Source organism: Lytechinus pictus, chromosome 18, assembly GCF_037042905.1.
Source record: "Lytechinus pictus isolate F3 Inbred chromosome 18, Lp3.0, whole genome shotgun sequence".
Taxonomy (NCBI): domain Eukaryota; kingdom Metazoa; phylum Echinodermata; class Echinoidea; order Temnopleuroida; family Toxopneustidae; genus Lytechinus; species Lytechinus pictus.
Window position 1 is genome coordinate 25,718,627 of NC_087262.1, and position 72,089 is coordinate 25,790,715.

The 72,089-nt window shown below is 36.9% G+C and overlaps 1 protein-coding gene across 2 annotated transcripts; it reads right to left on the reverse strand.

The window, feature by feature from the left end:
* Positions 1 to 9,110: 9,110 nt before the first annotated feature.
* On the reverse strand, positions 9,111 to 41,967 carry LOC129281973 (heparan-alpha-glucosaminide N-acetyltransferase-like). 2 transcript variants are annotated; one of them, XM_054917903.2, is made up of 17 exons: positions 41,687 to 41,967; positions 34,094 to 34,305; positions 33,505 to 33,647; positions 28,723 to 28,847; positions 27,793 to 27,850; positions 27,296 to 27,359; positions 26,263 to 26,360; positions 25,032 to 25,108; positions 23,434 to 23,464; positions 22,987 to 23,123; positions 22,126 to 22,250; positions 21,234 to 21,352; positions 19,706 to 19,925; positions 18,882 to 18,956; positions 17,814 to 17,884; positions 16,597 to 16,709; positions 9,111 to 14,782 (listed from the first exon to the last, which is right to left on the reverse strand). In XM_054917903.2, exons 1-17 carry the CDS (start codon positions 41,760 to 41,762, stop codon positions 14,604 to 14,606), a joined length of 1,923 nt encoding a protein of 640 aa, XP_054773878.2. In that variant the 5' UTR covers positions 41,763 to 41,967; the 3' UTR covers positions 9,111 to 14,603. The 2 variants fall into 2 exon arrangements, with proteins under 2 accessions (XP_054773878.2, XP_063969068.1); XM_064112998.1 differs by having other exon boundaries at positions 34,094 to 34,308; positions 41,687 to 41,896.
* Between the last annotated feature and the right edge of the window lie 30,122 nt (positions 41,968 to 72,089).

Below are 72,089 nucleotides of genomic sequence, written 5' to 3' on the forward strand. Positions count from 1 at the left end.
ATACGCAAGCCGCGCAGCGGCCTTGGTGCGTGCGAAGCACGCACGGGGGGAGGGTCGCGGGAGGGGGGTGTCCCCCCTCCCGCGCGGAGCGCGGTAGCTATCGAAAATATCAATATCGACGAGCTTAGATTGCTGCTAAATGCACCACATTTGATGTCTATTTAATGCTTCTCCGGCCACACAGCCGTAACGGTTGCGCGAATTGCGATCGATTGAAGCAGAAAGGCAAGTACTGATGAAAAAGGTCAAAAGAAAAGATTTAAATTCAATCTCATTTTATACTTACAGTTTATAGATTAATTCACATCAATGACATCGATAATGTACTCCATACTTTCCAATGTCTAGATCGCTACGTCCTTAGAAAGTGCGATTCATTTTGTGAATGCGTGTCAATGACCGACTACATCTACGGACCGCATGCGCGCCGCGCCACGCCCTTACTCAATCCAAAGATTGTTCCGACTTTGTTTGGAAGCCTCGGAAGAAAACTTCCGAGGCTTCCAAATAATGGGCATCGGTATTCATGAGACGATATAATTTGCATGTTTGTTTTGTTTTCAGATACTCACTGAAACTATGACTCTCATAATTAAGACTTCTGCTGATGATGTTTATACTAATAATATCCAATCAAGATTCGTTTATCACTGTCAATTATTGCTATGTTCATTTGTATTGTTCTATACTCGCCTATAAAATAATGAATGTGTCCATCACGAGCGGGAGAAATATTTTTAGTCATTCATCATACTTTAATATTACGATTTTGTTCTTATTATAATTAATTGCGATTTAAAATGTTTTAAAAGTAAAGCTTAATTGACAGGAAAGTAGATTTATACTCACTGTCAATTATTCCTATATGTTCATTTGTATTGTTCTATACTCGCCTATAAAATAATGAATGTGTCCATCACGAGCGGGAGACTAATATTTTTAGTCATTCATCATACTTTAATATTACGATTTTGTTCTTATTATAATTAATTGCGATTTAAAATGTTTTGAAAGTAAAGCTTAATTGACAGGAAAGCAGATTTGTATTTTTAAATAATGCACTATGTAGGCCTACAAATACAGCGTGTGTGAAAGAGAGGAAGAGGGGGGGGGGAGGGTTGTAGCTAGGATGGTCGAAGGGGGAGCGCGAAAGGGGAGGGGTCGTGGCGTGGACAATGACAAGGGGATGTTGAGATCGTACGTGTGTGTGGGATTGGTGAAGAAGTCAATATTCGAAGCGAATGCATATTTATAGACATGTCTATACTACTACTGATGATGACGGCTGAATAATCTTTCTTTACATGTATATTTTGGCGATTTTAAATTTTTTAAATATTTTCTTGCATCATGAGTGGGAAGATCGAGGTACGTGATTCAATAAATTGCATCAGTTTTCAAGTTACAGAAATTCACGAACAGATTATTAAAATTAAAATTGAAAAAAAAAAGAGTCAGAAAGATCTTTTTATAGCCCCCATCCAGCGTAAACAACATGAAGAATATTTGAGGTCACGAAACCAGCTGATTCGCATTCATACAATAGGTTAACAGGTCACGCACATGGTACACAGTCATTCAAAGGGCGGGAATTCGGGGAAACCCGTTTTCAAGCACAATGATTGGCTCAACCCAGAAAGTGAATACTAATTAGATCACGTGCCATCGGCTTTGGGGCGTCTCGTTCACATTCCAACTCATTTCATAAATATAATCCACTCGCAGTAATTAGGCTAACGACGTTGTAAAGATAACTCTATATATAAAACACAATTCCGATATAAAACATATATAACGACATAAGTGAAATTGAAAAATTCATCCAGCGATATTCAAATTATACTAGCGACTCATGTGGGCGTGGGCAAACGAAATACATATCCTCTAAAACGTTCACACATATCAACTTCAATAATTCGTACTTGAAATGCAGGGGCCGCGGAAAGGTCTTGAAAGTGGGGGGGGGGGCTGACCACCATGCAAAAAACGCAATCAGGTGGTCCTGTTTTTTTACATGGTTTTGGAAAAAAAAGTGGGGGAGCTGAAGCCCACCCAGCCCCCCCCCTGTTTCCGCGGCCCTGAAATGAATATCTGTGAATGAATTGTCAATTCCACTTTGTTGAATGTGTACTTTTATTGAAATCTATTGAATCACGTACCCCTCCCGACCAAGTCCAAGGGTTGATTTTCCACTCGCCATAAAGATTATGCAGCCACAATCACAGTAGACACATCCATAAAAGAATATTAATTTAATTCGCTCCGAACATTGACTTCTTTTCGCCAATCCCCTCCCAACAAAGTCACAAACATCCCATCATTTTCATTTACATTGCCCACGACCACCTCCCATTATTCTCTTTCTCCTTTACACAAATTAATTTCAAATAATATTTTATTTTAAATCGTAGTTGTTACCGGGAGTTGTTAAGCAATTGTACAACAAATTCACGAAGCATTCACTGTAATGACTAATTGGCAGGCAAAGAGTAGTAAAGAACAATACAAATGAAAATACACTGTACGTATAACTCACATTAAAAAATGAGTCGTAATATGATAAAAAGCGTGAATAAAATTAATAAAGATTATTCCTTATGAAAATTATAACAGATTCAATGAATATCTGAAGAAAAAAAAAACATTCAAATCGGTTTTGGATCCCATCTAATTTTGGAAGACCCGGATAGATTTTGATGCCATGTGCGATTTGTATTATGTATGTGGCCATGGCGAGCGCTAGTGCAGTGACACAGAACTTGGTAGACACACCGTCGCGAAATTAATCAACACTTTCAAAAGATCGATGTAGAGATCAAGACTTTGGAAATTATGGAGTAAAATTGGAATATAAATGTGAATAATCATTTTGCTGTGAGTAAATGAGTTGGACATTATATCAATCCATTCATGTGGCTGTGGCTTTGTCATTATTAACGTGATCTTTTAATAATTTTCTCAATTCGTTCTACGGCAGTGTCATTAGAAATGCATTCAATGAATTCATGTACCGTAGATGTAGCTATAATAAGGCTGGGGCCTGGGACGAGATGAAACTAAATTTCGATCGAATTTTTATATTATTTTTTGACACACTTTACTTTTGACAAAATAAATGACAATATCAACTGAAATTCGTAACATCTAAATTACATTGCCCAACCCAGTAACCCACGGTACCCCTCTTTTCTCACTTTATTTTTGAGCGTATTTTACTACCATTTTAAAGACGTAAATAATGAGAGCAATGCGATACGCAAATGCGAGGTAAACATCTTCGCACTTCCCACATAAGAGAGAGAGAGTTAAATTGGGCCTCGAGTCGAGGTCGTATCGTATACAGCATAGTAGCGAAGCAAAGAAATCCCGGGAAGAAATCGTGGAAGAAATAATCGACAAGTTTATTTTAGGATCTGAAAAGCAGATTGTTTTTATTTTAAATATATTATTCAGTTTTTTGTGTGGATCTAGGCCTGTTTTACAGTTGTCGGCCACGGTTGTCGGGGAAGTTCACGGTTGGCGGATTTGCCCTGAAAATTTTCAGGGTTGTCGGCGCCCGCCAACCGTGACGCGTGGTAGCGAGAACGTTGAGTCCATATATATTTTATGAACCGAATTAACGCTAGATCTAGATCTTAAACAAGTTTTAGGCCTAAAAGCCCTAAGCCACAGGCTAACATTACATTAGGCCTAACGTTAGGCCCTAACTTAGCCCTGCCCCTGACGTTAGGTCTCGAAGTCGAATACTAAAGCATTCCATACCAATTAGATCTACTGAGTACTGCCACTAGGCCCAGTGGCGTAACTACGGGGGGGCATGGTGGGGCACGTGCCCCCCCAATCGGCTGGCCAAAAAAAAAAAAAAAAAAAAAAAAAAAACGGAGAAAAGGAGGGAGAAAGGGAAAGAAACGTAGTGGGGAAAGAAGAAATTATTGTTAATTATAATGTTATATTATATTATAATTATGTTATGTTATATTACATTAAAAAATCATAACTTTATGAAACATAATTTGCGCAGGGCCTATGTTTTCATTGTTCCTGGTGCTCGCATTGTCTGTTTAACAAGATTATGTAATCCTCTGTACTAAAATCTCCCGTTTTCAAGTCAATATACACCAAATATATTTCCTCGCACTTCGAATAATTATTGTTTAATGTAGTGCAATATGCTTCTTTTTCATGACTACTTAAAGCGATTGCCCCTTTTTAAGGTCTTAATATAAACTATTTCCTGTCCGTACTAACGTTCGCTTTCGTGGATTGGTGAGATATGTCTGTTCTTCATGAATTCCTAAAATCAGTCCTTAAAATGTCCCTTTTTCTGATCTGAATATCAAAAATTTTCAGCTTGCGCTTTGCGCTCGCATCATTTGGTTAGTGAAATACGCATGGTCATCGTGAATTCCTACAAGCAGGCCTTAGAATGCCCCTCTTTAAGTCTGAATTTCCTAAATTTTCAGCTCGCGCTTCGCGCTCGCAATATTTGATTAGTGAGATGCGTATGATAATCATGATTACAATGACTACCAGTGCTTCATGTGTTTAGATTTATATTATTCTTACAAAATCAGCAAGCTCTTGGCACTCGCATTAGATGACTATGGTGAGATATGTATACTGGATTCCTAAAATATAGTCCTTAAGATGTCCCTGTTTGGGGTCAATATATCCAAAAATTTCAGCTCGCGCTTCGCGCTCGCATTGTTTGTTTATCGAGACAGGTATGTATTATGATTGCAAAAATTTGCTTATAATGTCCTTTTTTAGGTCTGAATATCAAAAAAATTTTGCTCGCGCTTCGCGCTCGCATTATGTGATCAGTGAGATACATAACCGTTTAATGGCACTGTCCTTAAAATGTATCTATTATGTCAGTATACCTGGCAACTGAGCGCGCTTCGCACGCTCTCTAAGTGACTCTAAATTTTTGCTGGTGCCCCCCCCCCCCAATGCTGTGACCCACGGTACGCCACTGACTAGGCCTATTTAGGAACCAAATTAGGGTCTGAACTAGGCTACCCCAAGTTAAGTTTACTGACTTAACGTTAAATCTCCATTAACGTTACAGTCTAAGTTAGATCTAACCGACGTCATGAACGTTAGATCTCGGCTACGTCAAATCCAAAGTAAGATTAAACGGAACATTAGGCCTAACGTTAATTAGATCTAACTTAGATCTTGAATCTACTCTTAACTCCTATAAAAGCTAACGGTAGATTTCACGACCTAACGTTGTCGTTTGTCATACCTAACGAGTAGTCTAACGTTAGACTCTAACGTTACTTATAAATCTAACTTTAATTAGAAAGTGCAGTGACCGTACGGTATTATCTTTTCATTCGACTCACCTTTTGCGAGCATGCATTTCAATGAAAAACTGCAACAAGACTTGATGATTGATACATCCGTTATGTCCTTAATAAGTTAGTCTTCTTTTAAATAATGCCATATATTTTAACAGGAATCAACAAGCAAAAGACAAAGATCAGCATCTTTCCATCGATGTGACATATCCGTTGCGCGCACTAGCGCTATAAGCGCGTAAATGCGCGAATTGTCTAAAACTTCCGATCAAATCGCGCGGATATTTATGGTATCCGCAATCACCGCAGAAAGCAACATTTTGCATGCAATCAAATGGGGATCTCGGCCAAATTTTGCCATGCCCGTCGTTAAGGGGTGGGTCAGGGGGCAACGGGCAGAAATCTTGTTAACTATGCCCGCTGCCCTTGGTTACCACCTTAATTTGTTGTTTTGAAGGCATGGTCGTTTACATGACCTCAGTTTTGACCAATCAGAGGAACGGATTATTCGACATTCTTAAAGAGAGGTTTATAAAACAATATACTACCTGGATTATATTTAGATTACTGCCCCAGGGAAATTGGTACTTAGGAGAAAACCACAAATCCCTGATAATAAAGTACATGGCCTATGGAAAAGTTGTCCTTGCCTCTTAATTTACTTACCCAGTTGCCAATTTGAAATCTACATACTATTAGTGATCTCAATTTAAAAGCAGCTATAACTTTCTTATCCCTTGTTCTTTCAAACTTTCGCCATTCTGTTTAATCTATTTTTTTCCTTCCCAACACAACATTTTATGGCAAAGGCTGGATTCCCCTTTAAATGGAATTACAATTGCTATGCTTTTCTGATTTGTGCTCTAATTAGTAAAATTGTTAGAGTTGACTTGGTTTTTGTTTATCCATCACCCATTCTTTTATGTAAAGGTGTATTGATGTATAAGCACATGTCGTGCAACATCCATGCTCTTCCAAATTAAATTTCATAAGAATTCAAATTCTATTGTGCCCATTTTTATATACACTGTAGGCCCCCTACTTAGTAGATATTTCATGGCTGAGCACACGAAGGTCCAACTTTGAAGGCTCATTAAAAGTAACAACCTTCTTGTCCTCAAACTTCTATTCAATTTTTCACCCTGAATGTGTGATTGAACAGTATGAGAGGGAGGGAAGGGAATATTTACTCAAAATTTATATAGAAAAAGGTTGAATGAGAAAGGCAAAATGGTAAAGACGGAGAGAGAAAAAAAGAAACAGACGATCAACGAGAAGAGATGGAAAAATGAAGAGGAAGATCAAAGAGAAAGAGAGAGAAAGGGGGGAAATGACGAGGAATGAGAAAGAGGTGAGGAGAGAAAGGCGAGACGAGAGGGAGATAAAAGAGGGCTCGATATAAGGGAGATGGGGAAATAAAAGAAAGATATAACGGGGATAGGAAGAAAGGGAAGGTAAGAGAGAGAGAGATGAGAAAGAAGAGGAAAATTAGAGAGAAAGAAGCAAAAGAGAAAGGAAAAATAATAAAGAGGGAGATCGAGATGATATAAAGGGGAGAAATAAGAGAGAGAGGGGCATGAAAGTAGAAATGAAATTGTAGGCCTACTCAGAAAGCATTTTGTTGTGGGGCCTTTCTTTGACACAGTGTGCGCGTGAAAAATGTCGAGTTTTGTATGATTTCATGTCTGTATGTTTACTCCCCTTTAATACAAAAATGTGACTAAATCAACATTTTCAGTTATGAAAGTATTTAATAACATATAGTTCATGATGTAACAAAGCAAACTAAAACTTTAAACAGCACAAGGAACACTTTCTTTGCGTTCCTTTCTCCCATATCTGCCTACACGCAGCATTTGTCGACCAGCCAGTATTGACCTAGCAAAATGGCGGCGCGCTCAGTCGAGCGTGAAGCCCGATGCTCTTCGTTGCCGCACGGCTTTGTGTACGTTGGGAATAGGGACACGTATTCCATGTATTTCTAGTTCAGTGGGCAGTACGACCAGACGGTAGCCTGTACTGTTTCTAGAAGAACTTAATTTGTTCAATTATTACATTGGCATACTTTTTTTAATTTTATCATAAATTTGTAAACAAAGTGCGTAGCTTCTGGGCCCCCCATCATACTCATCTAATATAAATATTTATGCTTACCCTCTTCATTTAGTTGACTTGTTTTCTTCGAGTAGATCTACTTGATCAGCTAGAGAAAGTAATTCACAATCACCGGTCACCCATACAATGACGTGACTAACAACAGCACGACTGTAGTGTAATTGTTGCTTGTCGACAGACGACATGCAGGCACTAGGTCTAGGGCCAGCGAGAGCCGAGGGGGCAGGCAGGCACAGCTCAGGCAGCGTACCGCCACTACCGGTATTGCAGTTGAAGAAGTGAAGTCCACCCTCCGTCGCGACGGCGACGGTCCGACCATGGATCACCAAGCAGCAAGAAGGGACAAGTCAAATCTGCAACCACATCCAGATGCCTAAGAATGATTTGTTGAATTTCCAACACCCCGTAGATATAGATGATCTACAGTAAGTAAAGTAATGTTGTTCTAACTAAGCTTACGAACTGTCCCGTTTTCTGTGTCCGTCTTCATTCATATTTACACAATCTACGCATTACAAGTAATAGTCTTTATCAAAGTACCGGTAATAACGATGGCTTTGATTTTATCACTACTGATCATTTACCCTATAGATATCTATTTATTGCTTGATAGTTTCCCCGAAAACAAATTAACACCAAATTATATACATAACAATTTTTAAAAAGATAGGTCCCTTCCCAATAATTGATCAATTTCTTGTGCAACAGGTCTAGTACTACGATAAACAGGACTTGGTATCAAGCCTATCTCAGACAGATCGTCACTCCCCGATTTATACCTGTATACTGGAAGCTTCCAAAAATTGATTGTGAATGACTGCGATTGCCAATGATAACTCACAACTTGGTTCAAATTATGACATTTCACGTAATCTACAGATGGGCTGCTAGGAATGTTACAGATGATTTCATTTTGATAACATCTGCTTTAGAAACAAGCCACACTAGCTTTATGAGTAACCTTCGGATATCGTAACATTTAATTCTGTATGCCTGGTTTATATGGTTCTATAGCTGCAATTTCTTTGTAAACAAAACTGATGCCTTGATGTAAAAAAAAGCTTCAAAATTTTGCAGGCGATATAACATCAGGATTGTTGGGTCGATCCTGTATATAGTACTCCCAAAAAGTCATCAATAATTTCTTCCTTGTAAAAAAAAATCACCACCCCATCATCATCACCACCACCATCATCATCACCATCACAATTATCATCATCTTCTGATCATCATCGTCTTCTGATCATGATCACTATCATCATAGTCATCCTCACTATCATCTTCACCATCATCATCGATCATCATCCTCATCACCACCATCGTCATCATCAACGTCATCATCATCCTCATCTTCATCATCACCATCATTCTCATTATCATCATCGTCACCACCATTATCATCATCATCACAATCATCATCATCATCATCACCATATAGTCATCACCATCTACACCTTCATCCTCGTCACGCAGTACGTCTTATGAGAGCATTGTCTTTTTTTGTTCTCTGTGATTAATTGCAATGAGAAACGGAGCGAAACATTATCGAGCCAAAATATTACATGTTTGGTCAAGATTGATATCTAAATTTGTTCAACAAAATGAAGCAATTATGTTAAATCAATAATTTATTGCAATTATGGGTATAATAATACTGAACAATATTTATACTCAAATAAACATCATGGATTTTGTATTCGCGCTAGTATTTATTTAATAATCCTACATAATAATAAAAAAACAGCAACGATATAAGAATACAAGGGAGATCGTGTACATTTGACACAACATGAGCATAAAAACAGTAGGACAAAAAAAATAAACAACAGTATAAAACATTGTTCCGAGGCCGGAATATAGAATTCGAAACAGTATAAACAGGGACGGATAACGATTTAAGAATTGTCAAAGTACATGCAAAATGAAGGTCATATACAGTGCGTATAAAAAAGTTACTTTGAAAATAATATTCCTATAAATTTGTTATACTGAAGCTTTTTCCACATTTACATATTGGTACAGGTCTCTTTTAAGGTCAAGTCCACCCCAGAAAAATGTTGATTTGAATAGAGAAAAAAAAACTAGCATAACGCTGAAAATTTCATCAAAATCGGATGTAAAATAAGAAAGTTATGGCATTTTAAAGTTTCGCTTATTTTTCACATAACAGTGATATGCACAACTCAGTGACATGCAAATGAGTCGGTTGATGACGTCCATCACTCACTTTTCCTTTTGTTTTTTATTGTTTGAATTATACAATATTTCTTTTAGTACAATGCAGATTTGACAATGAGGACCAACTTGACTGAACCATATAGTATTAAAAAATGCTCATTCCATATGTTCAGGGAGGAATAAATTTTTTTTTCACTTGTCAATGAGGAGAAAATTATAATATTTCATATTTCATACAATAAAATACAAAATAAATACTAGTAGTAAGTGGATAACGTCATCAGTCTCCTCATTTGCATATCGACCAGGATGTGCATATAACTGTTTTGTAAAATTAAGCAAAACTTTAAAATATCATAACTTTCTTATTTTACATCCGATTTTGATGAAATTTTCAGTGTTATGCTTGTTGGATTTTTATCTTTTTATTCAAATCAATTTTTTTGTTAGATGGACTTGTCCTTTAAGCGAATGATGATATGACTATCGACAAATCTTTCCGCTTGAGTGAGCACCACTTACTTTTAACAAGTGGAATGCCTCTGGCCGTCTCACCTGCATCACGCGATTCAATATAGCAGCAGTGCTGATTTTGAAAACTACTATAACTCGCACAAGATGTTTAGTGATACTTGGTTACTCTTATTTCCACGTTTTATGAACTAGACCAATACACTTATAAAGATATGATGGCAATTCAACAAATACCCCCAACGTGGCCAAAGTTCTTTGACCTTACATGACCTTTGACCTTGATCATGTGACCTGAAACTCGCACAGGATGTTCAGTGATACTTGATTACTATTATGTCCAAGTTTTATGAACTAGACCAACACACTTTCAAATTTATGGCTGTAATTCAACAAATACCCCAATTTGGCCAAAGTTCATTGACCCTAAATGACCTTTGACCTTGATAATGTGACCTGAAACTTGCACAGGATGTTCAGTAATACTTGATTACTATTATGTCCAAGTTTCATTAATCAGATCCATCGACTTTCAAAGTTATGATGGTAATTCAACAGATACCTCCAATTCGGCCAAAGTTCATTGACCCTAAATGACCTTTGACCTTGGTCATGTGATGTGAAACTCAAGCAGGATGTTCAGTGATACTTGATTAACCTTATGTATAAGTTTCATGAACTAGGTCCATATATTTTCTAAGTTATGATGACATTTCAAAAACTTAACCTTAGGTTAAGATTTTGATGTTGATTCCCCCAACATGGTCTAAGTTCATTGACCCTAAATGACCTTTGACCTTGGTCATGTGACATGAAACTCAGGCAGGATGTTCAGTAATACTTGATTAACCTTATGGCCAAGTTTCATGAACTAGGTCCATATACTTTCTAAGTTATGCTGTCATTTCAAAAACTTAACCTCAGGTTAAGATTTGGTGTTGACGCCGCCGCCGCCGCCGCCGCCGTCGCCGTCGCCGTCGGAAAAGCGGCGCCTATAGTCTCACTCTGCTATGCAGGTGAGACAAAAATGTTCGTGAAAAAGGATTTGTGCAAAACTTGGAAATAGTTTTATGGAGAAAAGTAGACGTTAATCATGTAGAGCGCATGGACTTTAGCTAAAAGATTGATTTGAAGATATTTTTTCCTTTCTCTTATTTCCTTGGCCAAAACACTCCCTTGAAAGCCACTGCCCCCCCCCCCCCGTGCTCCCCCTCCCCACACACCTAGACCATCGCGATTATAATTTTTATCTGCTTTACATGTAGCAGTGATTCGCATGAAATAACAAGCTTGATTTTTATTGTTATCCGTTGTCATGCCTGGAAAAAGTGTGGAGAAATAAGTATGAAATGAAGTATGAAAATGATGTAAACCCTTTTAAATGAAACAAAAATCATAAGAAATAAGGTTGGAGGTGTCTGAAATGAATTTTTGGTTACAAACATACAAACAATGGTTTGTTTCATTTTATGTCCTCAGATCCAGCTGACACAAACAACTTCAAAGTTATGTTTACCTAGACTTAAAATGTTCATTCAGGGATAGAAATGTTTAAAAGTTAAAATGTATCTGTGTTATTTCCATTAACCAGAAATGTCTCCCAAAAGATAAAAAATGTACAGCGCGGTTAGTTTGTGTTGTTTTCCATCGACACAGCGTGAAAATCATCATTTCTGCGCAAACCAATTTCTGCTAGCTTTACAAAAATGGACAATGCTGACTCAGGCGTATGATTCTATCAAGAATTATACTTTCATCTGATAGATGACACCAAAGCCTAAGAATATATGTGAAAAAATTATCCCCCTGTTATGTGTTTTTCAATGTGGAGGACTTTTTCAAAGTGTAAACTTTTTATTGATACGCACTGTATAACAAAGTAAAGCTAAATATTTTGTTAATTTCTTGGTCTTATTGTTATAAAAAAAAACAGATCTAGGGGCGGTGGCCCAGAGTGAGGGGGGGGGGGGCAAGGGTGGCCATTTCTTTTATCTTTAAAGTATTGAAGAAAATCATAGGATAAATTAAGATAAAGTATAGAAATAAGAGTTAAAATGGTCTTTAGGCCGTTAAACTATTACGAGCAATCAGCAATGCCATTAAATTAATATTTCGATCCGCCGTCTCTATAAGGAGCCTTCCTAATATGCTTTCTCCCTTTTTCATCAGTTCATAATAAACGCTGTATGCTCTTATCATGGCTTGAACAGATCGTAAAATAAAGTAAGAATAGGGAAAATGGGGATCGGAAAAAAATGCGGATCGGACGTTTAAAAATGCTAGGTACTATTGAAATTTCCCCATGAAACGAATCTCATTCGACTTGGCAAAAAGAAAGTATCTCTCCCTCCACAAGGTCACCTTAATCCTCTAGCACTCGATCAAAATACCCTATCGTCGTCCCTATACCGGTGTAGTAATCACAACGCCTGTCATATTACAACCCCCAACGTCACAATACAAAATACTTGTGAAATAATCATTTCAATCTATAATACATTTTGAAAAATTCTTTCAAAACAAAATGGTACATAATCATTCCCCGTTTAGCTAATTTGACGCACTATCAGTCTAATTGAATTAAAATTTCTTTTGATATAGAAAATGCGCATAAGTGGGTTTTTTTAAAGACTGACAACAAATTTAAAGCATGTCCACAAATCATGAAAATAAATGTAAAAAATCGATACTTTAAAGAAAAATTCTTCATTCACTATCATTGAATAAAGACAAACCTAAAATTGAAAAAAAATCACAAATAATACATATCATGGAGGCCATTACTGACAATACACGAGGTACAATTGAAACAGTTTAAACAAGTTCGACCCATTACCAAGTGTGTTTCGACCATATTAGAAGAAACACGTGTGGATAATTATCTAATGGTCTAGCAAGACGATGCGTTTTATTATGTTTGATAGTGATGTGGATTATTATTATTTGATAAGCCATGACCGGTCAATAGAACAAATCACGAGTATACCAGTAATTAGCAAATTAGTATATTAATGTAAATGGCTGCCATGGCTGCATGTGATGATTTTCAACCAGTCGTTTAAATGTCACGTGATCGATTTCAGACGATCATTCGATTGGTATCCCTATAAGGCTCGGTCCCAGTAGCCGATGGACACAAAAGATATCCATAACGGATACAGCCGGCAAGCACAATTTCGGGTTGGCTCCATCGTTTTCATTCGCTCAAGACAATGGACAGAATGGGCGAACAATGAAATCACAGAGGACGGATGCTAGATGGACATAGAGCGTATGAAAAACGTATGCAAATAGTACAAAACGGATACATAACGTTTTCCAACGGATGGCAAGAATTTTTCCGTTTTACTCTCTCTTTGCATCCGTAAGTGCAGTGGGACCAAGCCTAAAGGCTTTAGCATCCGTCAACTGTGAGCTCATTCTTCGCCATTATTACCGATTTTCTGAAGCGGATGAAAACGGATGGAGGCAACCCGAATGTTGCTTGTTCCCCGGGGCTTGTTCGCTGTATCCTTAATGCATACGTTGTGTGTCCTCCAACCAGTGGGACCGCGCCTTTAACTCTCTAGTCCACAAAATATGTTCTATATAAATTACATGGAAGCATTTCGACTTTATAGAAGCGGTATTCTTTTCGGTACATTGTAGAAAGTTTCAAAAGCGCAAATATGGGCTTCTGTTTGGTTGAATGTCAAAATGCAATGAATTTCTTGAATGCCTTTGATTTAGGGGTTACTGCATCCCCTCACCCTTGCCGTAATATACTTCTCTTCGGTATATTACTTCAAAGATGTAATATGCACCTCTTCAGTACGTCCAGTAACTCTGTAAGTAACGGGATTCAGGGAGCGTTTCACCAATATTTGTCATCCGACAGATCTGGCAACTTTCCTTGGTAATGCCTAGTTGAGAGACACAGTTCCCATGGTAAGTGCCGGATTAAACATCCAACAATTCCTTTCATGAAATGCTCTCCTGGTCTGATAAATTACTTTAGTTTGGTTTGATTGACATAATGGATGATTTACATAATTATGCAGAGTCATAACATAACATTTTCTGGAACTGGTAGTATCACCCGCGAAGCTATACCACCCAAAACCCCTACAATGACAAACCTCATACGACAATCTCAACTTTGACATCCCTACACCACTACATTACACCCATCGCCGCTACCTTCCACCAACTGCACCATTTTTAAACTCCTCATTCATCTGCTCAAAGGCATGTTCCTGTATAGCAACACAGATAATACTTCATATTAAAAAGGTGAATATCAATCTGCACTGTCCTGGACCTGGTTATATTAATGATGGCCAAGATTAAATACATTAACTAATATTCGTTATAATACACCGTCTTGTAGCGATCACACTCGCTGTCAATAGCACATTCCTATATTGCCTCTTGTTTCCATAATCACAAGAGTATACTTAAAGTTAATAACGATTACTCCGTAAGCCACAAGGTTCGAATAATGAAGTATAGTAATTTTCAAGGTATCCATTCCTCCGTTCAATTGTGACGTCATCAAAGTTTTAAGAAAATCTTTTTGCGGTAGCAGACGTAAGCGATGGCAAGCCAGAGGAATCCCGACCAGGCAGCAAGGATGATGTACTCGGTATGGTTACCAACAAACGGTACCCATGAGAATGGGAGATAAGGATGCATGATCTCTGATCCTATATAGAGTAGGATTGAATTCATTCCTATATACATAATAAGAGGAAGGGAGAAAGCGAATTTTCAACAGATATTTCAACAAGAGAACCAATTAATCTTGATCATAATGACAATGAATTTCATGATTGAAATGGTGTATTTTACACTGTAAAAACGCTGTTTAAAATTTCAAGCGAGATTGTTAAATTCAGTCACTCTACACTTTTGTTTAAAGTTTTGAACAAAACACAAGTAGTTTAAAAAAGTTTAATCAATTTCCAAAAAATTAAACATTTGTTGTTAGAGTGACTGGCTTAATAAACAACGCGATATTTTTTTTAATACTGTGTACAGCTCATTATTCTGAAGATTAGTTATCATTCCGAAAGATCGAATACTCCAGATTCTCGATATTCCTAAGTAAATTAGTTTGAACTTCCGTTTATCTGAATGCTTGTATTACAAAAATATGACTAAAAGGTTCAATACACTCCAGGTTTGTTAATCCGAGAACGAAATGAGTTTCACTAGTTAAAAGAAAATCGTCAGTAAAAAACAGAACAGTTCATTATTTCAAAGATTCGATATAGTCTGAAAATGACGGTTCGTATACTTCATCAGTTATTAGGTCTTTGCACGCTGAATAATATTGACAATAAATTGTTTCCATGTTATTTCCTTTAATTAAAGATTTCCATATTGCACCATTGATACTTATAATTATTTTATAGATGTTATCCAAGAACTATTGTCTCCAATTAGCTTGTCTAATTTGAAGGTAGGGAAGAAAACTAATTATTATGATTGTAGAATTTAATTGTACGAATGTGCAAAATTGCAACATCAGCGTGCAAAGGGTTAGGGATTTTTCGCATTGCAGCGCAGAACGCTTTTAAGAACATAGAAAATGTATTATGCTCTTCATAACGATGAGCAACCAAGAAGGCCTTGTCGAAAATTTGTGAATCAAAACGGAAGTTTCGGGACAAACAGTCACAAACCTACTTAGGATTTAGGACAAACTGCTGTTCCGTTCACCAATTTTCAACAAAGACCTCCCAGCCGTGCATGTCATTTGACAAGCCTTTTCAATATAATGTACTGTATTGTTGAATTAACTCTGCGTCGCGACATGGAGCGAACGCTTGCGATTTTCGTACAAGCAGCCTTATTTCATTTTCGGACTGACGAACCTGCAGAATAACGAACGTATCACTGTGGATTAAACAACCTTACTTTCTTTCGGATTAACAAACCTTCAGATTAAGAAAACTTCGGAATCATTCCACAAATATATGGATTAATGAACTATTTTTCAGTTTCGTGTTCAGATCATAACGAGCGTATAAAATCGGGATGGAGATGTTAAACAGCAGGATGTTTTAATGTGTTCTCAGTCATTATAATGATTTCTGAAGTATGTTTCATTCTTATCAATTTATATTTTGTCATTCATTTTTTATTCCAAACGCATCTGAAATTGAAATCGAGCTTTAGTAGATTAAAATTCGGTTGACAAGTATCAGAATGGAAAATTGAATGTCAGTCTATCAAATTTTGAATTAGGCTACAGGAAACGTGCCCTATCATGTTAAACTTTGGAAACTAATACAAGAAATGGTCATCAGATAAGCGCAAAGGCTTGCGTAACTCCTGAAAAGTTTTAGATATAAAAGATCCCCTAGTATTGAGATATACCCTAAGATAACCCAATAAAAACTAACTTTTGAACTTTGCTTCTTGAGTGAACTGAAGGGGTTAAATCCATCAAAATATATATTGACGGATGTAGCGCAAGACAAAAAATTCAAATGGCATAATTCAGAAATGGCAAAACTAGATAAGAGGTTAATATATTTACCTGCGTAGAAAAGAGGAGCTCCATCCCAGAAATGCGTGACGTCAATAAGGATATGAAACAATGCCTGAATAATGAACGCTGTTCCACCGGTGAGGGCGATAAACGAAACGGACCTAATAAGAAGAGGTAAAATAAGGGAAAATCATGTAAGGGGCACTTTCATTGACGAGTGGATATCATGCGTGACCAAAAAAATAAAACACGTAAAAAGGATACCTTTTTCAAGAAAGGGCACGTTACGTACGTAACGTAATAAGGGTGTCAAAAACACCAAAATAATGAAAAAAGGGTATATATTTCACTAAAACTATACGGTCCAATTTTGCTAGGGTATAAAAAGACTTAACTATCTTTTTGCCCCAATACTACGTGTTTAGGGTCCGATTTGAGCGAGGTGTGTGGGGCGGTACTAAACCCAATGAAAGTAAAGGCGAAGCCGGCGTCCGTTATCATGTCCGTGACATAACAATTAAGATAGTCTTGTAATTTGTTTAGGGAGTCAATTCAGGGAATACTTGTCAAGGGTAACGTTTTGTTTCCAATACTTGTTAAGGGTAAGGTTTAACATACACGCCAATACTTGTTAAGGGGTGCATTTTCAGAACATGGAAAATACTTTTTTAGGGTGCTTTTCGAAACCCCATGGTCACGCATGGTATCCATAGTCAATAGAAGAGTCCCCCCTCCCCGGGAAGAAAAGTTCATCCTTAATATTACCTCTTCGTTCCTGCTTTCCTATTGGCTCAACCTTATTACTTCTTTATAACCAACCTGGTTATATACCTGAGTTTTCAAGTGGATCATCATTCCTGATGACGACCAGAACACGCTGGTCGAAACGTTGTTAACACTTCTTTTCAGAGCAAACATACAATCAAGAAAGAATAACAAACAGTCCTTTTCAGGACTACATACATGGTGTTTACCGTAAAAACTTCCATAACACAGGCGGTATACGGATATATACTTTGGCTTAAATTATTATGGGGAGTACACTCACAGGCTTTTTTTTTTAAGCCAACAAGTAAGTTGGTTAAGATATCAACCTATCATTTCTTTTTTAACCACAGCTGGGATGTTATTATTTGAATCAACTTTTATGCTGGATAAAAAAAAGACTCGACAGAGGAACAAAAGGTCAATATTCAAGACAAATGGGTACCGGGTATATGGCCGAGTTTGAATAATGATACTGACAATCAATCAATCCATCTTACCAAAGGTTCTTATTAAGAGGTATCCAACCATCAGCCATAGAAACTTTGCAAAGAATTAAACTGCATGATGTCTGAAATATAATCCAAAATTAAAGTTTGTAATTGCAGTTTACTCAATGTTTACACTTTGTTAAAAAAGGGGGGACGGGGGGTCAACATAAAAATCAAGATAAGAATATATAAAATCAAGTTTACATGAATAATTTAATTGTCAATAAAATATACACATTAATCTGTTTTAAAAAAGGAATACATTTATATATTGTTAAACTTTCAATACATAGCCACATCTAGTGAAAAAAGTCACATATAAATTTCAGTCCCTCTTTAACAATAATACACAAATCAGAGAAATTTGAAAAAATTGCTCTAAAGAACATGCAAACTTGTTACTAGGCTCTCATATTTATTTATTTATTTATATATTAATTCATTTATTTATTCATTTAGTCATTCATTTATTTATCTATTTATTTATTTAATTCTCTATTTATCTCTTTTTATTTATTCATTTTATTCCAGTATTGTATTTGAATGGAAGTACATCATAATCGTATAAAATGTGAGAACAAGTAAGAGAAATTAGATTTTTTGAGTATATGAAAAAAATAGAGGAATGGAATTTTAAGATATGTGTGATAATATTGTAAAAGCTCCCACATTCAGCATAACTTTTTCAAGGCAATCATGAGTGTGATGTGCATGTTTGGGAGAGAGAGAGAGGGGGGGGGTGAACAACAGAGGGAGGACTGGAGGAGAGAGGAGGGGAGAAAGTAAAGAGTAATGGGCATGATGGAAGTAGAAAGAGAGAGAAAGGGAGCAGCGAAGTAGAGAAGGGGCAGAGAGAGGGGCGAAGAGAAGCAGTGAACAGAAAGAGGAATGGAGGAGAGAAGAGGGGAGAAAGTAAAGAGTAAGGAGAGTAGAAAAAGGAAAGCGAAAGGAAGAGGAGGGAGATAGAGAATGGGGGGGGGGGAGAGAATAAAATAGTAGATTGGAAGTCGAGAGAAGGGGGTAGTCCATGGTTGCAGTTAGCAGTTAGCGATTTCAATGTCATTCCAAGTTACTTACCAACACCAATCCCCAGATGATCAATCTTAAACAGCGCCCCTTAACGGTTGTAAAGAGATGAAGGATCTTTCCGGCCTGAGAGGAGATAGAAATTAAATACCATTATTGAATAGGCCTATAGCTAGGATAAGATTGAAAATACTCCAAAGGGAAAGCTGGCACGAGTTGGTCAGTTTTTAAAGCAAGGTGGGAGTCATCATAGGATCAATCAAAAAGGGATTCTTTGGAATCCGTATAATTATTATCCGTTGTTGGGTTCGATATTAAAAAAAAAATCGTCTTTAGTCAGCATCAAAATTAATGCCTATCAAATGCCATCAATTCGAGACCAAAGGCGATCTCTGTGTCCTAGGCTGCTATGTCGATTCGATCGGAATGGCAGTCAAAATAATAATAGAAAAATAAATCCCCAGTATAAAGACGGTTATTTCTGTCTCCATCAATACATGACTTTTAAAAAAAAAATTTAACTTCTTTGAACGTTTCTAAATTTTGGAAGTAAAAAAAAAATTAATCACAACTGGTTTGATAAGTCCAGGGATGGTGCCCTGTTTTTCAAGCAGCGAAAAAAAAAATACGAGAGAAAAAAAGAGGAAGATAAACGAAGAAAATGGAGTAAAAACAGAATAGAATTGGTGTTTCAATTTGTTAATACCCATTTTATACTAGTTGGGAAATCCCCCCCTCCCGAATCAAAATCAAAATGTCCCAGAGTCGCGCATGTTTGCCCCCCCCCCCCGAAATTGTTGGCTCATTCCGCTATACTGTGATCACATGTATATTTTAAAGAAGAAGAAAAAACACCTGATAGCTATAATACACACCTGGAGACCAAACACACACAATGCAATTGAGGTAAAACAACCAAGTATTCCTTCCGGGTCACTTTTAACAATGGTTCTATAAACATCATGACAGGTGTCGATGGAGACGATATGGGCTTCAGTGAAGAACATGCGGTCGATGTACCCCGAAGCTCCCCCGGTACAGTTTGTCAGTTCACCGTTCTCTCCAACCAGCGGACCACCAGGACCCTGGTAACCTCTTTTGAAACGATTTTTTTTTTATGGAAAAATTGTATCAATTCAATCGTATATTATTAAGGTAAATTTATAGACAGATGGAATCAAACACATGAATTACCACTATAAGGACGGGGGTTTCCTCCGGGTTTCCTGCTATTAAGGGATAGTCCCTTCTTTCAGGCTATAAAACGTCTACAAACATCCACGTAGGCCTACTAAGGTTTAAAGTTTATCAGTCTCAGTTTGACTTACCCAAACAGATTCGAAATTAGATATCATATAAATATTCAATGTAAAACTAATCCAAAAGCAAATGAATATGAGTAAAAGGTTACAATTATGTGGGACGATCTTTTACTCTTTTGATCTTTTAACTTAAAGGTTAAGTCTACCCCAGATAACTGTTGATTTGAATAAATAGAGAAAAATCAAAGTACCATAACGCTGAAAATTTCATCAAAATCGGATGTAAAATAAGAAAGTTATGACAGTTTAAAGTTTCGCTTATTTTTCAAAAAACAGTGATATGCACAACTCAGTGACATGCAAATGAGACAGCCGATGATGTACACCGGTATAGGAAGTAATTCCTTAAAAAGCTGTGTGCGCTATGAACGCCTAGCTTAGCCGGGTAATATAGGAGCGCCTTGAGCACCTAACAAGGTGGATATGTGCGCAATATAAATACCCTATATTATTATTATTATTATATTATTACATCACTATTCATTTTGTTTTTTTATTGTTTGAATTATACAATATTTCATTTTTACAGATTTGACGATAAGGACCAATTTGACTGAACCATATAGTATTAAACAATGCTAACTCCACATGTTCAGAGAGGAATTGATCGTTGTTTCAGTTGACAATGAAAAAATTAGAATATTTCATATTTCATATAATAAAATACAAAAGAAATAGTGAGTGGATGACGCCATCAGTCTCCTCATTTACATATCGACCAGGATGATCATATAACTGTTCTGTGAAATTAAGCGAAACTTTAAAATGATATAACTTTCTTATTTTACATCCGATTTTGATGAAATTTTCAGTGTTATGCTTGTTGGATTTTTCTCCTTTTATTCAAATCAACTTTTTGTTGGGGTGGACTTGTCCTTTAATTAGATGAGCCTGCGCCTATGAATGTTTTAACATAAATATGGCGCAATATAAATGCTGTGGATCATCATAGCGATCATCTAAAATAACTGAGGAATAAGTTTCCCACTACTTTTTTTTATCAAGTTACGTTAATTAAGCCTGTAGGCCTACAATCAATTACAAAGATATTTGACAATGAATGACCTGGATACAAACTTACAGAGGACATCCTGGAACCGGAAGAAGAAAGGTCAAACTCAAATGGACGGCGAGAGAGCAGAAGGCCAATGGAAGTTCAAGGTAGTCTGTGATGTCCCTAAACATCATGTAACATTTGCCCTAAAAGTACCCAGGAGTAAGATATTATAAAATTATGAACATTGAATATTAAAAAAGGTTGATTAAGTACTTTAAAAAGGCATACACTGTTTTTTGTTAGCATTCTGATGTCAAAGCATATATAGTTCTATAGTCGATATAGGCCAAACTTACTTCGCTTCTCAAAAATTTTCTGAAGTCTTCAAATTAAGCCCCCGAAAAGATTCATTTTTACCTCGAATACATTTTTATCACTGAAATAGACTCCTTACACAATTACTCTCGAAACCTTTTTAATCGCCATTCAATTGTGCTAAATTCTAATTCCAGGAAGCTTTGTACAGGGATCTGTGCGACGCCTAGTTCCCCAAACCACCGAATTAAAGGTAAAGAGTAAAATCAAATGGCTAAAACTGAATTTACACGTGTTTCATTATAGGAAAAAGAAGACGGGTTGCGAAAATTAACTTAGACGATGGATATCAATTCAAAATCATGATTTTTCAGCGACAAGAAATATATGATAATAACTACTTAGTACCTGAAGAGAAATTAAAATCATTTTGCGTATTACTATCCGGCCGAGTCATACCAAAGACTTATAAAAATGGGACCTTCTGCCTTCTTGCTTGGCGCTCAGCGTTTAGACTAGAGAAGGGTAATAATAACATATTATGTTATCTTATGATTGAAGTGGCTACTCTGGGTAAATAAAATGTTATTATTATTATTATTATATTACTATCATTATTCAGTATACGAGCAAAAATGAACGCTATTTTGTTTATATTCACCGTTCTCTCGATCCTGCGTGCCTGCAGACGACGGGAAAGAAGATATGATGACGCAACAATGAAATAAGTTATGCCAAAACGCTGTAGCACACCCGGAATGCGAAGGGTTCTGAGATCGTTGTGAGCTAAAAATTATAACAAATGTCATACAGAAACTATTAAACTGACGAAAAAATGTTAATATAATCAACTCGTCGTCCTTACATCATATGGAAATAACATGATCAAAATACTGTAAACTGCCTAAAATTATCTTCATAATTACGAAAGATTATTCGTTATATCAACTTCCAAGAATGATTTGTAGTCTGAATGTTTTAATTCTGGTTTACATGATATTCAGCAGACCATCATCACGATCACCATCATCATCATCATAATCACCATCACCATCACCATCACCATCATCATTACCATCATCACCATCATCATCACCATCATCACGATCACCATCATCATCATCATAATCACCATCACCATCATCACCATCATCATCATCACCATCATCACCATCATCATAATCACCATCATCATCATCACCATCATCATCATCACCATCATCACCATCATCATAATCATCATCATCATAATCACCATCATCATCATCACCATCATCATCACCATCATCATCGTCATCATCATCATCATCACCACTATCATCATCATCATCATCAACAACACTATCAACATCACAAACATTGTCATCATCTCCAAAATTATCATTCTCTTTACCATCATCATCAAAATCATCATCATCATCGTCACCAATGCCATCACCACCACCATCATCATCATCATCACCATCACCATCATCATCATCACAATAAATCGTTACAATCAAATCAGATTCTTCACACTTACGTTGAATACAAACGCCCATGATGAATAAAGAGATGCTTCGGAATATTATTTTCTTGAAGATGGATAGATAACTCTGCCCCTTAGACAGGAGTATATTGAACGAGAGATGGATAGAAGTACCCATGATGAAAACGAACCTAAGAGAAAGTGGAATGAACATTGGGTCCGTGGGTAATTCATTCAATAATTGATAGCCGAAGCAAATACCGTTGCTACATTAGCCCCTACTCCACTTCTTCTACTGCCGCCTCCGCCTCCATCATCTCCTCCTCCTTCTTCTTCCCCCTCCTCCTAATCCTCCTTTTCTTCTTCATCATCATCATCACCATCTTCTTCTTCTTCCTTCTTCTTCTTCCTATCCTCTTCCTCCTTCTCATAATATTATTGCTTTGCTACTATAGGCCCTACTTTGAATTCATCTACTTCTTAAATAATACTTATATTTACCATGGGAACATAAAATCTGCAACAGTTATACCTGCAATAAATAATAATAATACACATATTACTACTATTAACCTCATAAATATATTTTTTCTTTCATCAAATAGACTCATTACAAAAACATCGAAATGTAAAAGAAAATATTTCGATTTATCATTCGACATTGTTTACCAATTCCCTTGCTTCCTGATTCCTTCAAACTTATCTTCAACAGAATATAGACTCTGCCCTAAAAAGGGATACTCCATGCTGAAAACTATTTGATTTGAACAGAAATTCATACAAACACAACACTGACAAGTTCATCAAAATCGGAGAAGGAACAACGGAGTTATGAATTGCATTATTTTGGTGAAACAGTTCTCTGTATGTCTTCATAAATATTCAATGACCAAACTGATAACGTCATCCCCCTACTTGCTCTGTTCTATTTTATTATTATGTTTATTCAAATTTTGTCCTCCAAGAACTAAATAATAATATTAATAATGGATTGACGAATGATTCAATGCATAATTCAGTGTTGCACCTTATTCTTTAAGGGAGATGTATCTTCCACACGTGTATTAGTATGAAAATATGAACTAATCATTATTTCGTGTAATAACATAAGCAAAAGGAAAGTGGGAGGTGATATCACCAGTATCTAATGAATATTCATGATGATCTGCATATAACCGTCTTCACAAAAATATTGCTTAACTTCAAAGTTCAATAACGTCGTTATTTGTCATCAAATTTGGATAAAATTTTCCGCATTTTGCTCGGCAAATTTCACTCTAATTATTTAGATATAATTATTTTCAGCCCGGAGTACCCCTGTAAAATCTGACCCAGGGCGGCAGCAGGGTTCTGTAACACAAAGATTAGCGACCAATCGCTAAATGGACGGACCAATCAACATCAATGTTACACACGCATTTGGTTCAATATACCGACCAGGAACCAATCATTTTATCGGGAGGGGGAGACGACCTCAATGTGACTTAATACTTTTCTCGGTTGAATTATACAAATTTTATAATGTTGCACTGTTCCATGTGAAAAATAAGTAAAACTTTGAAATGTCATAAATTTCATATTTTACATCTCATTTTGATGAAAATTTTCAGTGTCATGCTTGTTTGATTTTCTCTATAGATTCTAAACAACATTTTCTGGGGTAGACTTGACCTCAATCTATCGACTCAGTTCACTGATTTTCATAAGAAATAATGAAATTTGGAAAAACAAGTAAAGTTACTTACCGCAAATTTCTTTTAACTTAAGTTGGAATAAATCGCCGAAATTTTGGGTCTGTAGATGTCATGCTGATATTTGTAACGCGCCACTACCCCCATCACCCCTACCTACAGTATGTCTATAGCAGCTGTGCTATTAAAAGTATGCAATGCATGAATACAAATTGTTAGAAAATTGTCATTATTTTATTCATTTTTTCACGCGCCGTATAACGCATCGATAACGGACCGTATAACGTGCCGATAATCCGTCATACAACGCGCCGATAACGCGCCATAACGTGTCGCGCTTAGGCCATGTAGCAGTACCTCCCTGATTAATATGCGTTAGTTATTAACATTATATAGTGTATTACTCACCATACCATCTTGCATGGCTCAAATACCAAAAGTGACCATCACCGCTCGTACCCAATACCAGATTGGTTATAGCAAGTCTTATGAAAATTCAAGACATAAAAGAAAAGTAAAAATTACCACCGGAAAACGAGGAAAACAATTATAATACAGGGGACGCGGAACCGGGGGGGGGGGGGGGGGGGGGACTTCAGCTCCCCACTTTTTTCCAAGACCGTGTGCAAAAACGTGAAAATGACCGACTGATTATGATTTTTTGTATGGACACCCCCCCCCCCCACTTTCACAACCGTTCCGCGGCCCCTGTAATATAGGTCAATCTTATTTTTTTTCAATAATGTTTTTCTTTTCTGAATTGTTTTTAACGAGTATTAATATTTCAATATTTCCGATTAAAATTCATATTTCAAGTGTCATGATTGCATTTAACAATCAGAATTTTTCATAAATTTACTAAATTGTTCCTTCATTTTTTTTTATGCAAAAATAAATGAAATCAACTCAATAAAGGCCTATTCCCTAAAATACGCCAATTCGATTTTTTTTTTAAGTTCATAGGACTATGGAAGAGGTCATAACAATGAGCCTAAATTGGACGAAAACTGTAAATGGAATATGATAATTGAGAATTGGATGAAATAGTCATTAAACACAACTGCCCGTTGCAGAAAGAGTTGCGTTTAAACGCAAGCCAAAAAATCAATCGCAAGTCCCAAATGCGCGCTGTTGATTGGTTGAAAATCAATTTGCGCATGATTTTTAGAGTTGCGATTAGACATGGGCTTGTCCACGGAGGATTATTCTGTTGCTACTGCATGGGGGTGTTGAGCATTGTCACAACACACCCAGTATAACAATAGATAATAGAAAATACATAAGAAATTGATTTTGGAAATAATATTTTCACCACAAAATTAGCTTAGTGAATTAGACCAAACAGTATAATGATTTCATTAATAAATTAGGATAATTCATCCATCTGAAAAAATATATGAATTTTGTGCAATTTACCTGTGCAATGGCGAAGATTATGTTTTTCATCACGATAGCGTGATCTGCAGCCGAGATCTTTTTTTTTTTTTGGGGGGGGGGGGTCAGGACTTTAAGCCCCAAGATAGCCCAGATACGTTAGGGTTAATGTTGTTTTTCATGCATTTTCCCTTTTAATCCATAATTTGGTGTGTAGCACAGTAGACTGCTACGCAGTGACGTCATAAAAAGAACATGAACTTACCCTCTAAATGCGTCAACCGATCTCAGTCGAAATGATGTCTTGGTAGGTTTATGACCCACCGGGTCAGTCAAGGGTGTTTGGTCTTCTAGAGAACCGTTCTTATCGATGATCAAGGGAACAAATAATAGACACAAACAAATGTATGCATGATAATACGTTTATATTAATGTTTTCAGAATATAATTCCACAAAAAAACAACATTATGTCCAATTGATCCCACTCTTAATAGCTAGGCTACTTCATGATCTTATTTATATAGAGTTTTAAAGCTTTAATCACCCCGCTTAATAGCTTGGCTACTTCATGATCTTATTTATATAGAGTTTTAAAGCTTTAATCACCCCGCTTAATCCTAAAGGACTGGGCTATTTGAGATGATTGTAATGAGGACTGGGGGGGGGCATTTTGATCTCGGCCGCCGTTCGCGTGATCGCGCCGAAATTTGGCACGCCCATTCTTTACCACATAAACTACAAGCTAGTATAAGAAAACAATTCCGAAAATAATCATTTTTTATTCATTATGAATAAAATATGCAAATTTATTAATGAAAAACATTATTTGCATATATAACACCCAATTTCACGTCAAATTTTCTTCTTTTTTCAGATATTTTTAATACTGGCTTGTAGTTTATGTGATAAAGAATGTGCGTGCCAAATTTCGGCGTGATCGCTCGAACGGCGGCCGAGATCAGAAGGGGGCCATCATGGCCATCATGCCCCTCCCAGTCCTTAATACATCTCAAATAGCCCAGTCATTTTAGATTTAAAGAATCTTATAGGTCCATGCCTATAAAGAAACTGTTACAGCATCACAAAATTGAACTATATCATCATTTGAAGAAAACAAAATTATAGCCGAAATTATATATCATTAATTAATGTCAATTAACTGAACATTTGTTTAGAATTCCTGTACTTGTGGCTGACTTGAGTGATCAATATTATTATATCTATTTATTTTCCTCACCCCTTCCGGAGGGTTATGCAGTTTCAGAATATGTGGAAAGCAAACCGTTACTGGACTCACCGATTGTACATTTCCATTATGATTGCTTGGTAGACATTTGTTATTGCGTCCCTTTATACAGTGGCTGCCACAATAGAGGAAAAGTGAGGAATATGATAAAGTTTTATTTTCGAGAGACAAACAGAAAGAGCGCGAGAGAAAAAATGAGAGAGGGCGAGATAGAATGGGAGTATGAAAGAATGAACCCCCCCCCCCAAAAAAAAAAACAAAAAAAAAAAAATTATCATCATCAAATCCGGGTTATTTTCCATAAAAAAAAACTTTTTGATTTTGTTTTGGGTTTTGGCCGGGGGCTCCTGCCCGCTGTGCCATTTCCCCTGAATCTGCCGCAGATGTGTTTATTTATTCATTTCGTTTACGAATATATTCATTTATTTATGGATTTATAATATATTCATTTATTTATTAATCTATTATTTCATCAGTTCAATCATTGGTTCTGCAGACCACGACCACTTCTTAATCACAATACTAAACCTTGAAATGAAAATACTTACATCCAAATAGCAGCCACGAAAAACATGAGAAATACCAACCCGTAGAATACAAAGATACCTGTAATATAAAGAAAACAAGATAACTGCAGTATTATATAAACATAGGGCAATACCACTATGAACTCTATTTATCATCAAAATAAATATGAATAAAAACGATGGAGGACATATATTTTGCTGGGGAAAGTGAGTTCATAGACAGGATGCACTTATGATTTAGAAAGTGTGTTTTACAAGTTCCTCATTCATTATTTTGCTAAGTATAGGCCTGGTCAATGACGTACCAAATATCCATCAAATAATTCTGAATGCCGTCAATAGAACATTCTTGAACGCATCAGACAAAAAACGTAGAAAGTGACAACCATAAAATTCAAATTATGACTTATCATATATCCCTTATCTGTTCCGTTCGACAGCAACAAAATAACACTCTATATTTACACCTTAGTAGCGTAGTGAGCCAAAATATTTGAGGTGGCCAGACATGCCAGTCATGCCAGTCATGCCGCAGAATTTCTAAAAAGCAGCGAGAGAGCGAAATTTCAGACCTAGTTTTTTAATGAAAAATCTAATTTGATATATTTTGGTATAACTATAATATCAAAAAAAGAATATTTGCACCCTTCACCCTTTTCCTTTCGTTTCTCTTTCTTTCTCTTTCTCAGTCGTGACCCTTTTTTTTTTGGGGGGGGGGGTGTTCATGGCCCCAAACCTTTCCCATCTGTGCGCCAGAGCCACCATTTACTAGTATGCAAAAGAAAACGACGTCCATTTTATTACACACCCTATACTATCCGATCATCATATTTATCATCAATCAAAGGACCAGTTCTTAATATAAGTATCATTTGGTATACAGAACAGCATTAATGAACTATTACAAAATAAGAATAGAAAATAGATAATAAGCAAGCAAAGCACATGTACTTGTATTTGCATATGTTGGCGATTTCAATGTCTCCAGGTCGCATATTGTCCCGTTCGTGTTGTTCCGTGTCATGGGAGGCACTGTTAGGTTGTATTCACCATATTGCCCGAAATGATAATATAACCTGCGAATGAACATGATCAGAAGTTGGATTTTAAGAAAATATGTAAGATAATCATAATCAAATATTCATAAAGTGGTGATGGCAAGACGGCGATTCGGGCTGCCCAAGCAAAAAACAAATAAACAAAACATAATTTTGTTAACAGAACGATCCGCGAATGCGAAACGAAGATTAAAATGATATTTGTACAAAAGAAAGGATATATTAGAAAAAGCATAAGCAGACAAAAAAATGCTACTTATATACCAAGTTTGGTTGAATCCAGGCGAATGGCCTGGATGCGACCTTGCAAAAGATGTTTGGAGGTCAAGCCTTTCACTCGCAAAATTCGTACCGTAATTTGAGTGAAACTTAACTGGAATTCATCTCCGGAGTAGAATTTAAATTCGCGATTGTGATTAGCGTTCGTGATTCTCATCATGTTCTAGTTTGTTTTCCCACGCGCTAATAATTCGTCAATAATCTTATTTTCACTGGAATCATCATTCAAATTATGATTTTTACCGTGTGAAAGGGCGGCTTGTGTATTTCAATGGAAGTAGAAAAACATTCGATTTTATATCAACTTTTGATTAATGTAATGGCACTCATAAAGCACCCCAATGTCGGTTTTTTAATGTCGGATATTTTATGCGACAAAGAAAGTTTTATCCAACAATAATTATCTAAGGGACTGTGCGTTTTTTTTCTCGTATTCGATTAAGAGTGTATTGACATACGCAAATCACATCATTCTTTTTTTTTCTCAAATCACACTCAAAACAAGATAGCGATATGGTATATTCACAGCCTGGCAGATAGTGGTATTAACTACTCATATAAATATACCCATATGAATTTAGTGACATATAATTACTCTAATAATCATAATTCGTCCTTTCTTAAAATGATATCTATGGATTTCAGGTACATAGCCTTGATACTGATTATTTTGCTACCTATAAACAGGTTTGTTCTTACAAAGGCTGTGCTTAGGGTAATTTGATATACAATAAGAGGGGGAAGAAATATACACCTAATCGTTATATTATTTTAAATTAGATGATGTATTACATACGAAGTTATAAGTACGTAATACCCCTTTCACTAATATATTAATCAATTGCCTGGGGGGGTTATCCCCTACCTCCAACATGCTAAAGTGACATCAATGAAACCAACTCCTATTGGTCATTTTGGGAGCGTTTCATTGACATTTTAGTCTGATCAGACAACTTTCCTTGATTTTGATTGGCTGAGAAGCACTGTTCCTATGGTAACTGTCGGATAGAGATAAAACGTCTGACAACCCATTTCATGAAATGTGTGACAGTGTGACTGTAGCCATCAATAATCAGACAAATAAAGATTTTCTGCGAGATCAGATTTATATCGAATCTCCGCTCTTTTCAACATCAATGCAAGGTAAAATATATACCGTGCGTTCTAGAAAAAAGGACGGAAATGTGAATAGTACGATCCTTAACGATAACTTGTTCCCCATTATACTCAATAAATGACAAGTATTTGAAAATTAGAAACCGTAGAAAGGAGATTCTGATAGGTAATCTCCAAACATTTTGGATTACTCAGAAGTATACGGTTCACGAAGTGTTGTTCACAAATCACAAGTATTCAAAGCATCGGTCACTCTTTGGACCGTGGTTGTTTTTCCTCTTTTTATTATAATCTATTTCAGGTAAAAAGGGCCTTTCCAGACGTTAATCTTGAATCATCATTGTAATGATTATTGCAATTCGTCTTAAGAATCATCGGGCCTTTCACACGATCAATTAAACCGTTGTTTTCCCGAGCGAAGGCGGTATGTGTCCTCTGTGAGTTGTCAATCAAAGCACTGCATCATAAAAGTCACGTAAGCTCCGCCCCCAAAAGATGTTTGGAGGTCAAGCCTTTCAACACGCAAAATTCGCACCGTAATTTAAGTGGAAATCACCTCCGGAGTAGAATTTGAATTCGTGATTGTGATTAGCGTTCGTGATTCTCATCATGTTCTAGCTTGGTTTCACACGTGCTATATGTTATATTTATTTATTTTAAATTATTATTTTTATATTATTTTTAATTAGATGATGTATTACATATACGAAGTTATAAGTACGTAATACCCCTTTCACTAATATATTTATCAATTGCCTGGGGGGGGGGGGTTATCCCCTGCCCCCCCCCCCCTCCCCGTAGGCCGTAGCACACTTCCCTGCTGGCTGCGGTTACCTCAATACTAGCATCTAGTTTTACACGTATCGGATATAATTAATGTAATGACTTCCTCTTTGTTTCATTTTACCAAACCTAGCACAATATGATAGCAAATATAATAAACACAATAGGTTTATTTCCAATTCGTCTAATGCCAGTTCGTCCAATAGCCAACTCGTCTACTATCATTTGGTCTACCATCAGTTCGTCCATTCACTACATGGTCTAATTTCATTTAGTCTAATGCCATTCCGTCTAATATTAAATAACCAGTTAGTCCAATAGCCATTTAGTCCATATACCAGTTGGTCTAATTAAACTAAAGTGTTGATTGTGCAAAATGAATGATAAGAAAATGGGTATTAGACCAAATGGATATTAGACGAAATGGTAAAAAACGATCTGGTGATTAGACGAAGTGATGATAGGACCCACTAATGGTTATTGGACCAAATGGTTTTTAGACGAAACGGCAATTTTGATCATGTTATGACTCAATGTCGACAATTCTTGGTTTCTGTGTTTCTGGTGCGTATAATTTATAATAATCTCATTATTTCTGTCCATTGGGGTTGCCTGTTTTTTTTACACATAAAGTAGAAACCTTAGAAAGGAGATTTTTTTTTCTATAACAGATACGAGGTTCTGAAAGGAAATATCCAAAAATTCTGATTCCGATAAGAATGGCTCTAGTAGTATCCTGGTATGATATCAAGATGGTGGTCGAAAGGCTAGATGAAGTCCATTGGATTTTTTAATTCTATAGAGAACATATTACAGACAGTATAGCAGGAAAACATTTACAACAACTGGGATTATGTTACGATTTCAAAGCCAAGCAGAATTCATCACAAGATGTATATCATATGAGTATTTCTCGGAAATTATCATTACAGAGACTTCAGCATTTTGAGCCATTTTTACATGAAATCCATGTCAACCGCGTAGCCAGGATTTCATTTTGGAGGGGGCGGTAAATGCACGCGAAGCGTGCCAACACTTACAGAGCGCGCAAAGCGCGCTCCCTAGGGGGTGGGTGCAGGGAGGGGGAGTTTCCCGCGCGAAGCGCGAAGCTTTCGGTGTTTCATAAATTAAAATGAAAAGGAGCCGTCTATCTTGTCTCTAGTACCTGTATCAGCTCCAATTCAGTTGACTCTATTGTGATTTTGAATCTTGTTTTCAAAAGTGATTGTGAACGCACAAAAAGGGATAAAATGAAGGAAATTATAATAATAATTACCCCGCGCGAAGCGCGGAAGCTCATGCATTTTATAATTTTTTGGCAAAGAAAAGGGTCCCGAAATAATGGTATTCTCTAAGTCATATTGAATGCTTCCCTCGGAAAGATCAGATTTGATTACAATTTAGCCACAGTGCATATCTTTAACTCGAAAAACAGAGGAGAAGATATGCCGGGATGAAGATATTCTTCCCCGCGCAGAGCAATGAAACTCTGAAATTTTAAAGGTCGGACGTTTCATTACATGCAGATATCTCTATACCCATCGGCTCTAATTCAATTGATTTTCTAAGATTATTTAACTTCATTACAAGGAAAATACCGCTCAAAAAGTTGAAACTTCTGTGATTTATTAAATTATATAAAAAGGATGATGTATAATGTCTTTGACTAATCTTGAAGCGCTTCATTTTGAACGATAAAGAAACTTAAGTGTCATTCAAAATTTCAAACTGAGGGCGCAAAATAGGACAGGGCAGGGAAATGACATGAAATTTACTAGAATTTGATTAAAAAAATATTGTACTTTTTTATTTGATACGACACGAATCTTATACCTTCTTTTTTTTTTAATTAGAAACCCGTTTGCCCCAAAATTATGGTTGTTAAATAATGAGCTGAAAAGCGGGAGAAGTTGCCCTAGTGGAGGTGACGGCAGAAATTGATATAAAGATTTGACCCGCCTGGAGTCGACCCGACCAGAAGTTTCGCGATCAATTTGAAAAAAAAAGACTTCATACACTTCGGCCTAACCTTACTCTAATTCCATGCCCTCATGTATAAATTTGAACTTGAACTGGCAAGAAACACGTATAGCTGAGGTGGAAAAACAGGGTTAGAGAAAGGGTGGGGGAAACAGAGGAGAACTGCAATATTGTCATTTATCCGCGCGCAGCGCGGAAGCAAAATTCATATATATAAATTTAGAGCAAGAGTTAAGGAGTTTCTCTTTTTGAAAAAAAAAAAAAAGAATAAAAGGAAAAACCCACAAAGCTACCTTTCTTCCCTTCGCTTTTCCTTTTCTCCTCTCTTTTTTTCCCCTTCTTGTTTTTTCTTTTTGGGGACGTTTTGGGGGGGGCGACCGCCCCCACCGCCCCCCCCTGGCTACGCGCCTGGCCTGATCCATGTACGTCGAATATCGATATGAGAATCTCCTCTCTGAATACCGGGTTTTCTTTTCAGATCAAACAATTGGTTTCTATGGTAACGGAGTATACTCACTCGCAGTATGTGTTATTTTTAGCTGGATATGGTACATCTCCCGCTGTGACCATTATACGGGTCGCCCAGGCGGTGTCGATGGTGGCTACCATTTTCTTTTCCTTCGTCTTGATCGTCAAATTGGCCACTGCTACCATTTTGCACTATAATGTAAGGTGAAAAAATGTCATAATAATTCTGGGGAGAGTCATAATTGCATTAATTCACAAAACGCTCGTTTGCAGGGGCAGTGCCAGCAGACATAGGCATAGGCCTACAGATGGATCTTTTCACAAAGGCTGTATTATTTATTTATTTATTTGGGAATTACTAAAGAACGGGGGGGGGTGAATAGTTCTACATGAAGTTATTTTCACCAACGGGAGTTATAAGCTACTGAAAATATTTGCATGTGACTGGCTGAGATAGGTCCAGTTAAACTAAAGGTGAGAAAGGGCAAATCGGAGGGGGTGTGGTAGAACGATCGAAGCACAGAGGAAGAGGGGGAAGGAGCTAGGGGACGAGCATGACGAGATCAAAGGTAAGGGTGGGATGGAGGAATCAGATAAACAAAATAATAATAGAAAAAGGAAGGGGAGGGGGGCCTTACCCCAATACATATGTCAGTTTTCATCCAAACTTGAATCCGATCCTGTCGACCGATAGAAAGCTCGTCGATCCGAAAGCGAACGTATGCCACGTCGTACAGCCCCGAATGGAGACGGAGAACGTCCCTTCCGTGACCAAAACCGACATCACTTGTTGAGGAGGCCTCCGTGTTTCCCGACTCTTCCACGAAGCCATTCTCGTCATCGCCATCAACTGCTAGGAAGAGAGGGGATAGAAAATTCAAAGGAGTTAATGGGATACTCCAGGCTGAAGATAATATGATTTGAACAGATTAAGAAAAATCAGCCAAACAAAACACTGGAAATTTGATCAAAATCGGACAAGGAATAACATTTTAAAATGTTGAATTATTCCTGTAAAAAAGTTCGAGGCATGTCTTCATGAATATTCAATGAGCAAACTGATGATGACATGTCCCCACTTATTCTCTTGCATTTATTATATGAAATTAAGTATATTCATATTTTTCCTCCAAGAACTAAAAAATCATCATAATGGAGACACATCATTTACACATTTATGAAATAATGAAACAATAATGATTCCATGTATAAGAAAAAGGAAAGTGGGGATGTGACATCATCAGCCCATCTAATGAATATTCATGACGACGTGCATAATTATAAATGTTTTCACAACATTTTGCTAAACTTAAAAAATCAATCACTTCATTATTTATTATCAGACTTTGATGAAATTTTCAGCATTTTGCTTTGTGAATTTTACTCTATTTATTTAGATACAAATATTTTAAGCCCTGACTACCCCTTAACTAGGATAGGTTATATTGATATCGAATCGCTCCCCCCCCCCCCTCTCTCTCTCTCTCTCTGCAGTGGCGGCTAAGGGGGGGGGGCACGGGGGCATTTGTCACCCCAGTCAGGATCGTTGCACCTTCTCACTTGCCCCCCCCCCCGAAAATTTGAAAACTGAAACAATTTGTTTGTAAATGCTGTCATGAGCATCCTAATCAAGCTGTAATGTGATCCAAAACAGCATTTCTCTCTCCATATTTTGAAAATTTACCGTGTAGTCGTAGTTAGCTCCCTACAATATTAGTCACTAACATAAATCTTCTATAAAATTCAAAATTTTCCTCGCGCTTCGCACTAGCAGTAACTGTTGATTGAGATAAATAAATGATCATTAGGATAACATGTGACTCAAAAGTCCAGTGTTCAAGTCAATACGCACAAATTATTTTTCTCATGATTCGAGTTTTCATTCTTTTGTTTTGGCGAGATACGCATCCTGCATGTTCATGACTTTAAAAATAGTGCTGAATATAAAGAAAAATTAGCTTTTCTAAAAAATAAAAAATGTTCTCCCTCCTGTGATTGCCCCCCCCCCCCGTTTAAAATTTATGGTGCCGCCACTGCCTCCCTCTCTCTCTCTCTCTTTTTTCTGAAGGTCTGCCAGTCTTAATCATTCCCTTCACTTTTCATCAACAAACTCTTTTCTCTCTGTAAATATTCACCGTCTCGTTAGCAAAAGCCACTTCTCCTACTTCAACTCTCTTGAACAAGATAGAAGACATGTTTCTGCGGGTAGAGCAAGTGTCCATGGAAAACAATATTGTATTGAGCCAAACATTTTGAGGGGTCAGACATGGCGAATGGGACAAAAATTCTAACATGTGAGCGAAACGAGCGAGCGAAATTTGTGACCTTTAATACAAAATATCTATTTTTCTGATAGATTTTTACATAATGTTTTCAGAAATACTATCATATTTCACTCTATTTCACCCCTAAGTTCCTTTCTCTCTTTTTTCTTGGTCGTTAAAATTGTAGGGATCATGGCCCCAAGGCCCCCTCCCACATCTGTACACTAGTGATTGGCAGACCATGTGTAGTAGGTCCATGGGCAGACGATAACTGCTACGCGGGTGGATCCAGGATTTACCAAACGGAGGCAAACCAACAGAAAAGAAATATATTAAAAGAAGGTTATCACCACTCAAGGGGAGCATTCCCCAAGATATTTTTTGACAAGCAAAAATACAGGGTTCAGAGCCATAGTTTTTATGCACCACCTTTCAGCACCTCTGCCATAATTCTCTTTGAACCAAGTTTGTACTATGTGACTTGTGACCTCTTGTTCTGGTATGGCTCTGATAATCACCTCCAGGGTTCATGCATAGAGCTATATAGCTCTATATGGTTCGTGTCAGCCCGGTCATCTATCCAATGATTTGACTACGTACGCAGAAGGTGTTGGCTCGGGGCTTGTTTTGAACGGTAAATTGCCAATTCGTCTACTGCCAACTCGTCCACTCACCACATGGTCTACTTTCATTTAGTCTGAATGTCATACCGTCTATCAACAACCATTCGGTCCATTAACCATTTGGTCCAATCATCACTTCGTCTAATCACCATTTTGTCTATGACCATTTCGTCTCATAACCAGTTGGTCTAATATCCATTTCATTTTCATTCATTTTGCACAATTTAACACTTAGTCCAATCAGACCAAATGGTATATGGACTAAATGGCTAATTGACCAACTGGTTATTAGATGGAATGGCATTAGACTAAATGAAAGGAGACCACGTGTTAAGTGGACGAACTGATGGTAGACCAAATAATAGTCGAGTTGGCAATTGGACGAATTGGCATTAGACGAATTGAAAATAAACCTTCTGAACATGGCCTTGTAACATAAAGCTAACGACCAATCTTACACAATACTCATTAATTGCAATCAATTATAGAAATCAACCCGGCGATTTCTAAAATTGAGTGCATTGAGTATTGATTTGGCTGATCTGAATACTCCATTTCAAAGAAAGCCGAGGGGGGTTAACGGATTTAAAGCTTGATATCTTAATTGTAAACGTGTGGTTTGATTGTGATTTTATTGTGATTTGGTGGTTCTATACAGTGCATATAAAAAAAAGAGTTTACACTTTCAATAAGCCCTGGGAATTAAAAAATATACAACATGTGGGTATTTTTTCACATATAATCTTGGGTTTGGGTCTTATCTATCCAATGAAAGTAAAAGTTTTGACAGAATGTTACACTTGAGTGAGCACTGTCCATTTTTGTAAAGCTCGCAGAAATGCTCGTTTTCACGCTGTGTCAAGGGGAAAGGGCGAAATAAAACTTACCATGCGAAACATTTCTCATACATTTCCATTGCACTTTTAGTCAATTGAAATAAAATGGATACATTCAAGCATTTTGGAACAATTTTGCCACCCAAATTGAAATTTCAACACTTAGTAAGCACAACCTTTACCATTTTTTGCCAGCTGGATCTGAGGACATAACTGGATCTGAGGACATAACTGAATCTGAAAAAAAAGTTTATATCGGACATCTCCAGCATTTTTCACCAAGTTTTTATCATTTAAAGTGGGTTTACATTTCATTTTTCATTTAATACTTGTTTCTCCACACTTTTCCCAAGCTTGACAATGATTAACAAAATGAAAATCAAGCCTAAGCCGTTTCATGTAAATCACAGCTCAAATATCGTCACAATGGCATCGGTGTGTGGGGGAGTGAGGTGGGGCGCAATGCACTCTTCTCTTCAAAGTGTTTTGGGAAAGGAAACAAGTTAAAAAAGGTAAAAGATATCTTCAAATCAATTTTACTAGCTAAATTCCACGCGTTCTTCATGATTAAGGTCTACTTTTATTCACATAACTATTTCAAAGTTCTGCGCAAATCATTTTTCACTAACTTTTCAAAAGTAAGTGGTGCTCACTCAGGCGGAAATATTTTTCGACAGTTATATCGTCATTTGCTTAAAGGGGAATCCAGCCTTGGCCATAAAATGTTGTGTTGGGAAGGAGTAAAATAAATCAAACAAAATGGCGAAAGTCTGAAAGAAATCGGACAAGCAATAAGAAAGTTATAGCTGCTTTAAAATTGAGATCACTAATACTACGTAGATTTCAAATTGGCAACTGGGTAAGTAAATTATGACAAGGGGCAAGGACAACTTTCCCATAGGCCATGTACTTTATTATCAGGGATTTGTGGTTTTCTCCTAAGTACCCATTCCCTTGGGGCAGTAATCTAAATATAACCCAGGTAGTATATTGTTTTATGTCCTCATGAAAGAAAAATATAATTTAAAATAAAACTTTTGGGAAAAATGACATTTTAGCCATAATATGTATTGGAGTACATGGAAGAGTAGTCCTTGCCTTACATCACTATGACATCCCATATGCGGCCAATTTGAAGTCTCCATGGGGATAGTGATTACCAATATTTACAACTTTTAAAAATTCATAACTTTCTTGTTGTTTGTCCAATATTGTTCAAACTTTCACCTATCAACTTGTCTGATTTTTCTTTTCCTTATAAAAATAAGTTTTTATTTGAGTTGGATTCCCCTTTAAATGGATCTGTACCAATGTTAAAATGTGGAGAAATCTTCAGGATATTACACATGTATAATATTACAGGATTTTTTCTAAGTGTAAACTTTTTTTTGATACGCACTGTATATATATGGGGGGGGGGCAAGGTGAACTAAAAGTGACGTCATGAAATATTACATGGCCTAGACTTCTCGTTTTTATAATCTGCTTCCTTCCTTCTTGCCTCCCCTTCTCCTTTTTTTCTCCTTTTATTATTTTTTCATCACTTGAAAAATCAGACGGGACGGTCCCCATGCCCCCTCCCTCCTTCCGTGGCACCCTCACTGGTTATCTTTGTAGTCATTCTGTCTTTTCCGCAACACTGAGCTGACCTAGTTTGCTGTGCATACCCTTCACTCGAGTTAAGGGTCTGAATGTGCAGCCTACATAACTCATGCCTTGTGTGTATTGAAGGCCCTCTAAATTGAATGTATGTGCTAGTCTTTGCGTGGAGACACACTTGTTGATCACAGTTTCAATCTGTACCTGCAGACTAGAGCTGACCCGTTCTTCCCATTTTAAGCAACAGTGCCCCGTAACGTAAAGGTTTTCCAATGCTGAAAGAATTCCGATTTGTTCATGGTCAGTGTTTTGAAACAAGTGCGTATGCAACGATGATCTTGATTGGTGATTTGCTATAATCGATGCGTACAACGAGATCGGGGGTGGGAAATAAGAAATACCGGGGGAGAAGGGGGGGGGGAAGCGGTAGTTTGGTACGAGATGACGTTGTTGTACAACAGTTCACTTCAAAAAGCTAACAAAACAAAACCTGAAGTTGTAGACGCGAATCATTGAAAAGCCGAAGTCAAAAAGCCAAGGTCAGGAAACGGGATGTCAGACAGTTTGACCAAGGAGTTATCACTTTTTACTCTTTGGTTTGACTCACTTGCCCTGAACAGAAGGCAGAACCCCTAACCAGGTGGTTTATTTCCAATTGGTCTAATGCCAATTCGTCCAATTGCCAACTCGTCTAATAACCAATTGGTCCAATAGCAATTTAGTCCATATACCATTTGGTCTAATTGGACTAAGTGTATTATTGTGCAAAATTAATGAAAATAAAATGGATTTTAGACCAACTGGTTATGAGACGAAATGATCATAGACGAAATGGTGATAAGACGAAGTGATAAATAGACCAAATGGTTATTGGACCAAATGGTTGTTAGAAGAAATGTTGATGGACGGAATGGCATTAGACTAAATGAAAGTAGACCGTGTGGTGAGTGGACGAGTTGGTAGTAGACGAATTGGCAATTTACCAACCAGGTGGGGATCGGAACCCTGTAAAATTGTACCCACCTTAAACAAAAAGTAAAAATGCCTTTCATTTGGGATACCTTTTTTTTGCTTGTCAATTTTTTTCTGGAGAGCAAACACCCTACATTAGAGAATGAAGACCTTTTATTGATTGATTTTTTTTGGGGGGGGCGAAATGCACCCCCTCTCCCTTCAAGAAAAATAAATCATAGATTCGCGGCTGCTAACCCATAATAATATGTATTATTGTACAATATCAAGCCTGAGAAAAGCATGGGACTTTGTCAGGGCCTGAAGACTGGCATCTCTGGGCCCCGTCTTAAAAAGAGTTGCGATTGATCGATCAATCACACAACTATATATGGACGGCCAGGCGGGCCAGCAACTAACCTGCGAGCAACGTCAACATCTAAAATGCAAATTTGTTCAAATTATTTTCTAGATATGATGTATAATCATACATTCATCATTCTCTTGAAGATTCAGTGTGATTCTCTTTGCTTACTTAGGGGAGCATTCACATTTCCTGCAGAAAAAAATGGTATGGATGGATTTCCATACAGTTGATATTGATTGGATCAAACGTAACTCTTTGTAAGACGGGGCCTTGAAGAGTAAAGCCTTGTGTGAATGGGAGGTATTTAAAATTCAATACATGATTTCTCTTCAATGGGTACTCATAAGCCACTCATTCGATATTCATTAAAAAAAAGAAATGAGGTATATCTTTCATAGCCGTTTTAATCTATGTTTCATCATGGACCCGCAATATAGTTTCATAAAGCTGTTCGAACGATTTAAACACGACTGGTGATCTGTTCACTTTGCTTGATGGACTCATATTGCGGGGGGGGGGGGCAGTGAAATATATTGCTGTACACACGCATGACCAAGTAATTTCCAAACACCCCCTAAACGAGTTTTTCTCTGTGTGCAAAAGTATCCCCTAAACAAGTTTTTCGCGGGCTTTTTTTAAACACATTTTGGCCCCTAAACAAGTTGTCGCCAAAATGTGACCTCGGGGAAAATGCATGGGGGAAACACGTACCCTAAACACGTTAGGCTAAAAGTCTTTTAAAAAACAGCTTTGGAGAAAAAAACATAAATAACTGCCCCCCTCCCCCGGGCTTATATCTCCTGTATCAATGTTATAGTCGATTTTAATTTCATATGAACTTGATCAATGCTTAAAAGCATTATATTCTTATATTAACTTTCCATTCTCATGCTTGTTTACAGCAAGAATTCTAATCTTCAAAGATTCATTGAAAAACTTCCTACGTAAATTTTAATTAGAATGAGAGGCGGGTCGAATATTTCATAAAATAGGGGGCACAAAATAATATCCCCGATAACCACTGAAAAATGGACCCTACAAACGAGGAAGTTTCGCTGCCAAATAAGGGGCCATATTGCAGTTCAAAGAAAATAAAATGTGAGAAGCTAGTCCTAAATACACACCCCAAAAGAAAATCAAACATGGAGAGAAAGGTTACCATCACTTTGAATAAGGAAGAAGAATACAAAGTGGAAAATGGTCATAATATATCACAATATAATAGTCAATAAAGCTCTCTCACAGCCCTCAGTCTGCAAACACGGACTCATATCTGTCTCTTTAATCGGTATACAATAGAGTGAAGACTAGACGACAAACTCTCTATCTGTCTGTGTTAAGAGCCAGCCACAGTACATAGTGTATCTAATCTCACTACTGCAGACTACTCTCCCCCCTCCCTTCTTCTTCCTGCTTCTCATCCTCTCCATCCCCATGCTATGCAAACGACATGAAGTGGAAATACCACTTGTAACCCAGAGCATTATTGTAAATACAATCGGTTATTATCCATACTCAAAAATTATACATAGTCTACATGCACAGTAATAAGTAAATAGACCATTTAGCCTGTTGATATCACTGTACTTACAGCATGAAGCCAGAACAGCAAAGCTCAATACAGCGACTGAACTAGTGAAAATGGTAATCCATCGTGACATCAACATGGTGGTGGTGGTGGTATATACAGTCCAGTATCTCTGGTAGAGTTCTAGAGATCCAGGAGAATATACATGCCCGTCGAATGCATGCAGAATTATTGTGTTACAAATCGCATAGTATTGATCTAGAGTGAATTCAGATATTCGCTTGAGTGCATCATTATACAGTCTGCGTTGAGCGAATGAAAGAAGAACCGTGTGCTAGTGGTCTACCTCCGGGGTGGGGGGGGGGGGGGGTCTAAGTGATGTTGACAGGGGGAGGGGCCAGGGTTTTGCCTCACGAATCCCTGCATGAAATGGTTGTCTATTAGGGAACATACTGCGATTTAAGATGTATCTGGAAAGTGTTGTATCAACAAGTGTCGTCTACCAAGTTGTCAGTCCTGACCTGTTTCTTGTCTGCATGGGTTTTGCATGCATCCCGGGGGGGGGGGGCACTCAGTATATAATGCATAGTGGGTATGTGCCGCGGAGGGGACCCCCATTTTTACACTCAAATTTCCGTTCCAAGGCATATCATTTTTTGTCTTATGAGAAAAAGAACAAAGAAAGCCGCTCCAAAGCATAGTATTTTCTTCTTATCGAGAAAAAGAAGAAATAAATCCGCTCCAAGGCTTCGCATATTTTCCGTTACGCCGTTCCGGTCGCATTGTTCTGCTCCCGGGGGGGGGGGGGGGCACTCAGTATATAATGCATAGTGGGTATGTGCCGCGGAGGGGACCCCCATTTTCACACTCAAATTTTCGTTCCGAGGCATAGCATTTTTGTCTTATCGAGACAAAAAACAAAGAAAGCCGCTCCAAGGCATAGCACTTTGTTCTTATCGAGAAAAAAAAAGAAAGAAATCCGCTCCAAAGCTTCGCATATTTTTCGTTACGCCGTTCCGGTCGCATTGATCTGCTGCAATTTTGGTGAAAAGCGGCCGCCGAGCGCTGTCCGACCATCGTCTCTGCGCTAGCGCACCCAGCGGAGGCCGCGTATAGCTGCATCATGCACGCACGCCCGTTCCATAGGGGTACATACGCACGTACTCGCACGCTGGCGATCCGTTCCAAGGACCCCCGTTTTCACAAAATTGTAGTTCCGAAGCCCGTTCCGAGGACCCTCCTTTTTACAATAAGCCCGCTCCAAGGCCCCCGTTTTTTGTCTCGCCCGCGGCACACCCCTACCACTTTTTTGGTCGAGTGCCCCCCCCCCCCCGGGGTTCTGCTACAATGAACGGCATGATTTTGGTGAAAAGCGGCCGCAGAGTGCTGTCTGACCATCGCCTCTGCGCTAGCGCACCCGGCGCCCGTGCCGCTGGGCTAGCTGCATGCACTTTCCATAGGGATGCACACGCAGGGACCCGTTCCAAGGACCCCCGTTTTCACAAACATTTGTCGTTCCGAAGCCCGTTCCGAGGACCCTCCTTCTTACAATAAGCCCGCTCCAAGGCCCCCGTTTTTTGTCTCGCCCGCGGCACATACCCACTACTTTTTTGGTCGAGTGCCCCCCCCCCGGGATGCATCCCTTGAGAAATACATGTTACTATGGTAACTGTCGGATAAAAGAATGTCGGAGAAACGCGCACCCTCCGGAGCGGCGACCATGCTGAGTGAAGGGGTGGGGGGCGTGGAGACAAAGTCCACTCCTCCCAAATTTAGTTTCAAGAGGTCAAATCAGAATTACTTCGGCGAAAAGAAATGGCTTCTCAATAATGAAGTGAGTGATCTTAATTTGATATTTTGGCTTTTGAATATAAATCGAGAGCTAACATATGCCCTCCACCCCCGCCACGTGGATCACCGTCTAGCTAGTATAGACTTTGTTGCTCTAAACATAGGCGCCTACTAACAAATGCAAAGTAACACAAAATAAACCAAGACTTAGAAACTGAGTAACTAAAAATTATGGGGAATAGCGGCAAAAAATGAATATATTTAGTTCGTCCAGTGATTTAAGACTTGCTTTGAGTGGCCTCCAAGCTAGTTCAAATTATTGTTATGATTTATAATAATGGTATCTTACTTAAAAATCGATTCGCAGCAATCTTTTGCAGATAAAATTTAGATCATAAAAACAGCAATACTTTAATTATAAACAGAAGTTGGCAATATGAATGAAACTTGACTAAAATGATCAGCAAAATATTTAGTGATTATTATACGATCGTCGACAATACCGGAACTTGTATCAGTAGGCCTATTTATTTAGTGGCCATAGTGCCAAAGTGAGGACCATTCAAACTACCGAGTAGGCCTAATCATCGATCTATCCATTATGATCATGATGAAATAAAATACGGTTGACTCCAGTGGTTATCCATGATTGCAATATCTCATATCCTTTCTCTTTATCATCTCTTTATCATCTACAAAAAAGTAAAATATTTCATATTGAATTTGTTAAAATCCAAGGGAAAATTTAGTTTGTAATTTAGTTTTTAATGGAATTTTCAGTGTTCTGTTGGCGTAGACTTGGGCTTCAAAGTTAGTGAGGATTTTTCCAATAATTTAGGTTTACTTCCACGATCATCATGATCATGGTACGAGATAACGTACGTCTCCCGCTAAAATATACCGTGATAAATAGCAAGCTCACTATTTTTTTTCTTTGTCAGTTGTTAGTGGACATTCATTGTATTCAATATATTCTAATAATATTATTTCACTCATCCTCATAATTTTCTTTCCCTTCTTTATGTTTCTCTTCCTTTCTCGCTCTCTCTCTTCTTCCTTTTACCTCAAAACACTGGCAATAAGTGACCAGAGATGGCGCTAGTACTTTTTTTTTATCAGCGTTAATTTTGTATTACAATAATCGTAATAAATCGAATGTTGAATCATCATGCCATTATGGGTAACAATAAAATAATAAAATAGATGGGTTTCAAATAGGCTGCTCATCTTTTACATTTCTTTTTGTTGTTGTTGTTTTGTGTGGGCTTTATATATTGAATTGAATTTATTGATTTATTTCATTTCTATATCAATTTTTTCATGATACAATTAAATGAAAACGACATAAATACAAAATCAATACGAATTAAACATACAAAAGCGCTTACACCTGCGAATTGGTAATGACAAACAATACAAAAAACATCGTAGATAAATCAAATTTTAAAAAGAATATGAATAGCTGTACGTGTATGTATGCTTAAATCATATATTACCATAATTTTCCTTTGTTCTAAACAATAGGATTAGTTATAATCATATTGTTGTAATCAATAGGACATAGGGGTTATATTTATAATCCCTATTGTTGTAAACAATATGGATTATTGATATTCGATGTTCTTTTCAAAATATCGATAATCATAAAAATATGGATCGATAAAAATGAAATCATAAACATATTGATCGATCAATATGAAATTAAAAAAAATTGATCAATAAGTATGAAATCATAAAAATATGGATCAATAAGTATGAAATTATTAAAATATGAATCAATAAGTATGAAATTATGACGTTATACCGCCAATTTACCATTCCGTCATGAAAATGAAAATCCATATTTTATTGTTCGAAATAGACATGAATGAAAAACTCCGAAAATTTGCTTTGCTCGATTGATCGTGGGCCCGGCAGCCGCTGTGCAGCGCCAGATCGACGAGGCTCTATCCCGTTAATCGTTGAACGCCAAACAGGGTAGCAGCAACTCCCATCTTTTAACGTCTTTTGGTCTGACGGGGCCGGGGTTTGAATCCCCGACCTCCCGGTTGTGAGACGGACGCTCTACCAACTGAGCCAACACACCGGTCATACCGTCATTCATACCGTCATACCGTCATACAGCCATTTCACCATTCCGTCATACCGTCATCTCGTCATACCAACATTCCGCCATACCGTCATTTCGTCATACATTTTACCATCCGTCAACGGCCTCATTTCCTCATCTCTCCATTCCGTCATACCGTTATTCATACCATCATACCGCCCTTTCATCATTACGCCAACTTTTTTTTTTTTACCGTCACTTCATCATTTCGTCATCCCGTCATTTGTCATAAACGCCCTCATACAAATACATAAAGTCTCGTCATATCAACATAAAAAAATGCCGACAAATAAAAAAAAATTGTCATAGCATCTTTTCAACATTTAATTCACATATTTATTTTGTTCATGTCACTATGTCCCTATTTTTCACTCGGGTTTCACTGCCCATGTGGCACCCGTCGGATTCTGAAAGTAGACGCCCTATAACTTCGAGCAGAAAAAATTGCAGTCATACCCAACTTGACGGTTATGTTGGGGTTTTACTTGATTAATTGTATGAACTGTGACCATTATAGAATGATAGGAGTCGTTTTAGATGTCATTGAAAACCCTCTTGGATTTTTAGGCAAAATGGACAAGTGCATATCTTTGTAATCAGTCGAAAGTATTATTTTAATCATAAATCCACAGAGTGGACACCAAAATCATAAATGAACTATGTCCATTTTTAAGTAACAGCAGTCACTTTAGACTCAGATTTCTTGACGCCATCTTGGATTTTTCGACATACTAGTCCACTGACTGTCCTTGTAACTAATAATCATGGTTTGGACATCGAAATCATATCCTTGATTGATATGTCCATTTGTAGATAACAGCGGCTACTTTATACTCCATTTTTAACATACTTGACCAACGACTCTCCTTGTAACTTATTCTAATATATTATTAGACCCATTTAACCATGGTAGACACAAAAAATAGTATTCCCAGATATTGAACAAACAATGCCGGTTTTTTTTAAGTAGCAATAGCATTTTTTTATTTTTCAACATACCGGACCACTGACTGTCTTTGTAACTTGTCCCAATGTATCATTGAAACCATGGTCTAGAAACCAAAACCAGCTCATGTCCATTTGAAGTATCAACAGCCATTTTAAACTCTATTTTAAAGCCATATTGGATTTCTGGACACATCAGACCACTGGCTGTCCTTTATTTCGAAAACCTTTTGACGTTGAACTTGTTTCGTACACATTGAATGATAATTCCGCATAACTGATAATATTTTGATGAAAATTGACGCGAGGACTTTTGTTGATTTTGGTGGAACAAGAAAAGGGGGTAAAAAGAAAATTAAATAATAAAGAAATTTTTAAAAAATGTAGAAACATAAGAGGTGATCTGTAACGGACAGATCATCTAATAAAAATAAATTCACGAGGTCTTTGTCGTTACCAGTTCAATATACAGCTTCGTTCATCATGATGTCTTGTCGTTACCAATAAGAAGTAATTTCGTTCATCATGAGGTCTTTGTCGTTACCAAAAGAAGTCGCTTCGTTCACCATGAGGTCTTTGTCGTTACCAATAGAAGCAGCTTCGTTCATCATGAGGTCTTTGTCGTTACCAATAGAAGCAGCTTCGTTCATCATGAGGTCTTTGTCGTTACCAATAAAAGTCGCTTCGTTCATCATGAGGTCTTTGTCGTTACCAATAGAAGTCGCTTCGTTCATCATGAGGTCTTTGTCGTTACCAATAGAAGTCGCTTCGTTCACCATGAGGTCTTTGTCGTTACCAGTAGAAGTCGCTTCGTTCACCATGAGGTCTTTGTCGTTACCAGTAGAAGTAGCTTCATTTATCGCGAGGTCTCTCTTACTACTAGTAGACCTACTCAATGTGACGTTAAATAAGGTGATGAGCACAGCAATTGCTGTGATTTTGAGTTTATCAGATGCCATGATGGGAAATGATGAGGATAACCTAAAGATAAAAGGAAATATAATAAAGCTCGTGAAATCCTCTTTAGGGAATACCATGCATGAATTTCAACTTCAAAATAATCATTTTGATATTCAATGATCTACGGAGGGAACCCTTAACAATTTGATTTGAACAGATGAAATATACTCTCAGACAAACATAACACTGACAATAAAAATATTTCATCAAAATATGACAAGGGATAACTGAAAACAAAATCCTAATTACCCGATTTAATATCAAAATTTTATTTGATTGGGTGCCGATCAATTAATGAAAATATCGCCGTATTTTTTCTCGTTTCAGACCAGCATGGACTGGAAATATCAGAATACGATCTTAGTCAGTAGCTTTCTAATATCCGATCACTTAAACAACATGCTTAAACGATTGTCATAAATAAAAGAAAACAAATTCCCGAGAGAGGACGATAAATTTCTCTCTCTCTCTTTTTTCGGGAGGGGGTGTATATTTTATTGAGATACTAACGCTCAAACACTCATAACAATCACCTTGTTTTTTAATAGATAAAGTGAGACCGTATGTTCCGCCTAGACAAAATTGTAAGCAATTTCTATAGAGTTGTATTAAATCTAACAAAAATTATCAACCTAAATATATACAATGTTCGGATAGACTCGGCCAATTGACTTGAGCTTAGTTTGTTCAAAATACTTTCCGGAGCATATGTTTTCCATAAAATATCCTGTATATCACTAAATCACTCAATACGGAAGTTTCAATAGACTTCCAAATGCTTTTATAATCATCATCAAAAAGCATTTTAACCCATGACTTTTTTGTGCAAGACAAAAAAGTGTAGGGATCAACCATTCTTAAACCACACAAAGAGAAATCATTACACATTAGTTTTTTTACCCTGTCATTGCCTCCACTCCATATGAATTTAAACAACATAGTGTTCACTTGTTTGACTTTGTTGTATTTTAACACATAAGACAGAAAAAAAGGAGTTGCGAGTAGGGTCTTAACGACACAGATCTTGCCTACCTTGCTATGGCATGCAGGGATAAGTTTCTTGCACGCCAGCAATTTAGAGTATTTTCGATGAATTTGATTTTGGTCTTGTCTTAAGTTCATAAAGCTGACTTGTATTCAGAGAAAAATGGACACCTAAAGTTTTGAAAGTAAAAATATTCCACTTTAAACCATTATCAGAAAAGGGGGATAACTGAGAACCTTTCTTGGAGCAAATCCATATTGCTTCTGATTTGGATATATTGAGCTTGCAGCCCGAGGAATAAGAAAAAACTATTTATAGTCTCAACACATATTTAAAAGAGGATTCTGAGCCATCAATAAAACATGTGGAATTATCTGCTAGCAAAGATATTTCAGTTCGTTATTTTCAACTGGTATACCTTTGATTTGAGAATTTTGTCGAATAGCAAGAGCCATCGTTTCAATAACCAATTAAAAAAAGGTAAGGGGATATTGGACACCCTTAAAAAATTCCTCTTTCCATATTTATAGGTTTTGTCAAATTTCCATAATTATATACATAATTTTCTCGACCGGAATAAAACATCTTTATCCAATTAACAAACTTATTACTAAAATTAAAATGATGTAACACACTAATAAGAAACTGGTGAGAAACGCTATCAAAAGCTTTCTGAATATCTAGCAGAAGAACTGCACCAAGAATTTTCTTCAAGTGTGTATATTCAATAATATCTGTGATTAATCTAATATTATTCCCAATATTCCTGCCCTTTAAGAAACCAGATTGGTCAGGGTGAATCAGGTTTGAAAGACATTTTTTCAAACGATTTGCTAGAGTTTTGGCTAAAATCTTATAAACTACTGTTAATAAAGAAATAGGTCTAAATGTTTTTAGATATAAGGTATCTTTGTCTTTTTAGGGATGAGAGTAATAACCCCATTCCTTTGCGAAGTAGACATTAGCCCACTCTGCAGAGAAAAATTAAATGATTTCAAAAGCATATCAGAAAGATCCTCCCAAAACACAATATAAAATTTCATAGGTAAGCCATCGAGGCCTGGAGATTTGTTTTGACTCATTGAAACAATTCTTGCTTAGTAATGGAGTTTTTAAGAAATGCTTTGTTAACTTCATTTAATCGAGGAGTTTCAATTGAATTTAAAAATGATTCATATTGTCTAAATTACATGTATCATTAGTACGCCTCCCATATAGGGCTTGATAGAATAAGTTTTTTCCAATGTCATTTGCTGATGTACAATGGTGTCATTACTATCATCCTTTAATCTAAAAATACTCTTCTTCTCTCCAACCCTTCTTTCTAAGTTACAGAAATATCTGGAACTCTTTTCGCCTTTTTCAGTCTATCAAATTCGAGAGCAAATAATCAAACCTTGGGTTTCATCGTTTAAGATGTCATTTAATGACTTTTATAACAATTCCCTTTCTTCAAGAAGTGTCTTATTATCTGTACTTAATTTATTATCTAAATTTTCAATACCTTTAAAAAGTTGTTTCGTTACAAAGTTTTTTTTTCTTTTTACGTGTACAATATTCTATACAAGTACCAGAAAATGTGCACTTAAGAGAGTCCCATAAACTATTAGGGTTACATTCACTTTCTAAATGAATTATTTTGAATTCTTCAATTTTCTCCTTAACTGCCTTAATAAAATTTGAGTCAGTTTGTAGATATTTACAGTTAAGCTTCCAGAACCCTGGGCTCCTTATTATGCTTTTCACACTGCACTTTTTTTCCCTTAACCCCAGGAAATTGGTGGGGCTAAGGGGGGGGGGGTCTTAGCAAATAGTACGGGGTTAAGAAAGACAGTGTGAATCTAAAAAAAGATAGTATGGGGTTAAGGATGGTCCGGGGTTAAGGATAGTATGGGGTTAAGGAAATGCAGTGTGAAAAGCATATTTGTGGTTGAGCACCTTTAAAGGTTAAGCTTATACTAAAGAATGATCAGACTGAATTCCTGGCATTATTTTGACTGCAAGCAGTTGGTGGTACAATTGTCAGAAACGACGATAAAATCAAGTCTGGATAACACTTTTGAAATTTATTTATGTCCAGTATATTGTTTAAGATTTGGATGGAGGGTGCGCCAAATATCAGAGATAAAATTCCCAGGAAATTGGTGGGGCTAAGGGGGGGGTCTTAGCCCCACCAATTTCCTGGGGTTAAGCTTAGCCCACTTCGTTTTCACACTACGTTTTAGCAAAGTGGGCTAGCACGGTTAATAGTACGGTACTATCTGGCCCTGAAAAAGAAAAAAATAAAAAAATAAAAAGCAGGGTTAAGCCCCTTTCACAATTGACGTACGACCTGTTTACGACCACCTGCAACAGTTTTTTTTCTTGTTGTTGCACGATCGATCCCTTGGTGTCTTGCGAGCACTCGCAGTCGTTGTAGACGATCGCACAAACTCGAGGTGGTCGGAGGTGATCGTGACTGGTCGCATCTGCACTTTGAACATGTTCAAAATCCAAACGCGATCAAATACGATTGATTCACTCGCAACAGGTCGTACCATCGGTCGGGCGATCATCGTGTGAGTGTTGTTCAACGTTGTACGACTTGGTGCGAGAGGTGACACAACTAAGTATAGTCGCATTTAGTCGACTGGAGGTCGTACAACACTTGCACATGTGCTGGAGACCTACAGAGACCAGTCTTGCGACTGGGTGCGATAATATGAGACTGTTGCGAGACCGATCGAAATTACGGCTTACTACATTCCACTACCGTTGCATTCGCATGTATGCGACCGTTCAGCCCCTTTCACAATTGACGTCCGACCAGTTTACGACCGCCTGCAACAGTTTTTTCTTGTTGTTGCACGATCGATCTCTTTGTGTCTTGCGAGCACTCGCAGTCGTTGTAGACGGTCGCACGAACTCGAGGTGGTCGTGACTGGTCACTTCTGAACTTTGAACATGTTCAAAATCCGAACTCGATCAAATACGATCGATTCACTCGCATCAGGCCGTACCCGGGGTCGTACCATCGGTCGGGCGATCATCGTGCGAGTGTTGTTCAACGTTGTACGACTTGGTGCGAGAGGTGGCACAACTAGCCAATCACAGAAGTCGAAATTGCACGTTAATCGCGCTCTGTATGGTAAAATCATCAATATTTATGAGCTGTGTGATTGCCCGGGGTTAAGGCGTTAACCCCGGCTAAGCAAATAGTACAGGGTTAAGAAAGACAGTGTGAATCTAAAAAAAGATAGTATGGGGTTAAGGATGGTCCGGGGTTAAGGATAGTATGGGGCTAAGGAAATGCAGTGTGAAAAGCATATTTGTGGTTGAGCACCTTTAAAGGTTAAGCTTATACTAAAGAATGATCAGACTGAATTCCTGGCATTATTTTGACTGCAAGCAGTTGGTGGTACAATTGTCAGAAACGACGATAAAATCAAGTCTGGATAACACTTTTGGAATTTATTTATGTCTAGTATATTGTTTAAGATTTGGATGGAGGGTGCGCCAAATATCAGAGATAAAATTCTTCCATCAATGCTATTAACATTTCCTTAGTTCTAATGTTTGAATGGGTGTCCCTACCCCCTTGATAATCAGTAGATCCAAGAACAACATTATAACCACCAGCGCATAAAATGGAGGTATAATTGAATTGATCTACTTTACTAAAAACTTCAAGGAAAAAAATAGGATCATCTTTATTCGGACCATATAAGTTAACTAAAATTAAAGGGACGTCATTAATAGTAGCAGAAATTATCAATTATCTTCCATTGGAATCACTAAACAATGACTCGACTGTTTGAAGTGTGGCTACCAAACCATGCCTTTTCGCCCCATTGTTGTTTCCAAAAGATTTTATCAGATTTAGAGGAATGGGTTTCTTGAAGAAAAATGACATCACATTCAGTGCCAGAGCGATAGTACATATATAATTTCTCACACTTTCTCACTGTTGGTGATTGTGTGTGTTTGGGGGTGTGGGTGTGTGTGAGTTTATAATGACCTAATTATGGGGACGTTTTTTTCTCTGAACATTTTACCTATAAACAGAAAACAATGTTAATCAATGCAGGGCCCTGGGAACGATTCTTTTTTTTTTTTACTTGGGGTGCTGATGTAAATTTGAAAAGCCCCCCCCCAAAAAAAAAAAGAAGTCATTTTAGTTAGATTTTTTAATTTCTACACATGGAAAATAATACACGTAGCACCCTCAAAGATTTTTTTTTTTTTTTTTGGGGGGGGGGGGTGCTGAGTCACGCCCGCTCACAGGGCCATTAATCAAATTGCTCATCTCATTTCATAACGTTTAGAGAGTAAACGCATGATTGTAAAAATATCCCGATCGGCCAATGAAACTCGTGTAGTCTTTATTGCGGATATTATTCTTCCCCTTTATTTTCCTATGAACATAAATCGGCACTCGTACTAATTCAGAAAAGGTGTATGAAAGACAGTCGCTACCATTTGGTCTTTGGGGATGGGGGGGGGGGGCTTTATAGTTGCCCGAGAACACTTCTCACCGCGTTATGGAGTACTCTGGGCTGCTCAACCTTTACCGAGAGAAAAAAAACCTCTTGAAGAGTAACCTTATCATCAGTGAATAAATGATAGTTGAGGATCTACTTAACGACAAGGTTATTGTTTATGTCATTTTTAATGCTTGTTTTTGGTGATTTTGTCAAATCTCATTTTTAAGCTAGAAGCCATGGAAACATAATTAAGGGTTTGTCCTCTGTCACCACTGAATCAGTGTCTGCCATCCTATTTTGTACTTTGTACTAAGGGGTTGGGCGCCATCTAGCGATCAATGAAAAGTTATTTATTGCGAAGTTTTACCATTGATCTGTATAAAATAATAATAATAATGGTATTTTATTTCAAGACTGTTCGCAGCAAGAGCTGAATTGTACAGAACTTTTACATAAAACAATATAAAATATAGCAGTATCAAAATAGAATAAGACAAATATACAAAGCATGAAGAAATATACAATCATTAATATTTTGGGGTTAATATGAATCAACATAATATTTTCAACTAATTGTAAAGACTATAAGTAATTGCAGAAGTTTCAAAATTTGCTTAAGATATAGTATACGAGAAAGCGAAATGGAAGAATTTATGATGTAAGTGGATTGGAAAGGATAAGTTTGACTGTAGAGGATATCGAGATTTTGAATTAGTGACGTATTAAAAGTATAAGGAGATTGAGAAGTTGGAATTATACAATGGGTAAATAATTAGAATAAAAGTTTTATGTACAGAGAGTTTTATATACCTATTTCGTTCTACTGAAACATAACAGATAGTTGCTGATTATTCAAATTCAGTAATAATAACAAATCACATTGCAACGCATACGCGTTGGAGAAGAGTAAAAGTAGAAAGAGCTGGGACGAAGGAAAAATAAAAGAGAGAGAGAAGGAGACAGAGATGGGTGGTGAGATAGAAAAAGAATTGGAGAGAATGAAGAAAAGGCAGAAGGAGGGAGGAAGGGAGAGAGAGAGAGATAAAGAGATGGAGGGTGAGATAGAAAAAGAAAGAGAGACAGAGACAGGGAGAGAGGAGATATGAATAGAAATAAAAGGTTTAGGGAGAGGTCATAATGAGCATATAGTAAACAGATTGTCTTCTTTATCTACGATTCATTTAATAAAATTACAAATTCCCAGAAAAAAAACACGAAACCGTAATTCAGTGGAAGTTTTGTTATCATAATTTTTAATTTGCTTCATGAGATGTATATCAATGGAGGGATATGCTTCTCTAGTAAATCCCATCTCTAGCACGCATGGCAGAGTTAGAACAATGGAAACTGGTGCTACCAAATTTCGAGCAAAATGCGAGTGTTTACTGCTATCTATAAGGAAAAAAGTTCGTAACTTGAATACCTATCTTTTCTGCTTTCGTATGAGACCTTACGTGTAACATATGAAATGCCTCATGGTGAAGGAAAATTTGCATGAAAACATATTGGTCTCCCGACTCATTTAAATTGTAATTTGCTCGTGCAATGGAAATTAGGTAGAACCACTTTCCATTGTTCTTACTCAGTCATTTTTGCATTATCAACGTTGAGATGGTCTTCAAATGCAAGAGGGGAAGTATATCTCTTCATTGATGTACCTCTCATTAAGCAAAATTATGATTATGATGGCAAAAATTACACTGAATAATGGTTTTGGTTTTTTTCTGGGACGCACTGTATAATTGTTCAAGTTGAATAGGTTAGGCGAGGTATAATGAAACCATATTTCTGAAACTCTACTTTCACGCTTCCTCAACATTTTGATATCTGCAGATATCCACGGAAGTGACTTATTTGTTTTCTCTTACCGATATTTTAGAAGCAATTTTGACCAAAATACGAGTAAATATTGTTTTCCATGTTTTCTAAAATTGGTTTACTTCACAATTAGGCCTATCATCTAATTTATACTATTGCTCTAAATTAAGACAACTATAAAATTGATCTTTAAAATCATCAAACGGTAAGCTATCGCTTTAAGAACAGAATTACTGGTTCTTGACTGTAATTTACGTATTAAGTCAATAATTCATAACATAATGACCACTAACATAAGCAAAAATGCAACCATGTTCAATTATTCTCGAAGAAAGTGAAGCGAAATCAGTAAGTGAAGAGGAGTTGCTATGGGTTACTATGCCCGTTTGGCTCCTGCTCAACGAAAATACGTTCCGCCGCCCCTGACAACAAAATAATGATGAAATGGTTGTAACACCAACAATAGTATTCCTCCTCCCATTACTACCATGACGACGACGAGGAAAGAAATATACCAGAAAAGAAAATAACAGGTCAATATTATATAACTATTCGCGTAAAAGGTTTGGACATCAGACTAGTCTGAACAATATTTTACTCAGTGATATTTATTGATATTCTCAGGAATCGCTATAAAATCAGAGTAATTCATGTACTCTGAGCCTTTGTTCATCCCTCTGATGAAAAAAAAGATAAACAGCTGATTTTCCTTTCGAGTGGAAATTATTTCATGTTTACCCCCCCCCCCCCCCTCTCTCTCTCTCTCTCTCTTTCTCTAACTAGAACAACATAGTAACATGTGTTCTCATATATGTTTACATTGATCGGCCGATGATAGAATCCTCATAAACAATCTACCAAATGAGGATTCCTCTGTGTTTACACAGTGTCCGTAACATTCATTCTGTATATATGAAACTGTGAAATGTGTATGAGCTTTGTCAATTTCTAATCATCAACTCGTTTATGGAATGGTATATTTATACAACCATTTGCTTGAAATGCTGCCACTAATGCCTGTCTTTGCTGCTGCAAATATTTACACTTAGCCGAGATTGGGTCTCTCTGTTGTTCAAGATCCCATTTTGTTACTTATACTCATGTTTTACTCATTAAAAAAAGAGAGAATGGAATAAGTTTGATTTTAAGCTCGTTAAAAGCTCGTTAAAAGCTCGTTAAGCTTGTTAAATTCGTATCAATCAGGTACTATTTGAAATTACGTTTGAAGGAATAGAGTGAAACTGAGTTTTAATTTCTTTTGATAAGGAACTCCACAGTTTAGGGCCAGTAAATAAAAAAGTGGATTTAACATAATTATGATGTTCGAATCTTTGAAAAATGAAAGTCATTGGCAGATCGAGTTTCATAAGAATGCAAATCTAGATTAAGGGGTAATATATCAGAAATATGAGGGGGAGTAGATGATGTTTACATTTATACATACAAATTCCAATTTGTAGATTAAATATATAATACACAGTCAATAGTTTATGTAATAATAGCTTATGAAATAATGGAACAGAGTGGGAATAATAGGAAGAATTGGAAATCAGGCGGACCGCTCATTTCTGCAATATGAATACTCTACTTTGCACAACAAGCCCAAATAATGTTACAATATGAAATATGTGGGAGAAGCAAGGTATTATAAATGGAAAGAAGAATTTTAGGCTGGAGAACATGACGTAAACGATACAATGCACTGACAGCTTGAGATATTTTAACACAGACATCTTCGATATGATATTTCCATGACATGAAATCATCAATACGGATACCTAGAAATTTATAATTATTTATGTGTAGTAAAATTGAAATCCATTCATTTGTAATTTAATGTCCTTATTATTATAACTAATATTACTAAATAGCATACAATTTGTTTTAGACATATTAATAACTAATTTGTTACATTTTAACCAATTGCTTAAACTTTGCAGTTCATTGGTTAGAGTGTAGGTTATAAAGGAGATATCAATATGAGTAAACAATATACTGTGTCATCTGCCAACTTTATAAAGCTTAAAATATTTGATGACCATTGGATATCATTAATTTTATGTATTTAAGAAATAATGATGGACCCATCAATATGGATCCTTGTGGAATCCCACAAACAATATTTAACATTACCATGATTACTGTCTAGTATACAGACTTATAGATTGTGCTTTTCTTTTATTTACTACGTCTTCATTAGAAGTATTCTTGAAGGAGGCCTAAGTAAAATCTCGGGGAAAATATTTTGATAGTTTCTGAGATGAACAATCAGGTTTTGTTTTAAATATCATAAAACTTCAGCAAAAAAATGTATAATAGTTGAAAGCCTATAGTCTTATACGTGTTTAAATACGAACTATATTAAGCTAGCGCCTTCCAAATCATAAAAAGTCTACAATTGATCTTTATCATTTTAAGCACAATTCTTTTGAATTAATAAGTTCAAACTATATTTAATACAACCAACATATGTATGAAGCTTTATCGTTTTTGTTGGAATGTTACCCGATCGCTAAGGATTTCAATAAAAAAGGCTATTGCTGATGGCAACAGAGTATTACACTCCCTTCCATTGTGTTTGCATTGTCATCAGTAACAGATAATACAACACAAAATACAAAGTGAACTTTCCTCTTTTAAAGAAAGACTAGACACAATTTATTGCTAACATCATTCTCAGCAGAACTGTATTACAACCTAGGCCTATACAAAACTTGTCGCAAGATAATAAAAGGGAGAAACATATCAGTATGGTTCAATATATGGTTCAAGATAAATGGAAACATAACAAACAAAGATTATCGCAAATATAAGAGCAGTGACTGACGATACGTTTCAGTGCTACACAGAAATTCAAATTGCTGTTAAAATATTGTAGCTCCCATTACGTTTGTTGGTTCAAATTTCTGCGTATCTTCTGTTATATACAGAGAGAGGTTTTTTTCTCTCTTTTTTGCTCAGTGTTTAAACTTCTCTATTTCACATTCTTTTTGTGTTGATTTTATTTTCTTTAAAAGGAAATTATCAAATCCAATCGCAAGGGAAAAGGGGAATCAATGGATATTGGATTAGAAAGGATAGACCCTGAAGCTAGATACAATGTTTCCGTGGTGACCTTTGTTAGAATTTAGGTAACCAAGAATCTTCTCTCTATTCATCTATTCATTTTCTTTTCTTTTTCTATTGCTTTATTCAAACACCCAAGGCTCTCTCTTCTGCACACTTTCTCCACCCCCTCTCTCTCTCTCCCTCCCTCACTCCCACTCCCCCTCCCCCTCTCCGCATCCCTCTCTCTTTCTTTCTTTTATTTCTTTCCCTTTGTCTTACTGCTCGCCCCCACCCCTCCCCCGGTATCTCCTGTTCAATCATTCTCCCGTCTCTCTCTATGCCGAATTTTCTTCATTCTCTCCCTCTCCATCTCCCTCTGTCTTTCCCTCTCCCTCTCTCTCTCTCTTCTCCTCTCTCTACTCCTTTTCCCCCCTTTCCTCTGTTTCTCTTTCTCTTTCTTCTAGGGCAATTGTCTTCTTTTGTTGATAATTCTTTATCACTTTCTTACCCTCTGTGTTTGTATGTCTTTGATTCCGTTCACCTTGTTAATTATTCATCAAAACCTTTTCACTATTCACTTTTTTTGTCTTCTTGTCCCTTCGGCATTTGAGAATCCTAAGATTACGTGTCACATGTCTGGCACAGTCGCACCAATGAAATCGACTTCACACCGATCAATTCTATAACGTTATTTCAAATTGCATATCGTCGGTCGGTTTGGAGTCGTTTCGGTTACAGTCATGCCAATGAAATCGACTTCACACCAATCAATTCTATTACGTTATTTCAAATTGCATATCGTCTGTCGGTTTAGAGTGACACTGTGTTTATTGGTGTGACTGTCCATTGCAATGGTCAGTGGGGAGGTATTAATTCCTTTCAATCTGTCATCTCATCGAACCCTAAATGTTGATGAGTTATTCCAATACGTTCAGCTCTGAAAAGATATTATGTCTGATCTTACGATTCCCGAGTGGACTGTCCCCGAAGAAAAGAAAACTGTCTGTTAAGAATCCATCAAAACATTTGTATTTCTTCTGGCAGTATGAGAAGAACTTCGCGGGTCTTTTCTTCTATACGTATAACCCCCCCCCCCCCCCCCTGTTGAGATCTCGGCCGTCGATCACACGAACGTCGTGAAAATTGGCATGATGATAGTGTTGGATGTAATCTACAAGGCTGTATGGTTAATTTTTCCGAAATCATCAGATCTTTTTAAAATATGAATTAATTATTCTAATTTATGCGTAAATTATACTTTTGGCTCTTATTCACTATAAAAAGCTCATAGAATGCTAATTTGTTGTGTCAATATTCATTATTCCATTGCTAACGTTCAAAAAAGAAAAAAAATCCTTGTTTGAAAATGAATTTCTTGTGAATTTCATTGTTTTATGAATTTCTTTGTTTTTTAACCTTTTGTTTTTCATTGTTTTTTCACCAAATTTATAGCAGAAGCTTTTTATGCATAATTATGCTAAAATCAATTTATTTCAGCTGATAAAAGTAAAAATAATCATATGTTTATGAATAAGGTGAGAAAACTCAATTTACAATGACTTTGTACACAAAACCACGTTTTTGAGCAATTTTGGGTCTAACATGTTGCGTAATTATCGAACCGCATACCCGGGCATCGTAAATTTGGTTTCAAAAGATGCGTAAAGCTTCGAAGTAAAAAGTCAGCGAGCGGTACGGTAAAAATTTTTGTGAAATGTATATATATATATATATATATATATAATTGATTTATTTCAGCTGATAAAAGTAAAAATAATCATATGTTTATGAATAAGGTGAGAAAACTCAATTTACAATGACTTTGTACACAAAACCACGTTTTTGAGCAATTTTGGGTCTAACATGTTGCGTAATTATCGAACCGCATACCCGGGCATCGTAAATTTGGTTTCAAAAGATGCGTAAAGCTTCGAAGTAAAAAGTCAGCGAGCGGTACGGTAGACATTTTTGGGAAATGTATATATATATATATATATATATATATATATATAATTGATTTGCAAATAAAGTTAACTTGAATATTGAGAATATTAATTCATAGTTGATTCCTGTGGTCTGGATATATATACTGTGTGGTGTGGATTTTAATATCAAAACACTTTTGGATAGTTAGAATAATAACTACCAATCAATCAGTTAAACATTCTATTGATGGAATATCGAGGCACTCATTCAAGTATTCCAAATCTGGTTACTAATCACGGTGGGGAAGATGTCCGAATGGTTAACGGGGGGGGGGGGTGCTTCTGGAATATTCATAAAGTCTGACTAAAAATCGCTAGGTATACACCGTATTCATATCTACTCAAGATACACATTTCATTGTGTGTTTTTTTCTAATCTGTTCTTCTCTTTTTTCCTTTCTTATTTTATTTTACCTTGTATTTTTGTTGTATCAAAATAAATATTTCTTGTTATGGGATGACTGTCTCACTACCTGTATTGCGTCCTTTACATGTAATTTATTCCTTCATATTCATCAGACCCGAAATTACTAGGCCTATACTTCATATTTCTCAAACTAAAAATAACACATAAACTCCTCAAATAGGGATTCGGAAGGTAATTTAAATTTGAAAAAAAAAATGTAAGGGATTAATAGTTTATATAGTCATTTACAAGATACATACTTTTTTGTGTAAATTTGTTCTAGATATACAAGTTTCTCCAGTTTTGTAGATCGAAGTGGCTTGTGTGTCGGTTCCTCGGGTGGAGACGCTCTGTAAACATTTTAAGAGACTAGATTTATTCCGGAGAAAAGAGCTTAGGTGTCAGAATTTGATAGGTGCTCATAATTATTAGTGTTACAGTCGAATGCCATCGAGTGATTCAGACGGAGAGAGAGGGAGGGGGGATTTAGCGTTGAGGCGATCTATCTCCGCGTGGTGTCACCGCCGTGTCTTCCCGTATTTAATTAATTGCTGACATATTATATTCTAATAAAAATGCATGAAATATTTTGGTCAAGTTAACCATTCTGCCGGTTAATATCAACTAAAATTTTAAAAGTTCTAACCAATAAATGTTTATTTTTCTCGATCAATCCTTTAGTGTATAAGATACCACTTTTTTGAGATATACAAATATGATGGACATGCGCTAAGTATTGACGCAAATAAAAATATAAAATATATACTTCACGTACCTAATCAAGGGTACAGAGAATAAAGAGAGTCTAGCCCCCTTCCTACACTCTAAAAACTGGAGTGCTAATTTAGCTCTTAAGGAGCGTGTATATAGTGACTGCACTTCGGAGTGCTGATTTTCTCGTTCAAATTTGAACTAAAAAATCAGCACTCCGAAGTGCAGTCACTATACACGCTCTTTAAGAGCTGAATTAGCACTTCGTTTTTTAGAGTGTATAAAACATCAAAAACTAAACAAAACAAATGCAGTCCACCTTCAACATGTTCAAAGGGCGACCGTCTTCGTCCCACTGACCCCCTGGTGTACAAGGAACTTTGCTACAATCATGAACCTACAAGTAGCAGACTGTTCTAGAATCTAGATTGATTGCGATCAACAGCTTCAAGCATTCAAATACTCTCCTTTCCACAAACTCGCTAAATTCTACTATGATGAAGAATTTCACCTCTATGATATGCTGAGAAAAAAATCGACCATAATATCTATGGCATCGGAGAGGGTAAAATGGCACAGAAAATCATGAAGAATTGCAAACCTTTAGGGCAAAATGGATTGGATGTTTTGTTAGGTGTGAAACATCTACCATATTGTTCCCAATAGGCAGGAAATCAAATAATTCTTTTTCCTTTTTCCTTTCAGATTATTTTCTATTGGAACTTTGAATACAATGACTGACCTGCTGCGACATCGTTCGGCCAAAGCGAAATAAAATCTGTTTACCATTTTGACATTTGATACATAATAATTGTTAATAAAAAAATAGGTTAGCCTAAAGCATTTATACAACAATTCATATCTGGAACAGCTCATTCGCTTACTATAAATAAATTTCTTAAAATATGAATTATGAACTCTAAACTATAAAGGTATAAATTTAGAACTTTATTAGTTTATATAATTTACGTCGGGTGCTGATTTTCAGCTATTAGTTTGCTAAAACAGTACCTTATGCTATAGTTAGCTGCTCAACGTAACTTTACAAAATATAAATACCCTTAACGATTTCCTAAATTAATAACTAGATCATTTGAGACGAAAAACGTAGACCCTTCAAGGATTCAACATGATAACTCATTCAAAGATGATTTTACCGTATGAACCAGTTTTATCAGAGCATATCCGAAATTCCACCTCGGCATATTCATTCTACAGAAAATTTAACTGCGGGAAACTTAAAATTGATCGCAGGTAAAGAAAATTGCACTTTGTAAGCAATGGTGGAGGATTTTAATTGGAAAGCAATCAATGTCAAACTAACAAGTACGATCTGACATTCATTGCTGTCGGTAATGGGTTCATTGCTTCAGGCTGTTATCGTTACACAGCCGATTACTGGGGTAAAGATAGGGCGGGGGCTTGAGTGAGGGGTAAGTTGCACGACAAAGAAAAAAAATGGGAGAAAACTAAAATAAAGGAAATGAAAGAAAAAATAATATCATGGTAAAATCTGTCACAAAATTAGATTGTCAATATTTATTGTAAAAGGTATTTTTTTTCTTTTGTGAGATTTTTGGTCGATCGGTGGGGAGAGGGTGAGACGAACCTATTCAATAGGTCATCGTAGACAATTTTAAAATCGAGAGGGGCGCTTCTCCCCGCGCCCACCCTCTGGTTCACCGCCGATGCTCATGACTATTTAGAAATGTTCCCCATATCAAATGTTTCACCCTGATCTCCCAACCACTGCAGCCAAGAGAATTGTGCACTCAGAAAATTGACTGGATTTTATCACAAAAAAGCGACACGAGAAGCGACAACATCGCGAGTTTGACGTGATATTGATGGATGATTTCAGAATATAAAAATTAAATTTTGTTTCTGTGTTGTACCATTATAACGATCTAGCATTAGTTGGACGGTTCTAAGTATTTTCCGAACCGGTGTATTGTTTTCACGGATAACCGTCACATTTTCCAACCTATCAGATGCCTCGACATACTTGACGACAAGCTAGAGGAAGATTATTATTGTAAACTGAAGTCATGGAAGTTGAGATATTTCTCGATTCGGGGGAAGATATTACATTTCTTTTACTCACTTTGTCTGGTTCGTAAATTATGGATACATCTTACTGTCTCTCTGGAAATAGAAATTTCAGAATGATCTCCTTGCACAAGGCATGCAGGATTGATTAATTTTCGAGCATAACAATTGGCTATTGTTCCCGTGCGATTCCCCTGTTAGTACCAAACATGTAACCTGTGGTGGGATTTTGGTCAATGCTTGGAGCATTCGTCGCTCAGAAAGTCAGGGTGAAAGTCATGGAGGAATAGAAATACATACCAAAGCAGTAGAATTAGCTGTGAAAAGGTAACGTTTGATTTCATGTAATTTATTCTATGTCATCGGACCCTAGTATCACAAAAAACATGCCAAAGCAGAACAATGGTATTGTATTTTCAAATGGAGTGCGACGGAGGGGGAGAGAGAGAGAGGGGGGGGGGAGAGGGGGAGGGGGTGGAGGGAGGGAGAAATATAGCAAGAGGGAGTGGGAGGGAGAGGGAGAAGGGGGGGGGAGAAAAAAGGAGTTTAAAAGGTAAAAGACTGTAGTCACAGCAAATTATTATTTCATGAGAAAGTCTTTTAAATCAAGGTTTATTGTCAAAATATTATCATACATCTAGATCTGGTACATTAATGTAACCTTATCTTTGTAAAATCATGAAATCTTAGCTCAAATTCGATAATTCTGATAATCACTAACACATGCAGAAAATCATATGTAGGACAGTGTATTAATATTGCATCAATAAATACCCGACATGGAATTCCGTGCTTATATTGCTCATTTCTCAGCAATTACGCATTTTCTTCCAGAGCTATTTGGCACATATTTTTCATGTATACATACAAACACTTTGGCCGTAATTTCATTAGATTATGTTCGAACTCATTTTGAGATCGTTACCACAACTGGTATTTATCTTTAAGAAAAAAAAACTTTCTATTTCTTTTTTTTTTCGCTTCAAACGTGTGTCATTTCCAAACTGTAAAAACAATGACGTCTGCAGAACATGAGAAAAAAAGGGCGGGAATTGATATCTTCCATAAAAAAACATTCAGTCCTCTCTTCCATTTAGTTATCGACCCGTCCCAGTAGATATCTCACATAGATACGAAGGAGAAAGGTAACAATAAAAGAAATGTAGATCTGTCCTGAAACGAAACGAGATACAATCAAGGTTCTCAAATTCAGATCAACTCGTTTTTTTAAAGCAAATGTCGGTCACCCACTTAGCCTCAATTTGCAATTAATCCAGAATTCTTATAATTTACTTTTGGGTTCGGTATATAATCGTGTTTTTACCTTTCAGGGATTTGATATTTCTGCATTTCTATGAATTACATTTATTTAACCTTACCTTTCATTATCTTACATTCCTTTAAGGCTAAACAAACAAAATAACATTCTCTTAATTTTTGCACGCATCTTGTTTCTTGAGATGAAAGTTTCGAATTTAGTGTTTGAAACAGATCTTTACTAACACTTCATCTCTGAAGACCGTATTATGAACACGGATTTAATTTAAACTCTACTTCAAAGTTGTGGTTGAAATATGGATAGACAATATTATTGCGACACAACTGTCAAACAGTATCAGTTCATTTAATCAGCCATTTTACTCTCAAATTGTTCATAATTAATAATTTACTATTAATTGTTTTCCCAATCCTTAATGCGTGAGGAAAAGCACAGAAAACACAAGAAACATAATATTTGAGTGTAAATAAATTTAACATTGAAAACACTATAAACACTATTCCGGCATTTGCAGCTTCAACCTGGACAATATTCGCCATTACGGTCTTACTAACGACCGAAAGATAAAAAAAAACATGGGCCTATATCATCATCTTGTGAAACAATAAAATAAATAGAAATGACATAAAAGTACAGAGATTTCCTTGCGATAGGTAAGGATACAGGAGCGTCAAGCCATGTTTCAGAAGGGGGGGGGGGGCGAAATAGTGAGAGCAAAATTTCCAAAATTTTCGGAGCCGTCGATGCCGCCACATTGAGCACCATGTTGTATTATCGAATATTGCGCGCAAAGCGCGCCTAAAAATTGACACATTTTCTAGTGTTAAATGTAATTAATGCGAAGTTTAATTCAAATTATTGGAGGGACAAATCTATATTTGATTGTGAGCGATCGCTCACGCCCCTGATAGGATATATTTAAAGCTATGAACTTAGATAAAATTGTAAGACTGTGAATGTGCGCAATCTGAAAATGAAAGGAATAAAACAAAGATTGAATAATTAAAATATAAGAAAATGATCGATTATCGACCACATTTCAAAGTTATTGTCCATAATTGTTTCTAAATGTAGTATGTGTTATTTTGAATAACACTGTCTTCAACCATAGCAACTAGCTTTCAGTTGGTCTACTTTGAACTTGCCTATACTTTGCTATCAACTATACACCGGGAATAAACAACTATAAAATAATGTTGTGTGAGCTATGGGGATGAGTAAAGACCACGTGTAAGAGTATTTTATTGATTTCTAGATCTAGACGGCTCCGCGGATTCTCGTCCAGTTGTCTCGAATCGTCCCATGAGTTTTGTGCTTTTATTGTGGTTTTGTGGATACCATAAATATTTATGCGTTTGTTGTTGCATGGCTCAGGTCAGACTTGATCCCATCATGGACCTTTGTAGTAGGTCCACGATCCCATGCTCCCATCTCCAATGCAGATGATATAGAGGTATTTCGAGGGGCCATAGGGGTATAGTCAAATAAAGAGAACCGAATGGTGCACGTTTGTTTAACATAGAACAAAGTAAGGCATATAGGAAGTTGTATGCCTCTTAAAAAAACAAATTGAGATCCTTAAGTACTCCTAAATTTCTCCTATTCCGCTTTTTATAGCGTTCAATACAGATAGGTCTATATTTCCCCAGCCCTTCTCATCTCCCAAAGAGCATTAGTTCAACTGCATCCCCAGCCAGTGGCGTAACTACGGGGGGCATGGGGGGCACGTGCTCCCCCCCCCCCCCAATCGGCTGGCAAAAAAAAACGAAGAAAAGGAGAAAAAGAGAGAGAAAGGGAGAGAAACGTAGTGGGAAAGAAGAAATTATTGTTTATTATAATATTATATTACATTACATAATTATGTTATGTTATATTACATAAAATTAAAAAGAACATAACTTTATGAAACATAATTTGCTCATGGCTTATGTCGTCATTGTTCCAGGTGCTCGCATTGTCTGTTTAACGAGATATATAATCCTGTTGTACTAAAACCTCCCGTTTTCAAGCCAATATACACCAAGTATAATTCCTCGCACTTCGAATTTGTATTGTTTTATGTAGTGACATATGCTTCTATTTCATGACTACTTAAAGTGATTGCCCCATTTTAAGGTCTTAATATAACACATTTCCTGCCCGTGCTTACGTTTGCATTAGTGGATTGGTGAGATATGTCTGCTCTTCATGAATTCCTAAAATCAGTCCTTACAATGTCCCTTTTTCTGATCCGATTCTGAATATCAAAAAATTTCAGCTTGTGCTTCGCGCTCGCGTCATTTGGTTAGTGAAATACGCATGGTCTTCGTGAACTCCTACAAACAAGCCTTAAAATGTCCCTCTTCAGGGGGGGGGGGGGGCGTTTCATCAATATTTTCGTCCTACAAGTTGTCAGATCTGACAACTTTCCTAGATTCTGATTGGTTGAGAAGCACTGTTACTATAGCAACTGTCGGATAAAACTATAGTCCGACACGTCCGACAAGTCCTTTCATGAAACGCTTCCAAGGTCTGAATTTCCAAAATTTTCAGCTCGCGCTTCGCGCTCGCAATATTTGATTAGTAAGATGCGTATGATAATCATGATGCTTTATGTGTAATTCTAACAAAATCAGCATGTGCTTGGCACTCGCATTAGATGACTATGGTGAGATATCCTAATGGATTCCTTACAAAAATAGTCCTTAAAATGTCCCTGTTTGGGGTCAGTATATACAAAAATTTCAGCTCGCGCTTCGCCCTCGCATTGTTTGTTTAGCGAGACAGGTACGTATCATGATTACAAAAATTTGCTTATAATGTCCCTTGTTAGGTCTGAATATGAAAAAAAATTCAGCTCGCGCTTCGCGCTCGCATTATGTGATCAGTGAGATACATATCCATTTAATGGCTCTGTCCTTGAAATGTTTCTATTAGGTCAGTTTAAGTCAGTATACCTGGCAACTGAGTGCGCTTCGCGCGTTTACTAAGTGACTCAAATTTTTTTCTGGTGTCCCCCAATGCCGTAACCCACGATACGCCACTGTCCCCAGTCCCCCCCCCCCTTCCCGGTTTTTGGGCCCCTTCATCGTGTCAAATGAAGTCATTTTATTTTACCCAAATTGTCTAAACTCCTTATGAAGGCGGAGGACTGCCATCGATAGCTGGGGTTAAATAAATGGATTTATTGGTCACAATGCATTAACGTTTACTGCTGTATTTGGAGTCAATATGAGAAACTGTTAAATGTATGTGCACCAGGGCCGCCGAATGATGCTCACCATGCAAAAAAAAAAAAAAAGATTTTGTACACCTTTTTTACAAAAAAGTGGGGCTGGCCACCCCTGGGTTTCGCGTCCTCTTATAAATCACATATCACTGTGTAATGTGAAATCTTAATAAAATAAATCAAATAAATAGAATCACTCTTGTTTATCTATAAATCATCAAGCAAGAGTGCTGGATAAGTATCATGTCTCTCATCGTTTGTGAACCCGTCCTACATATCTACCATTTTGTGATGATGCATGCCAACGACTACATCTAAGCATAATAGTTGTGGTGGGACTGCGGGTCGCAAAGGTGGAATGAAATGATGGCCACTGCATCGGCGTCATGGTTACTTCGATTTTTACTTTAGATTCGGTTTATCCGTATCTCTGTGGTTAGCTATGCCACTTATTCGCAACCGCGGAAGTTTTAAAAGTGCTATGTTTTACATTGCAAATTCAAATATCCTTAAAATGTCGACTTATTAACTGTGTAAGTTTTCATGTGGCATGTATATGTTTTAATGTCGACACGACGACCTGTATCTCTGTTTAAGTAGTCGACCAGGCAAGATATCAGTAGGTCGACTTGGCTTATCTCCCCATCTCAATGCGTTGCCATGTTGCCTTGTCGACTTCTATATTTCGAAATAGCGGCATAATTATCTTGTCAGGCAACTTGGTGGAATAACTACGCTGCCATGTCGACATAGAATCGACTTGATAAGATGCATTATGTTTACATGATGACATGTAGGCCCTAAATATGGCGTGTATTCTAAAGTCTGGTTTAATTTGGTTGAAAGTTGTGGTTAAACTTTTGATAACCTATTGTGACGTAAATCCCTAATCATTTTAAACTACCTGGGAAAGATCATAAGATAGTTTTCTTGTCATTGAAAAAAATGGAAAAACACAGTAAACAAAAGTAGCATGCAATGTAAACAAACTTTTGACGTGTTTGGCTTCCCATAATTAAAGCACGTAGTTGCACTATAAACCTGAGTTTAGAATATGAACTTGTGTTTAAGCAATATGACGACATGTTTGTTTTAAATGTCGACACAACGAAACGTATCGTTTTTAGGAAGTCGGCTTGGCAAAATACCTTTAGGTCGACATGGCATATTTCTATGTTAAACAGTAAATCATTTCATTCGCAATTGATCCAACGTAAAATGTTTCTTTTATTTGTTTATATCAGCTTAAGAATGCAGAGATCAAACCATTCAAGTACATACCCCACTAGAGCATCTTCTCCACCAAGTTTGCCTTTATCACTTTCAGTATTTATCCTTTTTCATTTTCCACCCTTTCACAATCTTCATTTATCAAAAGTAAGGGATTGGTTTTCTAACCTGTCTCATACATCTGCCCATGGTAGGGTCCATGATCTGTCTGTATGTCTGTTTCCACCACGTCTTTGTAGTAACCCACACAAACACCATCTACCCCCTCTGTATATATACATATCTCTCCCCCCCCCCCTTCCCTCTCTTTATGTCTCTTCTACCTTTTTCTTTCTGTCTCCCCCCTATTCTTTCTCTCCCTCTCTCTTTCTTCCCCTTCTCTCCCTATCTAATCCTGTGAGACGAACCGTGATCTGGGGTCCGTTCCATAAAAGTGGTTTTAATAAGAAATTTACAATTACAGTTAAAAGCTACTGAAATCTTTCAGTATATTTGGCTGATTGTGAATTTGTTATAGATATTATGCAGATGTTATTTTATAAGAAGACTTTATGAACATGATAAAACTGGACCCAGGTGATCATATTCACTATAACAGCGATTGGGAGTGATAGAAATCTACAGTACATAATTCCCATGCAACCCATTTTTTAGTCTTAAATTCAGACGGTATCGTCTTTCGATTCATCTCTGATATTTTCCCTGTATCGCCTTAGAATGAAGAGCACTTGAATGCATAAGGAGTTTGAACTTCCTCAAGTGGGTCATATATGAGTAGGATCATTGACTTCTCCACTGGCCCTCAGGGTATCAACCATCATAATACCATTGGGACAGTCGCTTTGTTCCTAACTGTATGGTTTCTACTCATCATCCCTTCTTCTCCTTTTGTCGCCTTCATCGTCTCCTCCTCCTTCTTCTTCCCTTCTTCTTCCCTTCTTCTTCTTCTTCTTCTTCTCTTCTTTTTTTTTTCTATTTCTCCTCCTCCTTCTCATCCTCCTTCTTCTTTCTCTTCTTCTTCTTCTTTTTCTTCTTCTTTTTCTCCTTCTTCTTCTTCTTCTTCTTCATCTTCTCCTTCCCTTCTTCTTCTTCTTCTTCTCCTTCTCTTCCTCCTTCTCCTCCTCCTTTTTCTTCTCCTACTTCTTCTTCTTCCCTTTCTCTACTTACGAAGTATTCTATTCTGATATTTTATTTGTATATATGTTATAGTTTGATTGTAAATAAATTTTTATTTTTATTTCTTCTTCTCTTCCTTCCTCAAATCCTTCATCATTCAACTTCGTCATTTTATAATTACGTATAATATATATGACATTTATTGTTTTATCATATTCATTTATGATCTCTTCTTAGAAAATCACTGTCAATATTCAGTTATATTATTTCTGTATATTGTGTCATTGTCTTTGTATGTGTAAACTTAAAGGTGCTCTCTAGTAAAGTGTGCCAATTTTACCTTAATGAGACAACATTGTCTTTTAAAGAATATGTCAGTGAATAATTATTAATGATATAAATACATTTAAATAGATTTCATAACATTAAAAAATTGATCTGAAGACAACGATTAAAAAGTGGGAATATGATTCATAAACAAAAATCCTCCGAAATATCGTTTCAAACCTATTTACGATGTTCGGAGCAATAGGTAAATGCCTGTTAGGCCAAATTGCATTGGATGTCCCCTTTATTCAGTTACACTAAAAGCGTTTTTACTTTGTAGAATCAGAAAGGTTTTGTTGTTTTCAACCTCCACCATTTTGGCTGATCGATGTGACTCCCTTGTTGATGTAATGTATACCATGCTTTATGCAAAATAATTCGTTGAAATTGATCTGTTTACCGGGCAGCATTGGAAAAGAATTTTCATTCTTAAATATTTTTAGGAAAACTATTTATGTCTACGTGATAATTTCATGGATTGAAGTATTTTTTTTCAAAAGCGTTGTAACTGTAAAGTATATCGTTATATAGGTTATGAACGATTAATCGATCGATCAAGCAATTTGTGATTATTATTTCATCCATAATTATTATCATGTATTATTCCTGATAAATAACAGTATGCTTAGATGTGCTGCCTTGCTTTAAAGGTCATACAATTTTCATGATTTTTTTAGGCAGAGATAAAACCACTGTCTCGACTATATTTATCTTTTCTCATTTCTCATTTCCTCTACCTGCTTATTTTACATTGCTCGGTTTACAGAAGTTAGATTTCCCTGATGTATAGCTCCATGATGTAATTATTGATTGTAATAAATCATACATACAGATATATTGTTTGATTCTAATGTTACAGTCTGTCACGTGAGAAGTGACTTTTTAAATTATTTATCTACTGCTGCTTGACGCCAAATAAGGAATACGTAAAACTGAGGATTACAGTTAGTAAAAGATTTAATCAAAGCTCTTAAATCATTCTGTGGTCTCCTTTGATTTCTTTTACAATGATTCACATGAAAATATACATAGATATAACAAAATACAACTTAACTTAACGGTAATCGTTGACTCTAGCCCCCATCATCTCATCTGGCCTGACATGCCCCACTCGGCCTCGGCCTCCGCAGACTGTGTTGCTTCTTGATGAGTAACCCCCAGATCAGAGAGATGTGGCTTCAACGAATTAGTGGACGAGATCGAGCCCCCAATGATGACATGAATTATGACGAATCATGTCGGTGGAGAACCGGTGGCAGCTGGGGTCGTTATCTCGTCACCGACGTAGTCCTTCAGTTTTAACTTGGACTGCCTATAATATCATCTGTAGTCTATTCTAGCTTAGGTGGTTCTCCACCGACATGATTCGTCATAATTCATGTCATCATTGGGGGCTCGATCTCGTACCATAATTGTACATGAAAATATACATAGATATAACAAAATACAACTTAACTTAACGGTAATCGTTGAAGCCACATCTCTCTGATCTGGGGGTTACTCATCAAGGGGCAACACAGTCTGCGGAGGCCGAGGCCGAGTGGAAGAGACATCGCTAGCTGCGGAGGCCAGGAACTGGACCGACCACCAGGGCCGAGTGGGGCATGTCAGGCCAGATGAGATGATGGGGGCTAGAGTCAACGATTACCGTTAAGTTAAGTTGTATTTTGTTATATCTATGTATATTTTCATGTACAATTATGGTAAACCCAATCAAAAGGAAACCACAGAATGACAAAAGAGATTTGATTAAATCTTTTTAATAACTGTATTCATCAGTTTTACGTTCCTTTATTTTGTGTCAAGCAGCAGTAGATAAATAATTAAAAAAAAGTCACTTCCCACGTGACACAGTCACACCAATGAAACCGACTCCAAAACGACCGATAGTATGCCATTCGAAATAGCGTAATCATGGTAACATGATGGTCGGGCGGAAGCCGGTGTGACTGAGGGCTAGGGGATTGAGAATGATATCCCCTTTTGCTAATGTTGGATAGTGGCTGCAGTGATATATTTATATTTTGTTAACAGG

What these genes read in the sequence shown, in the direction of transcription:
- LOC129281973 (XM_064112998.1), bottom strand. Translation starts at nt 41,762, where the DNA reads ATGTTGATGTCACGATGGATTACCATTTTCACTAGTTCAGTCGCTGTA. An exon ending in CATGGGCGTTTGTATTCAAC is followed by an intron (nt 22,251 to 22,986) that starts GTAAGTGTGAAG and finishes TATAATTTTTAG; the next exon opens with CTCACAACGATCTCAGAACC. An exon ending in CCGGTTCCAGGATGTCCTCT is followed by an intron (nt 19,926 to 21,233) that starts GTAAGTTTGTAT and finishes TCGTTTCAAAAG; the next exon opens with AGGTTACCAGGGTCCTGGTG.